The sequence below is a fragment of the Nomascus leucogenys genome, chromosome 4 (genome assembly GCF_006542625.1).
Source record: "Nomascus leucogenys isolate Asia chromosome 4, Asia_NLE_v1, whole genome shotgun sequence".
NCBI classification, from domain to species: domain Eukaryota; kingdom Metazoa; phylum Chordata; class Mammalia; order Primates; family Hylobatidae; genus Nomascus; species Nomascus leucogenys.
Genome location: NC_044384.1, coordinates 22,202,347 through 22,274,435, shown reverse-complemented (window position 1 = coordinate 22,274,435; position 72,089 = coordinate 22,202,347). Strand labels below are relative to the sequence as shown.

General features: G+C 44.3%; 1 protein-coding gene across 1 annotated transcript; it reads left to right on the top strand.

Annotated features, from left to right (window-relative positions):
* Nucleotides 1-12,871: 12,871 nt before the first annotated feature.
* Nucleotides 12,872-68,927, top strand: ONECUT2 (one cut homeobox 2). Its single transcript, XM_030810095.1, has 2 exons — nt 12,872-14,450; nt 54,063-68,927. The coding sequence occupies exons 1-2, from the start codon at nt 13,223-13,225 to the stop codon at nt 54,347-54,349; spliced, it is 1,515 nt and encodes a 504-aa protein (XP_030665955.1). The 5' UTR covers nt 12,872-13,222; the 3' UTR covers nt 54,350-68,927.
* The last annotated feature ends 3,162 nt before the right edge of the window (nt 68,928-72,089 follow it).

Here is a 72,089-nt window from a genome sequence, read left to right as displayed (position 1 = left end):
TACTATATAATCTCATTCATCTGTGGAAACTAAAAAAGTTGAACTCATAAGAGCAGAGAGCACAATATTATTCTGTTTAATATTCAATTCAGCAAATCCTGGGATTCAACCAAAGAGATCATCTATTTCAACCTGCTGCCTAATTCAGCTGATTCCTACTAATAGCATCCTAGCCAGGTAGTCAGTTAGCCTTTGCTAAACAGTCATATGAGTGAATAATTCACTCCTTCATGGGGCAAGCTGCTGTCCTCTAAAACAACTTTAATCATTGGAATCAAAATCAGCCCCTCTGTCACTTTTACCCTTTGGTCCTAACTCTGACTTAGAACAGGAAAAACTAACCCCTCTGCTGTGTGACAGCTATGCAAATATTTGAAGTGGCAGCCATGCACCACATTATTGGACGCTTCTCTAGGCTAAACATTTGCTCTAACTCTTCCATGTAAAGCATGTGTATACACACACACACAGACACAGTGGAATACTAGTCAGCCTTTAAAAAAGAGGAAATCCTTTCATTTGCAACAACATGGATGAACCTCGAGAATATTATATTAAGTGAATAAGCACAGAAAGACAAATGCCGCGTGATCTCACTTACATGTGAAATCTAAAAATGTCAAACTCATAGAAGCAGAAAGTAGAATGATGGTTACCAGGGGCTAGGGAGTGGGAGTGGGGGAAGGGAGACATTGGTCAAAAGATACAAAATTTTAATTAGATAGGAGAAATAAGTTATAGTGATCTACTATACAACATGGTGACTCCAGTTAATAACAATGTACATATTGTATACTTGAAAATCACTGAGAGTAGATTTTTTAATGTTCTTGACACAAATAAACAAATATGTCAGGTGGTACATATGATAATTAGCTCAATTTAGCCATTCCACAATATAAACAAATTTCAAAACATCATGTTGTAAACCATAAACATACAAAAATTTTTGTCAGTTAAAAATATAAATGAGAAAAAATTCTTTTCCTTCCTGAAATGTATGTATATATACACACATACATATATTGTGTGTATATATCACATATATAACATATATATACAAGATAGATAACATATATATACACACAAAAAATCAATTTCCTACTATGGGTCTCACCCAGAAAGTTTACAAACACAGTATTAAAGTATGAGTGGGATTTGAAGTAACACAGACGAGAGGAGAAGCCAAGGAAAAATCTTATCCCATTAAGGATGAATAAATTCCTATAAAACGTAACTCCTTCACTGACCACTGTACTCACCCCACCCCAACTACCCACCACTGTAAGCCATTCCAACATGCAGAAATCAATATTTTAAGTATATATATTTTTAAGTGATTGTTTGGTATTCCAAGGTATTACTCACTTTTAAAATTGGTCATATGAGGGTTCGGTTAAATGGCAAGTGACTCTGGTTTAATATATGTTCATTTGATGGACACCCAGTTTTTTAAAAAACACCAAGAATACAAATACAAAATAACCAGGATTTCTGCTGTTTGCTTATATTGTGTAACAAAACTAATGTTAAACATGACCCTTGAAACTTTCCTGGCATCCTTCAGTCAGATACTATGATGAGTATGATGAGCCCATAGTAAATTTCACTATAGTTCCACTTGGAAGAAAATACTTTTTCCTAAGTTCTTGGATGGGAATAACTTAAAATCTCTTCAGAAGAAATACCCACTCAAAAATCTATAGTAAATTTTAAGACATCACGTAACTCTGAAGCAATTCTGGCTCAGTGATCACTTCAAATTATGACTGTTTTGTTCCTCTCTCTCTGTCCTCAGTTTCTTTTACCTTTCTTGGTCGGAAAATACAGAGAGGAACCAAAAACTCAGTACATAATTTGAAACTAAAAGCAACAAACCCATTCATTGAAGTATAATAGGTCATTTGGAAATAAAATTCATTTTTTAAAAAGAGAATCCTTATTTGGAATCCATTTTTGGAATATGAAGTCAATCATTATGCCTTTATTCCATCAGAAATAGCTTTTTAAGGCTATAACACCCAAACTATTTGGATTAAAAATTAAAATATCTAAACAGCCCATAGGAAATTAACCCAATCATCATAAAGTTCCCATTTTAATAAAAGGGGATCCATATCAAATCAGACTTTATGTGTGGAAGGGACCTTGAAGAGCATCTACAGAAAGAAATGCAGGCTGTTGGTCACACAGCTAGACAATAATAGGATTGGGACCAGAATGCAAGCCCTGCCTCTTGAGCCAGGACTTGTTTCCACTACACCCTTGACCTTAAGAGGGTGATGGAGTAGACCTAATTCCTCTTAAACCAGTCATTTATAACTTCCTCTGACCAACATCCAACCACGTCAAAAGAGAACAAGAAAAAACAAACAAAAAACAAAAAACAGGTGGAAACTTAGTCCATTACTTTGAGATGGAATCTGACTGTTTTTTCTCTTTGTACAGAAAATGGAGTTATCATCATCACCTCACTAAAATGTAAGGTCCATGAGAACAGGGACCACATCTAATTTATTCATGGTTCTCTTGTGAGCACTTATGTGGTGACATATTTTGGGGTGCTTTTTATTTATTCGTTTTTATTACTGCCCACTATTCAAACACTCTATTTTGAGTTAACTCCCTAAAGTGTGCAGTACAGGTGAAATGCAGTGCCCCCTCTCAGTCCCTGGCGGCTAGGACTCTCGTATATGCTCTAGGAGAGGTCACACCCTAATTGGCTCTTGTAGAAGTCACACAAAAACATAGGACAGTGTGGACGTTACTCTTGGCTGCGGCAGCAGCAGCAGAGACAAGTGGGTCAGCAGAGGCTTCCTAATCAGTCTATTGCAGGGCATGATCCTGGCTTTGTTCCTATTCCTAGTCTCCCTTGGAACTAGGAATTGGTTCCTGCTTCACTCTCCTGCCTTCCTATCACTTCTTCCTCATTTATTCTTCCTGAATTATTTGGTTTCTTCCTCAGACATTCTTTCCTACTTTTTTGTCTAAGGCAGCTTTTGTTGCTTGCAACCAAAAATTCTAATAGGCACATAGTAGGCACTCAAATAAGTCTTAAATGAAAATAAAATTAATGAATTATCATAATTTTTGTAGAACACTTCACAATTTCCAAGCACTCTCTCATATCCTAATTACTGCACCTGGTTACTGTCTCATTTGTCTTCCAGTTAAGTTATAATATTTAACAAGGGCAAATCCTTCTTGATGCAAGAGTCAAGTTAAAGAAAATTTTAAAAATCTAAACCAGGCTTAGACATGATTTTTCCAAAGTATGCTATGCAATCTCATGGTATTAGGCACCACTATGAATGGTATCATTAAAGTAAAAAGGAAGCCCTAAAAAATGAAATTTAGAATACGAAGTGGGGAGTAAGAGCTGGAAAGTATAGGGCATGAAATAAAGTTTAAAACTTTTTGAAGGAGGCTGGGTATGGTGGCTCATGCCTGTAATCCCAGCACTTTGGGAGGCCGAGGTGGGTGGATCACCTGAGCTCAGGAGTTCGAGACCAGCCTGGCCAAGATGGTGAAACCCCATCTCTACTAAAAATACAAAAATTAGCTAGGCGTGGTGGCACATGCCTGTAATCCCAGCTACTCAGGAGGCTAAGGTATGGGAGGTGGGGGTTGCAGTGAGCCAAGATTGCACCGCTGCACTCCAGTCTGGGCAACAGAGTGAGTGAGACTCTGTCTCAAAAAAAAAAAAAAAAAACTTTTTTAAGGAAATTTGATATGCAGATAGTTGCACAGAAGAGATCTAGAAGTGATAACTGAAACTTCAAATATGAGCTGGCATTCGCCAGATGCAATAGCATCAAAGAGCTCTAGAAAAGAGCACTGAAACTTCAGATAGGAAGTTCACCCACCACTCACCAGGTGCAGTGCGGGTAGAAATGGTTCAGTTTAGAGGTCTAGAAATGAGCACTGAAACTTCAGATAGGAGCTGGCATTCACCAGGTACAGTGGAGGCAGAAGTGATTCAGACACTGAAGGACCAACATCTACAAAGGCAAAAACTATGTCCCTTCAAAACACAAAGAATATTTGCTTTAATCACATGGCTCTAACCAAGGGGGGGAGGGTTGTGAATTCTTAAAAATATCTTCACCCACCCCACCTCACTTTACTAGAAATTGAAGTCAACCATAACCCACACCCTTCTCCAACAATTAAATGGGAAATTTTATAATTACAAATGGTATTTCAAAACTTGATGTTTCAGAATTCCATTAATAATTCCACTACCTTGTTATCAAATTATGTTGATAAGGTAAAGAATTTGACACAGGGCATCCTATTTGGTCTCTGTCAACACGAAGCCCCCAAACCAGGTTTCCTCAGTCTGATAGTTGGAAAACAGTTACAAAATCCATTAGTCCATCTCAGTAAGGGAGAGAGAAACGGCCATTTTGTGTGCAGTGACCTATCCTCAGCCCCATGGACTATGTAGCAGGAGACGTAGTGGCGAGGTTCCTTTTTTACTCTCTGTATCTGATCTCCAAGGAGTCAGTGCTCAACTCTTTCCAGGATAAAGTCTGAAGAACACATTTCACCAATAAAAAAAGATGGTAAATACTTGAGTCGTTTCAGAGAGAGAAAAATATGAAACACTGAAGATGAAGCGCTTAAAACTTTCATGTTTTTGGATAACACAGTCTATATGTTTTCTGCATAATGTATGATTTCTTTAAACTATAGTATTAAAAATAATTTCAAATTGTAATGAAAAGTCATTTCGCTTTAAAACCACCCAGGAAGAGGATATAAAATGCATATACCAAAAGACTACGACGCGGCTTCCAGTGCTTTTCTGATGTAGATCATAATAATTTAAAAAGACTTTTGTCAGGCTGTCTGAATACATCAAATACTTCCTCATTTCTGTGTCGGCTGTGAGGCTCTAACTATAGTGGCTTCTCTAGCAGGTATTCTCCGCGAAACTGTGCCAAATCTTTCTGAGGACACCCAGATTCTCCTCCTCAAAACAGACATTCCTGACTGGGTCCTAGGGCAGGGAGAGGGGCGTTGGACCCCTACTGTCCTCTGGGTTCTCCGAGCACCAGGACTTGTTGCTCCGGCGGGAACTAGCGCGGATCCACCGGCTCGGCACATCCTGCCTACAAGTAGGGCGGCTTGTGCTGGGAGCCGGGCCCCGGGCCGAGTCGTCCGTGCCGCAGCGAAGAGCTCCGACCGGTGCGGACCCACCATCCGCTGACCTTCGCCCAGTCCGGCCTGGAGCCCGGCCGCGGCCTCCCTAGGCCTATCTAGGCCGGGCGCCGGTTCAGCGAGGACCGGAAGCTCCCGCCGCCCGCCCTTCCGCCTCCAGGCCGCGGGCGCCAGGCCCGGGGCGGGCTGGGGACGCCCTGGGAGTGCCCCGGGGGCCGCCTTCTTCCCCGCAAGCCCGGGGCGGGCGTCGCTCCCGCCCCTGCCTCGTCTTCAGTTCCCCCGGCGCTTCCCCCGCCGAGTGGGTAGAACAGACCCCAGCCGGGAGCCAGGCCTGCGGCCCCTCGAACACTAGCCACGTCTGGCCCGCCGGGCCTAGCACGGAGAGAGGCCCTGGGGCTTGGCGGCCGGGGCCGGGAGAGGTCGCGCGGCCGAGGACACCCGAGGGCCTGGGCTGCCTCCCCGCCCTTCCCGGCCCCTCCCCTCGGCCCTGGAATCAATAGTGGCCGCTGACTTTTCACGACAACTGCAGCTGTCTAATTCATCAGCGAATAATTAAATCAGAGGCCGCTGGGCCTGCCTGGAGTCGGAGACGACGGGTAGCTCCTCTCAAATCCTGTCAAATTGGGGAGACAGTGGGCAGCGCGGAGAGCGGACAGGCCTCGCCCTGCGCGGAGGCTGCGAGAGCCGCCTGGACCCGGCGCCATTCCGAGTGTGCCCCCCAGGTGTGGGGAGCAAAAGGAATGACGAGGGCACAGGCGGGGGCCCCGCCGAGGCTGGACTCCCTGGTCAGCAGGGCCCTCCTGGCCGGTGCGTGGTCCGGGTGCCCGGCGTGGGGCAGCGGCCGTGGGGCCCATAGACACCATCCTCGCGCAGACTTCGCGAAGGTCGCCGAACTCCATCCTCGGGAGGCGCTTTGCCTTTGAGGAAGATGGAGAGGAGTCGGGAGAAGCGCCTAGAAACCGCATTGATTTAGACATCAATCCTGGCCGGCTCCCTCCGCCTCCCGAGCTGCGGGGCCGCGCCGCCCCGTCCCCGAGAAGCGGACCTAGGGTCCGCCGGGCTCTGCCGGGCCGGCGAAGGGAGCGGCCTGCGCGGCCACCCCGCGCCCGCGGCCTCGACGCCGCAGCCGCCACACCAACAACGATTCCTCGTGGCCAACAGGTTTCTCACAGCCCTCCGAGTCGGCAGTGCCGCCCGCGTCCCTCTTCCAACCCGGCCGGCGGGACGCCCTCGGAGCTTGTGCTTTCTGGAGGCCGCCGCGCCCACTGAGCCCGGCCGGGGAGCTGGTTCGCGTGGGCCGCGGGGAGCAGGTCCCGCTTCTCCAACGACCACGGCCCCGGCGGCTGCGAAACGGCCACCTCCGACCCTTGAGTCCGCCAGAGTCGCTTTCCCTTCCACGTTTGCAAGCAAAACAACATTCGTAATAGTGACATCGAGGCACTTTTCCAAACTAAAATGATCCTAAAATAATCTGAACGTACTCTGTTACTTTTGATCGTGTTACCCCGAAAGATCAGCTCAGATTCACTTGGTTCTTTTATTTCTTTGGGAGATGATACTCGAGGAATCTGAAAAAATATATGATTTTTAAAAACGATCTGATTCGCATACCTATTTTAACCTCTCGGTTGGTTTTGTTAGTTTCCAAATAGAAATATTGCCTTTTGAAATCGGAGATGATATTTCTCAAGTTTAAAATCTAGCCAAGTCTTTTTTTTTAATGCTCCGTATGAAATTTTTTTCCATGGTAGCTAGACAGTTGAAATTATAGACAAAGATTTTTTAACTCTCGGGTTTTCATTGGAAGGGGACGTAATAGTTTTTGTACTAATGCCTAAACAATATTAGATCTTCAATCAAAAAGTATTTCCAGGGCAAATAAATGATAGTTTAAAGAGGGTAATAAATACAAGCAACACCCGTGCTTAGTGTCTCAGGGCAACTTGAAAACAGCTCCACTTTCAGGGAGTTAAATTTGTCCTTTTTACAGTCAACTGCAACTTTTGCCTTCCTTTGGAAAGGACAACAAAAGGATTTCACGCACAACTTGACCGGAACAAAGGGACATCATGCCAGTTTTTCTTTTGTGGGGTGACAACTAGAAGAGAGGAAAAGTTTATTTTAACCATACTTGAGTTGTACTTTTGGAACCCTCCTTTAAAGAGAAAATGTGACGGCAGATCTTACAACTTAAAAATCGAAGCTATGGGGCTTTGGGGCAGAAGGGACAGATAGCGGAAGCAAAACTGAAAGTCGGTGAGGGGAAATTTAGTCTTCGTTCTCAGGCTAAGTTGCCTATTTAAAATGAAATTTTCTTCTAGAGCAAAATCTCCGTTCCCCTAAGAGCTGTGCTTCCCCCACCCCTTCCGCGAAAAGAAGCCCTTGGGTATTTGCAGGTTCGAATCCTCAACCTTCCCTCCTTTGAATTTCATTTTCCCAAGAGTAGAATTATTTCTCCCACCAGCTTCTGCAGCGTTAGCAGCCGAAAAATCGGGTGGGTGGGGCGTTGCAGAAAGGGTCTGCAGTTGGCCCCGATTTGGGAGGAAGGAAAGTCCTTGGAAGGGACCGCAGTCCCAGCCCCCAGTCCTGGGGACCGGTCCGGATCAGAGGCCCGGCCACCCACTTCTACCCAAACTCCTCACGGGAGGGGGCTGTGGAAACCAGAGAGGGCAGGGAGCCGGAGAAGCAAAGAAGTGTGTGTGTGTGTGTGTGTGTGTGTGCGCGCGCGTGAAGTAAGCGGTTCCCGAAGACACAAAACTTCAACAGTCTCCTATCTATATGGGTAGAGGAGGGCGATCAAGGTCGGCCGCCCTGGTGTTCTTTAAAACTAGACAGGTGGACGCGCTAGCAGCTTAGCTAGGCAGAGCTGGGATTCCGGTTTCCCCTGCAGACTGACACTCCCTGGAGCAGGTGCCAAAGCTCTTTGGGGTGGGGTCTCCTCCCCTTTCCCCTCTCTCAAGCCTGCCCACTCTCGGCGTCTGGACTGCGGAGGAAATTGTAGTTTGCTTCTCGCAGCCCTACTCCCCACCTTCTAATCCAGGTGTTGGGCTTGGGGCTCTGAGAGAACCTTCCCCCAGCACCCAGGGCTCCTGTAGCTTCTTTTTCCTTTCCCTAAGAGGCCGGACAAGGGTGAGAACAAGACTAACAACCCTGTATCTCTCCCTGCCCCCACGCAAAGTATCTTTTGTCAACCAAAAAGTTAAGGGCAGTCCCCTGCCAGCTCTGCTAACCTGGCGTTTTGAATTTTAACAAGATTAACGGAGAAGAAGGAGACAAAAAAGGACGCGTTTGGCCTCACCACCCAGAAAAACAAACAAACAAAAAACTTTCCAAGATCCAACTGCAAATCTGAAAAGTGGCGGTGAATTGTGACAGTGAATTTCTGAGCTGAGAAGCCAAAGAGAGTTAGTGGGGCCCGGCTTCGGTTTTAGTTTTATTCTCCCTGGGCTCAGCCAGCCCGAGCTTTCAAACAGAAGAAAATTGAAGCTAATGAAGATCTCAAATAGAGCCACAATTCCGAGGGCCCCTTTTCCGCCACAAGCACCCACTGTCCGTCTGCACGTGTAATCACAGAGACTTGCCGTGTCTTCATCACCAGGGGATCCGAGGAAAGGGGAGAAAACTCTCTGTCGTGAAAAGGAACCTTGTGTTATCACTACTATTAATTGTGTATAGCGACCTAACAGTTTCCTTGTCCTCTTCAAATTCCCCTACAATATTGAAACAGCATTTGTTGTCCCATTCTTACAAACGCTTGAGGCCTTTCTGGAAAACCATTACCATTCAATGGCTAGAAAATTGCTCTCCTTGCTTTTAAAAAAAAAAAAAAAAAAAAAAAAAAAAAAAAAAAAAAAAAAAAAAAAAAAAAAAAAAGAGCAGGTGAAGCAGCAGCTACAACAGACAACAAAAACTTTCTCCCGCATAATCTTCACCCTCAGAATGACAAAGAAATGATATTGACTTACCCTCGAACGGATGATGTGTTTGATAAGGCGGGGGGGGGGGCTTTTTTTGTGTGTGTGAAGATTTCTGTTGAGGAGCTGCACAGACAGCTGCAATTCATGGGCGACGCTGATTGCCAGAAACGCTATGGATTGGCATGGGGTCTGCAGCTCACAGATCCCTGATCAATACCCCTACACTCACACGCCAGATGGTTTGGGGAAGGACAAAAATAAAATAGTCCAAATCAGCCCACCGTTATGTTTTTGTGTGTGTGTATTGCTCTGATAAACCTAGTTGTAGCATAAATGTGTTCTACCCTGACACAAAACCTGACAAGATTTCGAGCATTGGGGTAAAAATTAGCAGCCCTCCTCTACCCTAGATTTCGGTCGTGGTTACTGTTGTATAGTACAAACAAAGATATTGGGCCCCTTATGCAGATTGGGTTTACTTGTGGTCTGTTTATCTTTTTCCGTGAATAATTTATAAAGTCTCTCTTTTAATTGAATGTTCACCTCTCTTTGTGTGTCTCTGTATACCTAAAAACAATTTTAATGTGGAAAACACATATGAAAAACTCCGATAGTAAATATTGTTATTTTCCTGCAATTGCTAACTCAAGTTCAGAATGTTTTTCTTTTACAGTGCGACAGTCTATAATAGCCTTGTTGGCGAAGCTGCATTTTATTTTCATGCTTCTTTTGACCCATTTAAGTTTCTGATCTTCAAGAAAATTGGACCTGTGAATATGGCATGCTAAGTGAATATCTAGGTCCTGATATAATGCTTGGTACAACTGTTTGTCCAGATTCTAATAGCTATGAACTAGCACTTATCATACACATTTCTGTACAGTGTGTTTGTAAATCAAATGCTGGTGGGGAGCGGGAAGAAGAGGAGAGTAACTTCAAATTAAAAGAAAAATTTCCAAGTTGCAGAACTTCTGAAGGTTAAAGTATGGATGCTAAACAAGGGGCACTTAGAAAGCAACTTTCCCTTATATTTTCTTAACTATAGAGAAAGAAACATCAAAAATATTTCAAAAAATACTTGAAAATCGTATTTGTATTGATACTCCAAAAATTGTCTTGAAGTAGAAAATAAATATTGTTCTTTTTTAGAAAGAGAAAAGGGCATCCAAACCTAATTCAGTAAAAATTAGGGTGCTCACTAAACAAGCACACCCATTTTCCTTTTAAATGGATTTTGGGTTGAAACATAAAACCTCAAACCACCATTAGAAAAACAACGTGAAAAATCTGCTTTAATTCCAGCCCAATGAAATTATACACAAAGAAGCCAATACGATTTCATGATTTCCCTGAGATCGCCAATATTGATCGAGGGAAGGCGGAGGGATGGTGGGAGTGAGGGAGGAGGGAGGAGGGAGGGAGGAAGGAAGGAAGCGAGGCAGCGAGAAAATGCAACTCACCTTTCTGCTCCCAGGCACACTGAAATATAATTCCCAAAAGCAGGTTTATCTCGGTGTCCTGGCAAATGAGTTTAACATTTTGAAAATTTATTTAAATGGCAATTTATATACCTAGGGTTCTGTATGGAGGAAGCATCAGCCTAGGGTAACTGGCCACTCCTTGAGCCTGAAGCCAGCATAGCAGCAGAGGCTACCTTAGCACTGGGGCATATCAGACCCACTACTTCCCAGTTCTGCTTCTCTCCTGCTGTATTTCAGTCCCTGTACACTCATGGACCAAGAGCAGGTTGCACTCTCGTGAACTTTTGTTCAACTCAGTATTATATTTCAAACATTAACTGATTCACATCATCCCAAGTGTCCAGCTGCCATATATAAGATAGGGAGTGCGAAGAGAGACAGTAGGAGGGGGTGAGGAGGAGAGGAAAAACAGAGAAACCAAAACCTGAGTTATTTTACCTGGCTCTTGTTGTGACACTAGAGATGTGAGCAACCAGAAAAGTATGTCTGGCAAACCAGAGGATCTGCTGCTTTCTTACGCAGGCTTTGATAACACAGAGAAGACGCTATTTGAAAGAATAATTGGCAGCGTATTGGCCAGAGCTCAATAAAGTTGATCTATGAATAACGTCACTGTACATTCATGTGACAGGGTGGGGGTGGGGGTGTTGCTCTGAAGCTAGAAGAGAGAGGAGGGCAGCAGAAAAGGTCACTGAGACTAAGAACTGTTTTCCAAATGAATCAAACCTTTCTCTGGCACCAAGAAGGGACATACAGTATTCCGAGCTGTGCCCTTGTTTTCTTATCAAGTTTTCTCTAACAGCTGGAAGTGGTTGAAGGGCGCTGTCTTAAGGAGACCTCCTGCTCTTCTTTTGACAGCTGATCAAAAGAAAATAGGTCACGCTTCTCAAACTTATGGCCACCCTGTCCTTAATTACTGTCTCTTTAAACAAAGGCAACATCTGCGCAACCTCAGCTAGCTTGAATCTTCGGAGGCAAACAGAGCGCAACCTGCTTCGGAAGAATCTGTTACTTTTAAGGCTTTATGCCGGGGGTTGGCCTCTCTGTCTTCAACTACCCCTCCACCCCCACTCGGGCTGCAGAAATCTCCAACTCCTCTGTCCCCCAGTTCCACTCCCACCTCCAGACCTGGGGTTGCCAAACAACGGAAATTCTAGGAAGATGTAGGTGCACTTTTTAAAGCCTTGGCTTGCGAGCGTTCTCGGGCTGGCCGGGGCGCTGGTCATTTCAGAAACAAGGTTTGAATATGCAGATGTCAGCCAGGACTCCTTGTCTTCTGCCCACCGCCGTTCCTCTCCCGGGATTCGAGAGAAGCGGGAGTGTGTGTGTGTGTGCGCGCGTGTGTGTGTCGCGTGTTAGGAGAAAGGTCCGCGGTTGCCCTCTCAGCTGGTTTGCTTACTCTCTGCCCCCAGGAGAAGTTTGCTCACTAGAGACACCAGCGACCCTCCTCACCTCCACCCCACCGGTTCTACACTCTCCCCACTTCTTTCCAAGTCGCTGATGCAGAAAGCACTTGATCACCTTGAAACGGCAGCTCCCGAAATTCTAGTTTTGTTTTGCAATCTAGCAGGGCTCTTCGGAAGCCTCATAACTGAGATTTATGGGCTCACCGGGTAATTAAATGATGTTATTGTGTTAACTTTGCATGCATTACGGCTGCCCGCGCCGCTCGTGGGCCGCCGGCCGGCAGCAGCTCGCTGGCAGCGAGGGCGCTACAGTTGCTCTGGCCGCGTAGATTATGCACGCCCCGGCCTCGGGAATTTACCATGCATTAGAATACATTAGCGCCTGCATTTTAAAAGACTAAACTATTGGCTCCCTGCTAGGGACTCTCGGGAAGTGGCTTGTTAGTGACGAGTGTTTGTCTACACTGGCACATAGCGGAGTCTTTTGCTCCCGGCTTACTCGCCTCCAGGAAAGCTTCGGGGTGAGGCGAAGGCGATTGAAGCACTGCCCCTTCCCCCAGATCGCAGCTGCTCAGGGGGGACACAGCACGGCATCTTTCTCCGAATCTCTCTCGCTCGCTCGCACTCCAGCCTCCCTCTCCCCAGCGACCCCCCCTTCCCCTCCCTCCCTCCCTCCCTCTCCTTGACGTTTGATTCCAGTAGCAAAGGAGGTAAAAAAGGCACCGAGCCGTCAGCCAAACCTGAAAAGCGCGGCCCCGCCCCCTCCACAGCCACTGGTAGCTTCCTGTGGAAGGCCCGCCTCCTGGGGCAGCTGCGGCCTCGGAGTGGCTGCGCGTGGCGCCCGTCGGGCGTGGCCCCGCCCCAGGTCCGGGAGGGTAGGTTGGCTGCCCCGGCGAGCGGCAGAGCCCTTCTGGACAGCTCCCGCTCACCCAAACAGAAGACGTCGGCGCCGGAGCGGGCTCGGACATGGCAAGGCTGCGAGCCGGCCCGAGCGGCGGGGCCCGGTGATCCCTCCCTCCCTCCCCGTCCCCTCCCCTCTCCCGCACGCACGCCCCGTCCGCCCCCACCCCGCCCCCACCCCGGGCGAGCCCGCCCGCAGCCCGGGGCGCACACCCGCACGCGCGCTCCTCTCCACTCACTCCCGCACTCCCGCGCCCGCCCCCACTCCCGCGGCCGAGCCCCGCCACGCGCGCCTTGCCCGCCCGCCGTCCGCCCCCGCCGCCCCTGCCGCCCCCGGGCCCCGATGGACTGAATGAAGGCTGCCTACACCGCCTATCGATGCCTCACCAAAGACCTAGAAGGCTGCGCCATGAACCCGGAGCTGACAATGGAAAGTCTGGGCACTTTGCACGGGCCGGCCGGCGGCGGCAGTGGCGGGGGAGGCGGCGGGGGCGGCGGGGGCGGCGGCGGGGGCCCGGGCCATGAGCAGGAGCTGCTGGCCAGCCCCAGCCCCCACCACGCGGGCCGCGGCGCCTCTGGCTCGCTGCGGGGCCCTCCGCCGCCTCCAACCGCGCACCAGGAGCTGGGTACGGCGGCAGCGGCGGCAGCGGCGGCGTCGCGCTCGGCCATGGTCACCAGCATGGCCTCGATCCTGGACGGCGGCGACTACCGGCCCGAGCTCTCCATCCCGCTGCACCACGCCATGAGCATGTCCTGCGACTCGTCTCCGCCTGGCATGGGCATGAGCAACACCTACACCACGCTGACGCCGCTCCAGCCGCTGCCACCCATCTCCACCGTGTCTGACAAGTTCCACCACCCGCACCCGCACCACCATCCGCACCACCACCACCACCACCACCACCAGCGCCTGTCGGGCAACGTCAGCGGCAGCTTCACCCTCATGCGCGACGAGCGCGGGCTCCCGGCCATGAACAACCTCTACAGCCCCTACAAGGAGATGCCCGGCATGAGCCAGAGCCTGTCCCCGCTGGCCGCCACGCCGCTGGGCAACGGGCTAGGCGGCCTCCACAACGCGCAGCAGAGTCTGCCCAACTACGGTCCGCCGGGCCACGACAAAATGCTCAGCCCCAACTTCGACGCGCACCACACTGCCATGCTGACCCGCGGTGAGCAACACCTGTCCCGCGGCCTGGGCACCCCGCCTGCGGCCATGATGTCGCACCTGAACGGCCTGCACCACCCGGGCCACACTCAGTCTCACGGGCCGGTGCTGGCACCCAGTCGCGAGCGGCCCCCCTCGTCCTCATCGGGCTCGCAGGTGGCCACGTCGGGCCAGCTGGAAGAAATCAACACCAAAGAGGTGGCCCAGCGCATCACCGCGGAGCTGAAGCGCTACAGTATCCCCCAGGCGATCTTCGCACAGAGGGTGCTGTGCAGGTCTCAGGGGACTCTCTCCGACCTGCTCCGGAATCCAAAACCGTGGAGTAAACTCAAATCTGGCAGGGAGACCTTCCGCAGGATGTGGAAGTGGCTTCAGGAGCCCGAGTTCCAGCGCATGTCCGCCTTACGCCTGGCAGGTAAGGCCGGGGCTAGCCAGGGGCCAGGCTGCTGGGAAGAGGGCTCCGGGTCCGGTGCTTGTGGCCCAAGTCTGCGCGCCGAGTCACTTCTCTTGATTCTTTCCTTCTCTTTCCTATACACTTCCCCTTTCTTCTCGTTTTTATTTTTTCTTCCATTTTCTCTTTCTCTTCTGCTCTTCCCCTACTTTCCCTTCTCCCTTTTTTTCTTACTCTCTCCTTGTCCCTGAGCTTTCATTGACCGACTCCCCCCATTTCATTTGCCCTCCTCTCAATGTGCCAACCTTTGCCCTCTTTCCGATCTTCCCAGGTACTGGGAGGCGGGATGGGGGTGTGCGTTTTCCTCTAGGAGCCCTGTCTTTCCAAGACTCACAGAAACCAGGACCTGCCCTTATTCAAAACCCCATGCACTTCAAGTCTTTTTTAGACAACACATTTCAATTTTCCGGGCTGGGTAGTCTCCCTGTGCAGAGGCAGTTGAGAGGCTTTGCTCTGCAGAGGGAAAAGAGCTCTCTACTCTCCCACCCACCATATAAGCAAACTTATTTGGTTATTGGCCGAAGGCACAGCCTTGCCCGCGCGGGGAACCGGCGGCCAGGATACAGCAGCGCTCCTGGAGCCCATCTCTGGCCTTGGCGTTGGCGCAGGGACTTTCTGACCGGGCTTGAGGGGCTCAGGCCAGCTCCAATGTCACTACCTACAGCGAGGGCAGGGTGTAAGGTTGAGAAGGTCACATTCACCGCTTTGGGAGGACGTGGGAGAAGAGACTGAGGTGGAAAGCGCTTTGCCTTGCTCACCGGCCGCCCTTGCCCCGGTCCCAGCGTTTGCTGGGATTTGCCAAGATTTGCAGGGGCTCCGGGAGACCCTGAGCACTCGCAGGAAGAGGTGCTAAGAAATTAAAAATTCAGGTTAGTTAATGCATCCCTGCCGCGGGCTGCAGGCTCCGCCTTTGCATTAAGCGGGCGCTGATGGTGCGCGCCTGGCGACCGCGGGGAGGATTGGCGGCCCGCGGGAGGGGACGGGTAGAGGCGCGGGTTACATTGTTCTGGAGCCGGCTCGGTTCTTTGTGCCTCCTCTAGCGGCCAAGCTGCGAGGTACAGCCCTCTATTGTTCTAGGAGCACAGAAACCTCCTGTGTGGGCGGCGGGTGCGTGAGCTAGAGGGAAAGATGCAGTAGTTACTGCGACTGGCACGCAGTTGCGCGCTTTTGTGCGCACGGACCCCGCGCGGTGTGCGTGGCGACTGCGCTGCCCCTAGGAGCCAGCCACGGGCCCAGAGGGGCAAAATGTCCAGGCCCCCTACTGGGAAGGACACACTATACCCTATTGCAAGCCAGGGTGGGCGGCTTCGCATGGACCTGGTGGAGGGGGGTATCTTTCAGGATCGGCGGGCGGTCTAGGGGAACAATTCGTGGTGGCGATGATTTGCATAGAGCGGATCTTGGGATGCGCGCCGTTCCGAGCCAGCCTTGCACAGCTCGCTTCCGGAGCTGCGAGCTCAGGTTTCCACCCCCGATCCCCCGGGCTTTCCTCGCACCGCTGAGCCCAGCTTGTGGGGTGCACTCGACCGACGCCCGACAGGGCTGGGGAATGTGACAGGCAGTAGGTTCACCCGGGCTTGGGGAGGGGGCGTTTCCGCTTTGACAGCATTTTCCTTTGCCGTCTGCTGGTGGATTCCTATTCCCAGTCGGTAATCGCCCCGCAGTGTTGATCTAAGAAGGTAAAGAAAACCAGGTTTCCCTGCAAAAAGCCTCCCCCAAATCGGCGGACTCTGGATACTGTGAGTGGATTTAGAAATTTATGTAATCTTTCTCCTTTAGTTTATTTTTCATCCTCTCCTACAGTTTTCTCTGATTTGCTGTTGGTTCGGGGCAAGATAAAGCAGCCAGTAGATAGTAATAATAATAGCGGCGGGAAATAAACTGGAGGCTTACTGATAGTTTTTAACATTTTGTCATAGATCCCCCCGAATATCCCAGTCCCTCGCCGGTGGGTTTTAATACCCCCTGGCTTCTTGGGCACCGGGAACCAGAAGGAACTTGGCAGCTGGTCTTAGGGGTACAGTTAAAGGCAGGATGACAGCTATTCTACTCCTGCTCATCTCAGAGCGCTGCCGCCCCCTCATGCCGGTTGCGCAAAGAACACAGCTTTTAAAAAACACGTGCCTTCTGCCCATATAGGTCTGAAAGTGATGAAGAAAATAATGCTTCGCCTATTAGCGAGTTTCAGCTTTTAAAATGATCCCAAGCATTGCTGAGATGAGAAAGCGTGGCATCCCGGGGGTCCTCAGCCCCACCCGCGCCCATGGTGCAAGTCTCCAGGGGCAGGCCCGGGAGAGCACTGCCCACTCCGCTAGATTTTCCGCAGAGGATCGCTGAAGCCGCCTTCGTGGGAGACAGAATGCCTCCTCCAGCGAGTGGAAAAGGCCTGCTGAGGACCCCGCTTTGCTCGAGCATTCAAATGTGTGTCTGTTTTATTACCCTGGGTTGAAAAGGGACAAGAGCTTTAGCCTTTTTATCTGGCCATTTTATCAGCAACTACAAGTGTGTTGAGTGGTTATTATTACATAGGAGGCTTTTCAGTTTGGGGTCAGTAGATCAGTCTCTTCAGACACTGACGCAGAAGCTGGGACTGGTAAGTAGGTATTATGTGCTCGGAGCGCTAGGGGACAGGAGCAAATGGAGAAGAAAAGCGGAGGCTTTCTCCGCCCGGAGTATCGATCGGAATCCCCGCCGGGACGCCGCAGAGGGCCCTCGCCGTTGGGCCCCGGGGGTTTTAACAAGCCCAGCGGCTCCACAGGCGGCTCGGCCGGACTCCCAGACCCGTGCCTGGAAGACACCGTCCCTGCCCCCCTCCCGCCAAACCTGCCTCTTCTCTTTCTCTCTCATAGGTTATAGGTTCCCTTTCTCTCTCATTTTGGCCCCGCCCCGGGTCCTGCCAAACGGCCAAGCAGGCCGGGGTTTAGGGGGCTCAGAGTGAAGAGGTCTGATTTGGCCAGCGCCGGCAAAGCTCACCCTTAGGCGAGGTCACAACGGAGGCAGGGCCTTCCTCCCCAGCCTGCCGGTGTAGTCACAGCCAAGGGTGGCACTTGAAAGGAAAAGGGAGAAAACTGCGGAGAAATTCAGATTGCCCCAACATTAAATTTCAGAGAAATTGACTCCAAATGCACGGATTCGTTCGGAAAGGGCGGCTAAGTGGTTGCAACCTCGCCCGGTCGGGCCTTCGCAGAGGTTCCCCAAGACCAGCCCTTGCAGGGCGGTTTTCAGCAACCTGACAAGAGGCGGCCAAGACAAATTTCCGCGGGTTCGAGCACACACTCTCGGGCGTTAGGCCCCAGAGACCTCTAAACCAAGCACAAACAAGAAGGGAGTGAGAGAACCCAGGCTAGAACTTGAACGGGCGTCCCACTGAGGAAGAGCAAGGCCTCGGTGGCAGGCATGGTTTCTTCTGACGCCCGAAAATCGAGCAGAGCGCCCGACTACATTTCCTGCAGAGGTTTCCGCCTCCAGTGAGCCCGGATCCCCCAGCGGCCTGCCCGGAGCTGGTCTCCAGTCCCCGCCGTAGTCCGACGCACCGCCCTCTCCTGGCAGCAAGCTCCCAGCGGCCAGTCTGAAGCCAATTCTGTTCAGGCGGCCGACGGCCCTTAGCCAACCCACCATGATGTCGCCTGGGCCACCTGACGCCCGCAGCGGCGGGACACGGCACGGGCAGTGCGCAGTGCCTCCTGCTAGGGGCACCGCGTGCGTGCTTGTCTCCCGCTGCGCCGGGGACGTCCTTGGGTGACACGGTCCGCTGGGCACCTCCCAAGCTAAGGAAAGCGGACCCCCTTCGCAGAATCTCGCGCCCACCGCCCAACCTCCCACCTCGTCTCTCGCTGCTAGGGCTCCCGACTCAGCCCACCTCTCCTGGCGGTTTAGTTAGGGATCCGAGCTGGAGAGGCTGAACGCAACCCGTGCCAGTACGGAACAGACGATATGTTTGCCTGCTAGCTGCTTGGATGAATAATTGAAAAGTTCGCTGCAGTCTCTGCTTCGTCAAGTCCCGGGTGCCGGGAGAACACCTTCCCAACACGCATCAGGGTGGGCGGGAGCGGGCAGAGGAGGCAGGACCCGAGGGAGGAGAATGAACCCGAGCACGAGAAGCAGCCCAGGCAGCCAGGCGCCCTCGATGCGAGAGGCTGGGCATTTATTTTTATTCCAGGCTTTCCACTGTGTGGTTATGTCACTTTCTCAAACAAATGTGTATATGGAGGGAGATCGATGCTGATAATGTTTAGAAGATTAAAAGAGCATTAATGCTGGCAACAATAACGTAAACGTGTGGACCCAGATTTCATTGATCTGGAACTTGATCCGGCGCGTTTCCAGTAAGCCCGACGGCGCGCTCTTCCCAGCAGAGCCCTCGCCAGCGCCACGGCCCCGCGGCTTTCCAGCGGTGCCGCTTCGCCAGCTCTGCACGGGTTCTCCCGCCTGACCGCAGCTCCTCCCCCGCCAGGCCACAGCCCGCCTCTACTTCCCCGAGGTTTTCTCCTCCTCTCGCGGGGCTCCCTGCCCTCTGCACACCCGCCCCCACCTCTACACCCCCCACCTCTACACCCCCCCACCTCTACACCCCCCCACCTCTGCACCACCCGCCCCTGTGTGCACACACCGCTACTTGCTCTTCCGTCGATCCGCCTGGGCGGCTGGGTCCGCGAAGCCAATGCGCGGAACGGTGCCCGAGTCTTCCTAACTATCCTGTGCCTGGCCGTTGCCACTGGGCCCTTGTGACTAAGCCCAAGTTTGAAAATAACGTGGCTAAAGCTGCCTGCTAACGGCAGAGCTTAATCAGCCGCAGATCCCCTCCCATCCTCATCGGTTCTCGTGCTAAAAAGGCTCGCGCACACTTTTTACGCAGGTGCATTCGTTTGACAATTAAACGTGGCCCTAGTAACAAAAGCCTGAGCTTCATCCCTCTGAGTAGCAGGCTCTGCGCTGGACTGGTCGGGTCTAACAGGGAGAATCTTGTGCCCTACCTTGGCTGGGACAAGAAGTTAGAGAAGCAAACTGGGGAACCCCTGCCCCACCGCTTCCCACCTCCTGGACGTCCTGTGCCGAGGCCCGGGTCACTGGCCCATCGCAGGTAAGGAGGTGTCATGTGGAACACCTGCATTGACTGGAAAAGAAAGAACTTTAAAGCTCTTCCTTCCCGCTTGTGGGGGACACCACCACACCCTGCCAACCACTCCCCTGGCCAAATGGTGGCTTGTTTTTCCAGAAGGAGCACTAAGGTGAATTTTATGGAAAAAAAATAAAAGAGCAGGGACCGAAGTGGGAGTAGGATGAGAACTAATTCTTCTGGTACTTTTTTCTTTTTGAAATTATTAATCCCTCCTGTTGAAGAAGGCTGAGCTTTTCCAACAGCGGGTCTCAATCGGGAGGGAAAGCAGTGTTTTCCAGCCTTCTCCAAGAACAGTAATTAATAAGAGGAAGGAAAAGAGAGATGGGAAAGCAAGTCGTGCATTGTTCTGCTTTGAGTTGAGGCAGAGGGTAGGCTGGTGTTTCTTCCTCATCTTCCCACTAGTGTTCTTCCTTAAGTAACCACCTTGGTTCCTAGTCAGAAAGTGCCCTGCCGGACCCTTTTAAACTACAGTGAGATAGCTGGGTAATCAGATACGTAACTAAGGAGGAGAGTAGGTGGTTTCCCTTTGGTCTGGCAGACAACTGGCTCCCTCCCCACAGCCCCCACTTGAAAGACTCCTAGGCTCTGGTAGGGGCGAGTGGGTCTTTAGAGGATAGAATCATAGACTCTCTCCTACTCCCATCTTAGAATTCCAAGATTGGGCAGGATTCCTGGTGAATGGTGAGGGCTGGGCAAAGGATAAACTGATTACCCCAGATTCTCTGTCCCCACAAGGCACCAGCAGCTGTTTCACTCTCCTTTTGAGCCAGGTCTGCCCTGAGATAACAGCACCCTAGGCCAGTTTTACCATCCCAAGTGCCAGACTTCATCCCTGAGGGAAGGAGAGCCAGCCTCTCCTGCTGTCTTCAAACCGAGGCTTCATTTTACAGTCACCCCCTGATGTGAGAGAGAGCCTCCCCACCAGGTTTGCTGTCCTTTAGACATTTCCTCTCTTCAAAGAAGAGACCAGAGGAACAGGACCGAAAAACTCTCAGGAAGAAAGTCCTGGGCTCCACACTCCACGGCTAGTGGCTGGGTTTGGCAGAAACTGTCTTCATGAAAAGTGGTATCATGGAGGGGGATCCCTGGAGCAAGGAAGACCTCAAGGGAGAAGCAGAGAGATTTAGTTTCTGGGTTCTTGTCAAAGGAAGGGAAATTAGGAGGGAATAAATAGAAATAATTGCCTGTATAAAGGGCCCTGGGGAGGAGGGTGAAGATGGAGGCACCCTAGGCCTTAAACTTCATCTAGACTCCCTGGGCTGTGCTGACTTCTGACCCTTTTAGGGACCTTTGTTTTTCCTGACTTGGGAAAAGTTGCTTCCTCCAGGGAGACAACTCTTCCTAGAGGGGAGAGTCCCTAATGAGGAAGCCCTCTGGGGTGATTTATTTATGCTGTCAGATATAGAGCTCCATCAGGCTAACTCACCCTGTGGGGCCTTGTCACCCCCTCTTATCACCCAGGCTTTTTCCCTAACCAACCTCAGTGCCTTTGGTGCAAAGGCTTTTTGATTTCCCAGTCTCATTCAAGGCAATGGCTGATAAATGTGCATAAGTTTTTCTAGGGGCAGGTGGGGAAGAGGTAGGGATGTGGATTGGGTGACCCAGCCCATCTAATGCCTGACATGGTGCAGATGGGCAAGACTTGGAGGCAGACTGTGGGCTGTGCAGATAGAGATAGCCTCACTTCGGGAGTAGGATTCCTAGAAGCTGTGGACGTTTATTATGAAAAACTGTCCCACACAAATTGTCCCAGAGGGCAGCGAGGCTCTGCATTCCACCTCGGCGCCTCTTTCACCATTTGAGGACCCATTACTCTTCTGTAGAAAGCAGACTTTGTTTGGGTTGGAAGCACACCTCCAGTGTAATTTAATCAGCATTGGACTTTGGCTCTTGTAATCAAATATACATATACTTTCTCCAGCAGGAAGAAAAATAATTTCTCTGTAACTGGTATTGACTTGAAGTCATGTCATCTCTGGAAAGCATCACATTTTTAAAGGGAAAGGTAAAATTAAGGGGAAAAGAACCCTCAGTGGTTTGCTTTGTCATTACTAAGAAGAGCCAGTTACCACTTAAGAAAGGGCAGAAGAGGCATTCCTAGAGCACAAATACTTGTGCTGCTCCAATTGTAGATATTTCGTTTACAGTTTTTTCTGTGAAATCAGCCTCAGAGATGGTTAAGGATAGGAAACTAGGTTGACTGGCTCGCCAAATTCTAGAATGCAGGCTTTATTACTTACGTTGCATTGACATCCTTGAAGGAACCTGTTTGACGGCTCATTTTTCTGCCCTATTTGGAGAGGCCACAGGCAGCAGCAGCTCCTTGAGTTCCAGCAGGATCTGGGTGGGTAGCAAGCCTTTCCTTTTAAGGGTGATTGGCAGCCATTGTCAGCTTGCTTCCCACTCCACCCCAATGCCCTTGAGCATGAAGCTCTGCCCTACCGTGTCCTCCTGGAGCAAGCTTGGAGTCCCCACCCCCCAGGGTGAAGTTCTGGGCTTTGCCCAAGTTGAGTCTGTTAGTGAATCTGTTGTAAACACAGATCCATTGATTTGCATTTGTCAGAGAGTAAAGCTAAACCAGTGAAAAGAGAAGCCCTTACCCTTTTATGCAGGGCCAGGGAAACCTTTCATATTGATCCTATTGATCCAACCTTTCCCTTTAAGGAAACCACATAGTTAAAGACCCTCGTTCAATAGATTTACCCTTCGTGCTTGTGATATTCCTTTAAGTGTTCTCATCTAGGATAGCTGGGCATTAAGCCCATGCTCCAAACCAAACAAAAATGAGAAGGGGGGTGGGAAGAGAGGGGGTCAGGAGGCCGAATTGTGGGAAGTGAAATTAAATCAAACTGAAATGTGTAATGACCCAGTTGGGGATGTTTTTCTCATTCTTCTTAAATGACATGCAGGGATAAAGACAAAATAGATGCATTCGGCATCTTTTTTTTTTTTTTTTGAGAAAAGAAAATCTGCTTATATGCCTAGAGTGAAAATGTCTCAGGAACATCATTTTCTACTGTAAAATTATTTCAATTAAACCACCAGTTTGCTTCATTAAGGTTGGTACACTTAAAAGTAGTGATGTTGCCGCAATTATTTTGGTTCATTTGTAGCAAATCAGAAAAAGGATTGCCCCCAGAAATGCAGTATTTTGGACTCTGTATATGAGCATAAACACTGAAGTCACTAGAAAAGAGAGAGGATTTGGAGTTTCTGTGTTCTGATGAATGTGGGAAGCAGTGGGTAGAACTTTTGTTGTGGAGCAGAGTAGATGGAATAGGAATTGCCAGATATTGCTCAGTATCCCTCTTGCTTGTAGATATGAAAATGAAAGTCTCATTTGCCTCCAGAACCATAGGCATAATCCATTTCATTTCTTCCCTGATCCTTTTTTCCTCTCTAAATAGCATCCATTTGTGATTTTTTTCAACATGGTATATGACCTATTCCTAATTGGCTATCTCTTGCGTTGTTTTTTTACATTCATGTTTGTTTTATGTGATTGAAAAATATTAATGATTTCGTAGGTGAGCTAATGTATTTATCTGCTGAGCGAGTTCAAAGGGCAGAGTTCAGCTATGGTTCAGGTTAATTGAACAGGAAGCAGTGAGCTCTCCAGGCTGTGTTGAACAAGGGATCAGTCCCTTAAAATATCACCCTCAGCAAACACAATTTCACTGTATTCATCCTAGAGTCTGATGTAAGAGGCTCAGATCAACTTGGATCACTTGTTTAAAAAACCAAAGCAAAGCACAGTAACTGCAGCAATACCCTGGAGTCCCCCTCGGGGAAGAAGAGTTTTCTCATTGGCTAATTGCTTTATTGGTAGCACTGACCTGCAGAGCAGCTGCAGGAGCCTGGATGAAGGCTTAGGCCTCAGAATAATGTGCTCCATTAGAACAGGGCAAGGCATTTTTTGTTTACTCAATTGGAGCTCCCTGCAAAGTGCCATTAACCCCGGCCCAACTGCTTGTGTGCTGCAAAAGCCAAAGGTCACGCCAGTCAGTCTGTAGGCATAGCAGCTCTGCCCTGGTAGGAAGGTTGGGGGTGCATCCTGCTGGCACTGCCCTCCCAGGGGCTTGGGCCAGCCCTCTGGGCCCTTTCCAGAGTTTTGACTAAAGCAAGCAATTGCACAACTTGTTTACATTTCCCAACTGCTGAATCATGTTTGGATGATTAAACAGTTTTGATCTGAGCACCATCAATCACAAACATACAGAAAATCCCCCCACTGCCCCTCTATTTTCTATTTATGTTCCCTTCATTACTGTGCATTACAGTAGACAGAATTGTGCAAACGGTGCTTTTAGCAGAAATATAGTTTGGATAAGTGCTTGGATCAAGGGGAAGACAGACCTCCAAACATGGCTGGGGGGCTGTTTGGTGGAAGAAAGGTTTCAAGTGGAGTCGGGGAGCACAGTCAGGGCTTCCACCGCCAGCAGGTGAACTAGAGTGCCACCTGCCAGGAGTCTTCTAACTGCACTAAGCCCTGCACCTCCCACAAGGTCCAAGCCCCTTCCTTCACTTTGTTCCTAATATCTTTGTCCCCATTCCCCACCCTCCAGATCACTACCCATGCAAGCATTATCTTCCTAGAAGTAGCTTAAAGGGCTTTTTCCTGGTCCTTTGAAACTGTAACCTCTGCCTCTTCTAATTCATTGCCAAGGAGAAATCAACAGTTCTGCTGTCATAGGTGAGGTGATTTGCCCATCCTGCACATTGAGGTAATAGTCTCCTGCTTAGTTGGACTGTGCCTGGGGGAGGAGAAGCAAAGAAAGCAAAAAATGGCCGTGGGAGGGAAAACGAATGATTATGTGTGGAAGAAAAATGGCTCCGTTGATTGTGCCAGTGAGGGCTGTGCCAACTGTAAGGTGTTCTGCAAAGATAAAATATTGTACAAAGGAGAGAGGATGGGAGAGAATTAGCATCTACAGGGAGGACATCGAGAAAGAGATATGCCAAATCAGCAAACTCGAGTTGGGCTTTGTGAAATCCCCTGGAAAGAGAAAAAGTGAACCAGCCGTTGTGCAATTGCAAAGAAGTGAGCCAGTGAGCTAGACTTCGAGCCAGACTGTGGAGCTGGCTGTAGCTCTGTGGGTGGCAGCTATTTCCACACTTGCTTCACATGGACCTCTGCCTGGAGCCCCTTGGTAGCCGAGCGCCTATGGGTGGGTTGCTGCCTCCACGCCCTGGCGCAGGCTTCAGCACCACGAACAGCGCCATGGAGGAACGATGTCTGAGCGAGTTGGAGATGGACCCTCTACTGCGGTTAAATCCAGGCAAGAGCCTTAATAGTACCTCCAGCTCTGTAGGTCTCAGTGCCCCAGTGCAGAGCCTCATATTTTCCTCTGGAGCCCTGTGGCTTTTCAGTTCTCTGTGCGAGATCAGCGATAATAAAGGGAAGAGGAGGCGGCATCTGTGTGAGAAGACAAAAGATGCTGAAAGACTCTTTCCTTCTGAAGAGGAAGAGCATTACCACCGCTGGGGGGCGGGAGATTGAACTATTTTTCTCCATGTTGCTGCCTTCTGCAGGCGTGATTGCCACCCTCAATGGGATATTTTAGATTTAGGATTTCCTTTCAAGTGTTACTGTCTGCCTGCCCCCACGCCCCACCCTCCAGGTATACACAAAGGGATGCTTTTGTTTCCCCAGTTGCATGCTCCTGATTTTTGAAAGCATGAATTTCATTATATTAAACAATATTCTCACATTATAGCAGTAGTAATGTCACAGGGAGAGCCAACTGTGGAGCATCACCACCTTCGATAAATCTAGAAACTGGATTTGATTTGTTGAGAGCCTAGTGATGAGGCTCTTTTTAAGAAAAACCTTGTCACTGCTTCTATCCCTGACCCCCTACAAAGGGCCAGAGATGTTGAGTGACTTCCTCCAGGCCACACAGTGGAGTCATATGGCACTGGCCAGGGTGAGAACTGACAGTAGGCACTGACCTCTGGCCTTTTTCAATCAGTTGCTCTGCTTTATTTCTGTTTTTATTCCAGAGAAAAGAGATAGGCTGGTCTTTTTGGTCAATGATTGAGCACAACTCACATCTCTTTGGGTTTCGAGTAAAATGGCCCTTGACTTCTCAAAGCTAATTAAAATGTAAAACTTTCGCTTTATTTCAAGTAACTTGAGTTCAGACCTAATTTATTGCTAAGGTGGTTCTCAGGGAGGTGGAGCATTGGAACAGACAAGTATGTCTCCCTTAAAAGTCAAGAGTATGATAAATGAGAATTTTTTTTCCCCGTGACAATTTATCTTCAAGTTCCAGGTAGCTCTTGTGTAAAAGGAGGGAAAATCCAGCCCAAAAAAAAACAAACCTGGTAGAGCATTCAAATTTGATGTTGAAAAAAATGTGTTTCTGTGTGTCTAAATGCCCAAAATTTTGTTCTAAAAATAAGCAGGAACATATCTGAATCAGATATAAAAGTGGGTGTTAAATATATTTTGTAAGCTTTGACTAAAGAAGTTTCTTCCAGCTGTGTAGACTTTGAATCTGTGGACATGCCTTTCTCAGGAGTTGTTGGGTTCCACTGTCAAAACCTTTTCCAGTAAAACATGGATTTGGTGACAGTAAGTGTAACCTTTTTGGCCTACTTTATATGCATCACTGCATCTTACTAAAATGAGGCATTACACTCTACAAGGACTTGTACTAAATGCATTTCCTTTGTAGTGAACTCAATATGCTTTTGAAAAGATATTTTGACAGAACTGCCACATAAACAAGACCTTTTCTATTATCTGTTTTGACTCTAAATACTGAAAAATGTGTGGAGTAAGATAATTTTATGCTTTTCTGAATTAGTGCCATAGATCCCCAAACCTAAAAGATGTAGGGGAAAAATCCTTGGATGCAATTGCCTCCTAATGTATACCAGAGTTCATTTCAGTTCATGTTCAAGGGACAAGAGTGAATTCTGTATTCACTTTCAATGACTAACCCTTCTCATCCTTTCTTTCATTCTTCTGAAGAGGAAGAGGTAGACTTCCTGTTGAAGACCAAATCCTCTCCTGCCTTCTCAGGACCCCATTTTTCCTATATATATAGATGTCCCTGCTTTTGTGAAGTTTTCTCTGTCCTAAATTGGGATCTCCTTGGACCATCCCTCCCTTTGCATTTAGAACATAGATAGGTATCGCCTGCTGACTTGTCAGTGTCAGCCCATTAGATTAAGATCCAGAAGAGGAGGTTGGATACAGCATGCAGGAAGCAGCCAATAAATATCTGTGAATAAGTTAATAAATACTTTTCTTTTATATGACACTGTTTCTAGCCATTGTATTTCCCCCATATTATTGTAGATGGCATCTGAACAGGAATCATCAGCCCCAGAACGTCATTTAGGAGAAGCATTTCACAGTGTCAAGTTCTCATCAATGTCATTTTCCTCCCAAATTACGATATTATAACTGCGTATTAATTTTAAGGGAATCTCAAAGTAGGGTTGAGTCTTATCCAAATCTTCAGATTATCGCCAATGGAGCAAGAGATGTGAAATGATCATCACTAGACACTAGACTAAGGACCCATTTTGCCAGTTGGCTCTAGTTCCCCCAAAGTAACCCTCCCCAGTCAGTCAGTTCTCCCCGTTTTCCTGCTCAGACATTGTCCTCACTGTCCTGTCCATGTCTTTGCACATTCCGTTCCTTCTGCCTGGAATTCCTTATCTCATCAGTCCCTCTCCAGGTCCTATCATTCCTAGCCACCTCCAATCCGCCTCTGAAATCTTCCCAGCTAACTTTGGCCCATTCCTTTCTCTTTCTTTCTGAACTCGATTTGCAATCATTGCAAATGACAGAACAGCCTTTTTGGCTTTGGTCTTACATTGCTCTCTAGGTCTTTTCTGTCTCCCTTTCTTCCACATGGCTCTGGAGGGGAGATAGCACATATTTGAGTTCCCCATGACTGCTGATCCATGGCTGAACCCACACCAGGTATTCTTTTTTGAGTAAGTCATTTGATGGCCTCCTGTCTATCTTTACAGAAGCCCCTATTCTCAACGAGAGAATAGGTTGGGTATGTTCACTTACATCTATCATTCTTTTCCAACTTCTTCGCTTAAAAGGGGATATTCTTTTCTTATTTTATTTTTTTGAGCTGGAGCCTCACTTTGTCATCCAGGCTAGAGTGCAGTGGCGCAATCTCGGCTAACTGCAACGTCCGTCTCCAGGGTTCAATTGATTATCCTGCCTCAGCCTCCTGAGTAGCTGGGATTACAGGCACCTGTCACTATGCCTGGCTAATTTGTGTATTTTTAGTAGAGATGTGATTTCACCGTGCTGGCCAGGCTGGTCTCAAACTCCTGACCTCAAGTGATCCACCTGCTTTGGCCTCCTAAAATGTTGGGATTACAGGCGTGAGCCACTGCACCCAACCTGAAAAAGGGGTATTCTTTTCTATAAATGCTTTGGTCATTGATGGAAATATTGGCTTACATAATTTAAAATGGATTTCTATGTTAATCTGAAATGAGACATAAGCTTAATATAGAGAAACAGGGCTTGTGATGTCTTCGTTAATAGCAAAGGTTGTTCTGCTTCATACAAAGTGGAAAATTTTACCCACCTCAGGGCAATTGTGCCAGCAATCATATCAGCAAATCAGAGGGACTGCTTTCCTATTTTAAGTCATTTTAATTATCAGTAAACTAAACTTGCATTTAAATAGCCATTACTTGAGATACTGCAACTGCTTAGGTTGTGAATAACGTAAAGTTACCTGTGAAGAAAAAAACCAGAGGTTAATATTTTTATGTTTTTATTTTATTTTTATTTTATATTTTATTCTTTTCCTTTGATGAATCCATTGCTGCCTACACTGTACTGAACTAAGTAGTTAGGAGTGAAAATATATTAACTAGCCCTTGTCCCTCTTTGACTTTACTGTATATTTAAGATTTGAAAGGATATATCCTCACTTACCTTTACAATATCCATATGGAATTGAGTGAGAACAGAGTTTATTACTATCTCAACTTTAATTGGAAACTGAAACTAAGATCATTTATTTGCTATACATCTTATGTGGAATTTATATATTGCCTTGTGATATTTCATCTTTTTTACAGTTATGTTTTGACATTCATATTACATGAGTAACAAATTATGAAGACTAACCATTTATGAACAGAATTTAGTGTTAAATGAAAGCATTCCAGATTTTTATTTTCTGTTGCCTTGAGTTGAATGCCTTGCTGTGCTGCATGATAACTAGGTAAGCAATTGACCTGTGTGACTGTCATTTTTGTGCCTTGCATAACCAAACCAAGTTTCCTCTGACACTGAGGCAGAGACAGGCAGGGTTGAGCTGGGCAGGAAGCAGCTCTGAGGCCTCCCTGAAGGGCCTTAGACTCCCAGTGGGGGAGTCAGAGGCCACCCTGTTCTCTTTCTACGGCACCATAGCCTAGACATGGCTGGCACCAAAGGCTATACACTTCTTTAGCCTCCTTTTCTGCCCTGTTCCTAAAGGAAGCAGCTGGGACCAGAAGGAGTCCATATCGCTAGCCCCACTCCTCCCTAACCAGTTCTCCGTCCAGAGCCTTAGATTAAGGCTTGCATAGGCAGATTCTGGAAAGTCCATTAAAAGGGCAGGGTGTGGAGTAAATAGGTGATTGGACTGGAGGGTAAAGGGTGGAAAATTCACAGCAGAGACAGGTGGACTTTTCTAAGTGGATAAGCTACACCAACTCATGAATCCAAGTATTCCACCCCTGGAAAGCAAGAGGTGAAAGTAAATTGGTTCCATTGGTGAAAGCAAATCACCTGCCTGAGCCCAGAGACAGGGTGGAAAGGCTCTACAAAGTTACATGGCAAGAAGCATGGGCACAGAAAAGGCAAGCATGAGGAATTGGGGGCAGGGGGGTTGGTGTTTTTGTTTGTTTGTTTTGTTTTGTTTGCATTCTACCTCATGCCATGTATTTTAGGTCATTTATTCTTGGAAGATGCCACTGCTATGGTGATACACAGACATCAAGGATGTCCAATAGTATAGGGCTAATTTTGGCAACAGACAGAAGATAAGTGTGGGGGTATTTCACATTCATAAGTAACAAACCTATGCCCACCTGGACAGGAACCATGCCTCTTTGTACTGTGACTGTTTGTGACACGCTTGGTCTTCTCGACTAGATCATAGCAAGCAGGGACCCTGAGCTTTGTTCTCCTGCATATTCCCTTTAGCCCCACCACAATGCCTAGCACATAGATTGCACTTAGTAAATATGCAAGGATGAATGATCCCCAGCATCCCACTGCTCAAGTGTCCCAATGGGAGATCCCCTCAAGCCCCACCAGGTGATTGCTTGTAGCTCAACCTGTATTTTATTTTATTTTATTTTATTTTATTTTAGAGACAGAGTCTCACTCTGTCACCCAGGCTGGAGTGCAGTAGTGCAATCTTGGCTCACTGCAACCTCTACCTACTGGGTTCAAGCTATTCTCCTGCCTCATCTTCCCAAGTAGCTGGGATTACAGGTGCCCACCACTATGCCCAGCTAATTTTCATATTTTTAGTAGAGATGGGGTTTTGCCATGTTGGCCAGGCTGGTCTCGAACTTCTGACCTCAGGTGAGCTGCTCACCTTGGCCTCCCAAAGTGCTGGGATTACAGGCGTGCACCACCATGCCTGGCCTCAACCTGTATTGTAAAATAGGGTTTCACTTTAAACTTTTAAATTTTGCTCTACTACAATAATTACCAAATTCCAGGGGAGCAAAGGTCCAAGCCTGTTGCCTACAGAAGTTAAGGCATCCAATTCGTATCTCAATTATTTTGTGTTAAGAAAATCTAAACAAGGCAAACACTGCTTAGGGTTTACCAATGAATATAGAAGCAAGTTGGAAGTGGTATCAAAAAGATCAAAAGGTTTGCTCATTTATGACTTTAACAATGTCTAAGTTTTTTTAACCTTAGATTCTACATCTGGAGCATACTTTTTTAAAAATCATAAGCAGTGTTAAAAAATACTTGACAGTTTTGTCTTTATTCTTAATGTGGGTGTTAAGGGATGCTGTCCATTAGTGAGTATACCCCAGGTCATGTGTTTATTGCATCCTCCTTCCCTGCCTGTCCCCTAATGATCTGGTGCACAGAGGGCTACTTGAGCTGACTTATATGGATCTCAGTTGCTGTCATTTGTGCATACTTAATTCAGAGAGGTGATCACGTTGATTTCCAAGACCCAATTTTTAAGACGTAGATATCTTAGCTGCTCTGACTATGTTGTCTGAATGGGAAAACACTTTAAGCCTTTGGAAGCAATTTTGATGGACATTTCATTGTTTTCTATATTACTCACATAATTAAATTTCCTTCACGTCAAAGTCTGTTTAAAATTAAATTGAGAAATATTTTTGAGTTCCATCGGGCAGATAACTTTGTTTAGCTAGATTTGTTCTGCATACATATGAAATGGCATCCTATGAATCAACTCCCAGTGCTCACAGTTCCCCTGAATGTGAAGAAATGGTGCCCTTAGTAGGCAGTTATAGTCTCCTGTAATCCATAACAAGCTATCCCTAGTTATTGAACATGTTTACCCTGTAATCCCAGAAAGTTCTTGTGTTTTTATGCCTATGGTTTGGCAGGCTGATTTATTCAGATGCTGATCATTGTGAACTAAATTCATAACTTCTTTCATGCATTAGCTGGAGTCATAGGACTCTTATTTACAGACTCACAGTCCAGCTCACAGCAGCTAGCTTTCTTTGGGTCATACTGGAGTCTTATTTGCATGGCCAGAGGGGTAGAATTCCAACTTGGGTTTGAAAGCAAATAGGGTAAATTATCACAGGATGTATTCCCGTGTGCATCTCTGGAAACAAGACATAGGAACAAACCCTTATTTTTCAACTCCACCCTCCCTGATACTGAGGACAGAAGAACAAGCCCTCCTCATCTTTTATCCTGCCTCTCCTTGAGACAGCCATTCCACCAAATTCTATGGCAAGGGAATCTATGGTGTTAGAGCTGTAATTGAAGAATTGGCATTCCATAAACGCTGCTTTAATTTTTTTTTAAAAAATTGTTACAAAGAACTGCTTTTTGTTGCATTGTTAATTAGCCTTTGAACATTTTTATTTCATTATAACCTTCAAGGTCTGCCAGGGTCTTTAAGGTTTCTTGTTTATGGCTTTGCCTCTAAATAACAGTAGGTACATTGTAAGGTTATTGTGAGCCTTAAGTAAGTTAATGCATATAGATGCTTAGAACAACTGGTAAATAGTAAATACTTGCTAAAATAGCTGCCATTATTATTGATTGGTTAATTTTTTGTAACTTCTCCATATATCAGCAGGAAATTTGGCCTGAGTCACCAATGTTCCCATAGTTTTTGTATATTAAGAATATTGCTTGGCATTGTCAATGACAGCATGAGCCAAACAGATCCAGTTTGTATCTGAGCCACCACTTACTAGCTCTGTGATGTCAGGCAGGGGACTACTCTTGAAGAGCCTCAGTTCCCTCCTCTGTAGGAGGAGGACAAGGTAGGTCCTGACATTATCTGGTTGGTGTACAGATTAAATGAGACGCCATAAGGGTATATGGCACCTGGTACATTGCCTCCTATCTCCTCAGTTCTACAGTTAACATCCTATTACACATGGGCACATCTGTACTTCAACATAAATTTTCTGTCATTTTTTCAGGTGAGATTTAGGATGAGTGAGATTGCCAGACTCTACACTCATTACTGGGCATGCTCTTTGCAAACTAGCCAACCATGCAGGTGTACTATTTACTCCTCACCCCCAGTGTCCTTTTAAGACTCCCTTAACAGTTATGGACATTTTGCTAAGCTCATGCTTAGAACCCAGAAGTTGACTGTGCACACAGTAGGTTCTGACTGAATCCCTACAGGCTTAAATTGGAATACAGTCCATTTTGCAAGTGTGGTATGTATTGAGCAGACATTCTATATTTGATGGAAGTTCACATATAAAAATGGCAACTGAGCCAACAAAACTCACATCATCTGTCTCTATAATGATCACAGGTTTGGGGGGCCTTATCAGAAAGTTATTTTTATAGACACCCAGGTGGTCATGAGATTTAAAATGCTAAGGAGAATGGCTTCCTCTTTAACCTCTTTTCTGTTTTTGATATGTCTGGGCCCTGCTTCTTTATCTTGTTCCCCAAATCCATTCACTTAGGTTCTGACTTGGCTCCCTAGAAAGCTCCTGTTTTGGTTCACACCATCATCTTTATTCCCAAATTAGGATCCTTAACAAGAAAATTTATTTAACAAGAACAATTTATTCCCAAATTAGGATCCTTAACAAGAAAAGAGAAAAGAAAGAAAACCTATAGACATCCAGATGTTGCTTTTTCTAAAGTAACAACTTTATTTGATAATATTTTGAAGCGATGGGCCACCAAATTCTCAACATGCAAGTTTATTTAAACAGTCTCTAGTATCCTTTCCTGACCCCAAATTACTTTCAAGCATTAATTGTCCTAGTGGTTTCATGACCACATTATTTCATATTCATTAGTGTTTTCATGAAAAATTATAACGCTAATTAGAGTGGCTTCCAGTTAATTCACTTGGTGATTCATTGCTCTCTCCTTCTTGGTGATCTGCATGTGGTCATCCTGGAGAAAGCATCCAAGGGTAATTGCAGCTCTATTCTCTGAGTAATTGCCTAATGCCATTAGTTCTGATCCACAGGAGCATCTCGGGAAGCTCTGATGGGGTCTGGTTACAGCTGCACCCTCGTCCTGCCCTTTGGATGCAGGGAGAAAGGGAAGCCTGCAGTGAGGACTGGTCCTCCAGAGGGGTCTAGGGAAGCATAGGGGAGGGACGTCTTAGAGAAAAGGAAGTAGGGGCAGGGGAGGGAGCTCAGGGATTTGAACATCACTTTAACATCTTCTAGAACCTGGGGTAAGGACAGGATAGAGTAAAATCTGCCCTGAGAACTTGCACATAGAGTAAGGAAGGTGGTTTCTCTTCAGTTTCAGCAGACGTGTGGCCAGGCACTGAGCTGGAGTTTGGAAACCCGGTTCCCTCTCAGAGCTCTGACATCCAGTTCTTCCAATTGAAAGTTTATTTGACCTCATTCCCATTAGGATGGCTGCTGTCAAAACAAAATGAAAACAAAAAATAACAAATGTTGGCGAGGATGTGGAAAAATTGGAACCTTGTGTGCTGTTGGTGGGACTGTAAGATGGTGTAGCTTCTATGGAAATAGTATGGCAGTTCCTCAGAAATTTAAAGTGTGAATTTTCACATGACCCAGAAATACCACTTCTGAGTATATATTCCAAAAGAACGGAAAGCAGAGTCTGAAAGAGATATTTGTACACCCATGTTCGCTGCAATGTTATTCACAACAGCCAAAAGGTGGAAGCAACCTAACAGTTCATCAACAGGTGAATGGATAAAAATATGGAGTTTTCATGCAGTGGAATATTATTTAGCCTTAAAAAGGGAGGAAAATCTGACATATACTACAGTCTGAATGAGTCTTGAGGATATTAAGCTAAGTGAAATAAGCCAATCACCAAAAGACAAATACTATATGATTTCACTTATATGAAGTATCTAGAATAGTCAAACTCACAGAAACGGAAAGTACAATGGTGCTTGCCAGGTGCCTGAGAGAGGGAAATGGAGAGTTGTTTAATGGGTATAGAGTTTTAGTTCTGCAAGATATAAAAGTTCTGGAGATTGTACAAGAATGTGAATATACTTAACACTATGGAGCTATAACCTTAAAAGTAGTTAAGATGGTAAATTTTGTTGTGTATATTTTACCACAATTTCAAAGAAATATTATTTGTTATTTATATTATAAATATAATTGCTTGCTCAATTTTTAAAAAAATTAAAAATAGAAAAACAAAAAGCCAGGTGCAGTGGCATGTACCTGCAGTCCCAGCTACTGGGGAAGCTGAGGTGGGAGGATTGCTTGAGCCTGAGTTCTGGACTGTAGTGCCCCACGCCCATCAATGTCCTCACTAAGTTCACCATCAATATGGTGACTTCCTGGGAGTAGGGTATCACCTGGTTGGTGAGGGAAAAAACAACTACTGCCACGTTGCTTTCCGTTCTTTTGGAGTATATGCTCAGTAGTGGTATTTCTGGGTCATGTGAAAATTCACACTAAATTTCTGAGGAACTGCCATACTATTTCCATAGAGGCTACACCATCTTACAGTCCCACCAACAGCACACAAGGTTCCAATTTGTCCACATCCTCACCAACATTTGTTATTTTTTGTTTTCATTTTGTTTTGACAGCAGCCATCCTAATGGGAATGAGGTCAAATAAACTTTCAACTGGAAGAACTGGATGTCAGAGCTCTGAGGGGGAACCAGGTTTCCAAACTCCAGCTCAGTGCCTGGCCACACGTCTGCTGAAACTGAAGAGAAACCACCTTCCTTACTCTATGTGCAAGTTCTCAAGGCAGATTTTACTCTATCCTGTCCTTACCCCAGGTTCTAGAAGATGTTAAAGTGATGTTCAAATTGCTGAACTCCCTCCCCTGCCCCTACTTCCTTTTCTCTAAGACGTCCCTCCCCTCTGCTTCCCTAGACCCCTCCAGAGGACCAGTCCTCACTGCAGGCTTTCCTTTCTCTCTGCATCCAAAGGGCAGTTGGGTTTGCTCAGTAGTGGGATACTGCCTGTGAATAGCCACTGTACTCCAGCAGCTTAAAACTCCATTGCTTAAAAACATTTTTTATCAAAAGTTCTGCCACTCCACTGTTCACAATAGCAAAGACTTGGAACCAACCCAAATGTCCATCAGTGATAGACTGGATTAAGAAAATGTGACACATATACACCATGGAATACTATGCAGCCATAAAAAAGGATGAGTTCATGTGCTTTGCAGTGACATGGATAAAGCTGAAAACCATCATTCTCAGCAAACTATCGCAAGGACAGAAAAGCAAACACCGCATGTTCTCACTCATAGGTGGGAGTTGAACAATGAGAACACATGGACACAGGGCAGGGAACATCACACACTGGGGCCTGTTGTGGGGTAGGGGGCTGGGGGAGGGATAGCATTAGGAGAAATACCTAATGTAAAAGACGAGTTGATGGATGCATCAAACCAACATGGCACATGTATACCTATGCAACAAACCTGCACGTTGTGCACATGTACCCTAGAACTTAAAGTATAATAATAAAAAAAAGTTCTGCCACTCAAAGAGAACCACATTAATATTTTGCTTTTATTAAAATTATTTTTAATTATTTAAGCAATGCATTAAAACATTCTACTTATAAAAATCAAAACATTAATTATCAGAATAAAGTCCTCTTTGCCCATCTCCTTTAATACCAGTCTTCTTCATTACTTCCCAGCAGTAACCACTCTTCTAGCTACAAAGAGTGGGTCTGCCAATCCAGGCACTTCCAGTGCACTTATTTACCTACATATGTACTCATATAAATTGTATAAATAGATAGGTAGAAAGACAGATAGATAGATAAATAGATAGGTATCGTAGGTTTGCACATTGTTTTCACATAAGTGGCATCACACTGCATGCATCATTCCAAAGCTCCTTCTTTCCTTCGATAGTATGCCTACCCAGCTTCTACATATAAATGAGGTTCCTGCAACCCACATTTATTGCACAGTGTCCCATGGCATGGCTATTTTCATTTATTTAGCCATTTCTGTATTGATGGGCAATTAGGCTGTTTACCATTTTTGGTTGTTTGCATTGTTTGCTAAGCAGTGATGTGTGAACATCCTTGTACATACCTCCCTGTGTACCCATGGGAATGTTTCCTAGGGTGGACACTGAGAAGCAAAGTGAGAGGTCATGGAGATGCACATACTGTAATTTTGATAGACACTACCACACTGTCTTCGAAATTGGCTCCCCATCAGCAATGGAGGAGAGAGCTCCTATTTCCCCGACACTTGCCAGAAGTTAATATATTAGCCATTATACTTTTTTTTGCATAGTTGCTGGATTTAAAAATAACATTTTGTGGTTGCTTTATTTTGTTAGATCTTTATGATTTCTAGTGAGCCTTGATATAGTCATATACTTGCTGGTCATATATATTTCCTTTTCTGAGAATGTCCTGTTTATATCCTTGTTTGGGCATTGTTTTTTGTATATTATGGATGCAAATTTTTGCTTTACAAATTACAAATATGGTCTCAGTTCTCCAGTTAAAGGGCATAAAGTGATTGAATGGATAAGGAAACAAGATCCATCTATATGTTGCCTTCAGGAAACCCACTTCACCCATAAAGACACACATCGACTGAAAGTGAAGGAGTAGAAAAAATATTTCATGCAATTGGAAACCAACGAAGAGTGGGAGTAACTATATTTATATCAGATAAAATAGACTACAAATCAAAGACTGTGAACAAAGATGAGGAGGGTCACTACGTAATGAGAAAAGGGTCAGTACAGCAAGGGGATATAACAATTAGAAATATCTATGCACCCAACACTAGGGCTCCCAGGTATATAAAGCAAACATTAATAGATCTAAAGGGAGGGATAGACTATAATATATTGAAAACATTTTACCCCATTGTATTATTTTGAAAGTTAATAAGGCTTCTTTTGACTTTGATGTATCAAATTCATCTTTTTTTATTATTTATTTTTTATGAGACAGAGTTTCACTCTTGTCGCCCAGGCTGAGTGCAGTGGCGGCACGATCTTGGCTCACTGCAACCTCTGCCTCCAGGGTTCAAGCAATTCTTCTGCTTCAGCCTCCTGAGTAGCTGGGATTACAGGTGCTCGCCACCACGCCCGGCTAATTTTTGTATTTTTAGTAGAGATGGAGTTTCTCCATGTTGGTCAGGCTGGCCTCAAACTCCTGACCTCAGGTGATCTGCCCGCCTCAGCCTCCCAAAGTGCTGGGATTATAGGCGTGAGCCACCATGCCTGGCCCAAATTAATATTTTTGTTGCTGTTGTTTTACTTTATGTGTTTTGCTTCTTGGGTCATTTTTATTTATTTTATTTATTTTTTAGAGGCAGGATCTCACTCTATTGCCTAGGCTGAGATGCAGAGGCCCAATCATAGCTCACTGCAACCTCGAACTCTTGGGCTCAAGCGATCCTCCTACAAAAGCTTCCCAAGCAGCTAGGACTATAGGTGCCTGCCACCATATCCAGCTAATTTTATTTTATTTTTTTTTCATACAGATGGAGTCTTGCTATGTTACCCAGGCTAGTCTCAAACTCCTGAGCTCAAGCAATCCCCCCACCTCAGCCTATGTGCTGGGATTATAGGTGTGAGCCTCCATGCCTGGCCTTGGGTCATTTTTAAACATTTGAATCTTTATTCTTTAATTTGTCTGAAGTTGCTTTTTATAAATTATGTGAAATTGGAATCTTTTTTTTAAAAATCTCAAATGGATAGCCAACTAATCCAACAGTTTCTGAACAATTCATCTCTTCTCACTATTTGAAATGCAATACTTTCTTTATAATATATTATATTCACTTATATACTTGAGTCAGTTTCTGCACTCCATTCTGTTCCATGGATCTATTAAATTCTGTGTCAACATCGTACTATTTAAATTATTTTTGCTTTATGATATATCTTGAGCTCTGATAGGATATATTTTCTCTCCTCGTCTTCTGTTTCTACATCTTCTTAGCCTTCCTTGTATTTTCACTTTTCCATAGGAATTATAGAATCAGCTTGAATGTATATATTATTTTGGTCTTCTCAATTATGCATAGGTCACAGAGTTCTATTTATTCAAATGGTTTTTTTTTTTTTTTGAGATGGGGTCTCACTCTGTTGCTCAGGCCTGAGTGCAGTGGCACAATCACAGCTCACTGCAGCCTTGACCTCCCTAGCTCAGGTGATCCTCCTACCTCAGCCTCCTGAATAACTGGGACTACAGGCACACCCACCAGACCTGGCTAATTTTTTTGTATTTTTGTAGAGACAGGGTCTCACTCTCTTGCCCAGGCTGGTCTCAAATGCCTGGGTTCAAGTGATCCTCCCACCTCAGCCTCCCTGGTATTGCGGCGTGAGCCACCACGCCTGGACCCCAAATCTTTATTTATGTCCTCAGCAAGTAAAAATAAGTTTTAGTTTTGGCCTTCTGATTTTTTGGTTAGAGTTATTTCTAGCTACTTGTTACTGTTGTGAAGGTTTTTTTCTGTTGCATTTTGGTTTCATAGTTCTTTATACTCAAGTATCCTAACCACTATAGTTTAGTGTTGCTGTTTTTTTTTTTACTTCATATAAACAGACTCACTATATGTATATTCCTTTGTGTCTGATTTCTTTTTTCCAACATTATCTTCATGCTGTTATGTGTTGCTGCGTGTAATAGCAGTCATTCCTTCTTTTTCATAACTCTATAATATTCCACTAAACTCATATGCCACAATTAATCAATTCCCCTGTCGATGAGCATTTGGATTGTTTCCAGTTTTATTACAGAGCTGCTCTGAACATTCTTGTACATGTACATGCATCCTACTGTACTTAACCATACATTTCTGTGGGGTTTTCTTAATTTGAGTTTCTTCAGAAGCAAACCCTAAAACAAGAATTCAAGTATGGGTAGTTTATTTGAAAGGTGATTCCAGAAAACACTAGTAAAAGAGTGGAGAAGCAAGACAGGGAAGGGAAGAAGCCCAATAAGAGTCACTTCATGAAGCACATTACGAGAGTGGGCAAATGGAGCTTAATCCTGCTGAGTAACTCTGTGAAACTCCATAGAAAACATGCCTTAGAGTTGTTTCAGCTGAAGAACAAGGGTGCTGGGGTATTTATCTGGCAGCTCCAATTATTCACTAATTGAGGAAATCTCCTGGACCCTTCCCCAGCCCTTCTGGCCTGCACTGCATGTGGGCAGGGCAGGCTCTGGCAGCCAGAGAAAGCCCTCAGGCAAAGAGCTGAAGGTACTGGCAGTTAGAAGTTGGGCTGGCGTGCCCCGCAGTGGTGAAGGCCAAGAGAGTGTGGCAGCACATGACAGAGTCTGCTATAAGAGAGTCTTTCCATGAGCAGAATTTCTGGGTCATAGGGCACATATATATTCAACCATTGCAGATACTGCCAAACAGTCTTCCAATCTGTTGTCCCAGTTTGCCCTTCCACCAGCAGCCTAGGAGAACTCCCGCAGGGCTGTGTCCTTGCCAGCTCTTGGTATTGACTTTTACATTTAAGCCATTTTGGTAGGTGTTTAATGTTGTCTAATTTGCAATTCCTGGATTACTGATAATTTTGAGCATATTTTCATGTAATTTTTGAAAATTTGGATTTCTTCTGTGAAGTGCCTGTTCAAGTCTCTTGCCTGTTTTTCTATCAGAATGTTTGGCATTTCCTTATTGATTTCCAGGAGCTTTTATATATTCTGGATTCAGGCCCTGTGGCAGACATATGTGTTGAAAATATCTGTGGCTTTCCTTTTTACTGTCATTCCTGTCTTTTGAAAAACAGAAGTTCTTAAATTTTTTTAAGAGACAGGGTCTCGCTCTGTTACCCAGGCTGGAGTATAGTGGTACGATCATAGCTCACTGCAGCTTTCACCTCCTGTGCTCAAGCAGTCCTCCTGCCTCAACCTTCCAAGTAGCTGGGACTACTATAGGCATGCGCCACCACTGCTGGCTAACTTCTTAATATTGTTTTTTGTAGAGACAGGGTCTCACTTTGTTGCACAGGAGAAGTTCTTAAATTAAAATTAACGGGCCCCAATATATAAATATTTTTCCTTTGGGCTAGTACTTTTTGAGTACTAAGAAATCTTTCCTGTGATTATGAAGAATTACCCTATGTTATTTTCTTTTTCTTTTCTTTCTTTCTTTTTTTTTTGAGACAGAATTTTGCTCTTGTTGCCCAGGCTGGAGTGCAATGTTGCAATCTCGGCTCACTGGAACCTCTGCCTCCCAGGTTAAAGCGATTCTCCTGCCTCAGCCTCCCAAGTAGCTGGGACAACAGGCATCTGCCACCACGCCTGGCTAATTTTTGTGTTTTTAGTAGACACGGAGTTTTACCATGTTGGCCGGGCTGGTCTCGAACTCCTGACCTCAAGTGATCTGCCCACCTCGGCCTCCCAAAGTACTGGGATTACAGGCATGAGCCACCGTGCTCGGCCTACCCTATGTTATTTTCTAAAAGCTTTATTGTTTTGCCATCCATACTAAGGTCTGTAATCCATGCAGAACTTATTTTTGGTGTATGACATGAGGTAGGGGTCAAGAATTACATTGTGACACAATGCCTATCCGGTTATTCCAGCTCCATTACAGGAGAGAACACATGTTCCTCATGTTCTGCATATCCAATCTTGTCATTGAATCCAGTGTCCATATGTGTATGGATCTATTTCTGGGTTTCTGTCCTTTTCCACTGGTCTGGAATTGTATGTCCTTGTTGCAGTATTACACCATCCATTGTAGCCTCATTAAAGATCTTGGTGGTTGAAACAGAAAGTTGTCCTACATTGTTCTTCTTCATCTAGAATAGCTTAACTATTCTTCGATTTTTTTGCATTCCCAGTTAAATTTCAGAGTCAGCTTGTCAAACTCAAACTTACTTTCCTTTCCTGTTGAAAGGAAAGAAAGAAGGAAGAGAGGGAGAGAAATCTGCTGGGATTCTGATTAGAGATTGCATTGTACCTGTAGATCAATATGGAAAGAATTAAAACTCTTTACAATATTGAGTTTTCCAATCAATTTATTTAGGTATTCTTTAATTTCTCTAGCAAAGTTTTGTAGTTTTCCCTGTCAAAGTCTTGTATACCTATTGCTAGATCTATTCTGTGTACATTTTGATCCTATTGTAAATGATATCATTTTCATTTACTGTTTGATGTGTTATAGAGAAATGCAATCGATTTTGTCTACTGACTTGAGTCTTAGAATCTTACTAAATTCTCATACTAATTCTAACAGTTCATCATGTATTCTCTTGGATTTTTAAGTACACACAATCAATATTGATTTTGTATGTTCATCTTGAAACTGGCCACCTTACTGAACTTTTTTATTAGTTCTAGTAATTTGCCTTTCAAAATCTTGAGTTTTCTAGGTTACAAAACCAAAAAAAAAAAGCCCTCATATTAACTTATAATTACGAGGATTGTGTTTCTGGCCGAAGACGCTGTTAAGTAAAAGAAGTATGGAGTCACACTACCTGAATCTGAATCCCAGCCTGTTATTTACTATGTAACTTTAAGTGATTTGCTTAATCCTCTGTACCTTGGTGTCATTAATTATAAGCTGCCTCATAGGGTGGTTGTAATAATTAAATGAGTTTATACACTTAGAATTCTGCCTGTCAAATAATGAGCACTCAACTTATGTAAGCTTTTGCCATTTCATCAGTTTCCTAAATTCCTTTATAAATTTTTCTAAATTTTCACTTCTTATGTATTTTTTCTTATTTTATTGTATTGGCTCCTTTTCCAATATGACACTGAATCATAGTGGTGCTTACACACCTCATCTGAAATTTCAACACTTTGAAACATTTCTTTCTAGTATTTTTTTTGTTTTTTTGTTTTTTGTTTTTTTGTTTTTTGTTTCTTGTTTTTTATATAGGCATGTTGTTTTGTTTTGCTTTTCAGTTTGACGTATCTGAAATTGTCTTTGACTGGACTTCCAAATCTGGTGGTAAACTATGCAAGACAGAGATACTTTTCCAAAGGAATGTCTTTTGTTCAAACTATATTATTCACATAAAGATGAAAAGTAATAATGAAACAATTTGTTTTTAAACATTGAGATTTGGTTGTGAATGGAGACACCGACCCTTTTTCCTTCCTGCAGATTCATTAGTGTAGTCTTAAACAAAGAGGTGCTCTTCATTCATGTAATAAAACTTTTTAGGATGTTTGGAATGAGCTCAGGGATATTCGTAGCCACATAGGGCTGTTGGCCAATTCTTTTTTTAAGACAATATCACATTTTTGAGCTTTTAAGTTTGACTAAATTCTTAGTAAGCTAGAGTATGTCTTCAAGTTATTTTCATAGAAAGTATTTTCATAGAAAATTTTCATAGAAGTTATTTTCGTAGAAAGCCTATAGCTAGAATTTTTGAGTCATTAAATAACTAAGAATGCCTTTCTACAGGAAAGACCACCTGAACTGCATAAAATTCTAGCATTACCGCCACAGTGTCAGTTTTGCTCTTAATTTCCTCCAGTGCCACTACTGTATTTCTCATTTTCCTGCAAATTTTAAAAATCTTACTCCTCTTTTTTTTTGCAGGGGGTGGGGGTTGTTTGTTTATTTTGAGACAAGGTCTCATTCTGTCACCCAGGCTGGAGTGCAGTGGCATGATCACGGCTCACCACAGTCTCAACCCTCTGGGCTCAATTGTTCTCCCTGCTTCAGTCTCCTGAGTAGCTGGGACCACAGGTGCACACCACCCATGCCTGGCTAAGTTTTGTAGTTTTTGTAGAGACAGGGTTTCACCATGTTGCCCAGGCTGGTCACAAATTCGTGGGCTCAAGCAATCCGCCTGCCTTGGCCTCCCAAAGTGCTGGGATTACAGGCATGAGCCACCTCATCCAGCCCATCTTTTGTCTTACTACTTTTTCATTACATATGGTTACTTACAAATTGCTGTTTCTTCTTAATAATTTTCTGTTCCTGTTTCATAAAAGCCACCTCTTTTGCATCATATTGTTATATCAAATGATTCTCTAAAATGTTAAGTTTCTGGAAGATATTATCTGGTAAATTTTCTCTGGTTTTCAGATAGGATCCGTTTTTGTCTTCTACTATTTTTTCAATTGTCTCTTTTTCCTGTTTATTCATTCTCAATTGAGAAGAGACTCATTCTGGCTTGCCATGGTCAATAGAAAGGGTGTATGTTTTGCTCATGACCTCTTTTCTGGACGTTAGTGCACTCATTCTCTAAGCCCTATACTAAATCGCCAGTTGATACACCTAACCAAGCTTCCTTGTTGTGTGGCCCTGCTGAACTGATGTGCACTCATCTCCTGCATCCAATCCTGGGATGCTGAGAAGCTGATCAAATGGAATACACACAACAACCCCCAGTGTACTGCACATCAAGGGCTCCTCTTGTCCCTGCGCTCACCCTGAGTGCTCTGGAAACTACTTCTCCAAGGGAGTGATGTACCAGCCTTGGTGTCCCTCCTCCACCCCGCAGTTTTGTTTTGTTTTGTTTTTTGTTTTTCTGTTTGTTTGTTTTTGGTTTTTTTGCCTAGTTGTTTTCTGAGAGTTGCAGTTCTTAATTGGCAGGCGGAAGGGAGTGGGGAGTACTCTGGCTCTTTCAAAAGGCAGCACCTATCAAGTAGATGGATGGCTGCTGAATTTAAATTTCTCAACAGTTGGAGGACTCAGATGTTATTTTTTCAATCCTGATGTCCCATTTCAACCCAGTTCCATTGGCCTTGGCCTTGTGTTTAGGTAAAAAATCTCCAGACCCCCCAAAACAGGCTGACTGCAGTCCTGATTTTTGGTGTGCTAAGTTTTATGTTTCATTATAGGACTTCGAGACGATTTTAGCAGAAAGTTGAAGAAGCTGCCCCATGCAGCTTCTTAAAATGCTCCTAGCCATTTTAAGCCAGATGTTTGTATCTGGAATTAAATATTTGTTTTAGCAACTCACGACTTCCTGGATGGCTTGCAGGAATGCAGCATGGCAGCAGAGCTAAAGATCTCTCTTTGCTAGGCTTCTGCATAGGCAGAAGAGATGACCAGGAATTGTGATTTCAAAGGCTGAGTAACCCAAACGATTCATTCTAATAGGAAGGTGGGAAATAAAAGCCCCACTGGACTAGACAGAAGGGAATATGGGTTCTCAGGGCTGTGTCACTGCATAGGTGACCCTAGCTGGGAGTTCTGATCTCTTATTTCTAAAAACAAGGTTAGACCAAGTGCTCTCTAAAATCCTGCCTTTCTAGGAGTCTGTGGTTTTAGCAGCTGACCTGGACCATCTGCTATTAGAAGCCTGTTCTTTGAGGCTACTCATGTTTGTTAGAGCCTCTGCTGGAGAGAAGCAGAGGTAAGAGATACATCTCCACTCGGTGTGCAGGCTCCAGTGTGCTTCCTACAGGCAGCGCCTGCAGGCAGCTACGGGGGCCTGAACCTTCCCCTGGGAGATTTGCCCACCAGGGGCACTCTGGGCCTTTGTCAGGCCCTGCCTCCATATAAGAAAGTTGTGAGACATCCAAGAGGGCTCATTTCCTGAGTCCCCTTCAGTGACTTTGTATTGAAAGTAAAAATAGAGACAGGAAATAAAACTTGTTTTTTTCAGAGAATGTCTTTGAAGCTTGGGAACACAGAATGGTCGCTGTGTGGTCTGCCTCCATCCGACAGTAAGTGGACACTGGGGAGTTGCTCTAACGCTTGTCAAGACCAGCTTGCTCAACATCCAAGTGAAAGCAGAGGCGGTGGTGTGGAGAAAGAGCAGAGATTTGCCATTTATCATCCACATTTCCTTTGTTTTTTGTTTGTTTGTTTGTTTGTTGGTTTCTAAGACAGAGCCTTGCTCTGTCACCCAGGCGGGAGTGCAATGGCATGATCTTGGCTCACTGCAATCTCCGCCTCCCGGGTCGAAGTGATTCTCCTGCCTCGGCCTCCCGAGTATCTGGGATTACAGGCACATGCCACCACACTTGGCTAATTTTTTTTTAGTAGAGACAGGGTTTCACCATGTTATCCAGGATGGCCTCGATCTCCTGACCTCGTGATCCACCTGCCTCAGCCTCCTGAAGTGCTGGGATTACAGGCATGAGCCACTTCGCCTGGCCTATCATCCACATTTTCTAGATGAGAGGAAGAATGTACTACAGGAAATCTCCCCAGGATCAGAGATTTGTCCTGTGTCAGAGGCGAAGCCCAAGACACGGCTCACACTGATATTCCAGGGCAGTGCCGAGCCTCCCGGGGCTCCGAGCAGCTTGGAACTTGGGGACTTTACCCCCACCCTCCAGCATCTCCAGAATGAGGGGAGTGTGTATCTGTGCATCGTGCATGGCCCCTCCTGCCTTCTTGTTCCTTCTCCCTCCTCTCTCTTTCCTCTTGCTCCGCCATTCTCCCGCCCACAATATCTGCTCTAATAAGCCAGGCGGCAGTGCTCCAACTAGCCCATAGGTGGTTCACGCTGGAGTACCTTGTGCAGGATAATTTGCCAAATGGGTTAGAGGTCTGTCTTGCCAGGCCTGTGCATACACCCACAATTAGAAGGGAGTGAAAGGAGGAGGGGAACCTAACAACCAAGAATGGCTCCACATCCATTTGCACAGCGTCCACCCTGTCTCTGCCCTTGGCCTCCCAAATGGATGTTGGTCTGGATGTCACTGGCTCCATTGCCTGTCTGTATTGGCATCTGGTACATGAAGACCAAGTTTCTGAGGAAAGCCAGCTCTCAACCTCGAAACAAAGGCATTGAGTTTCTCATCTGACTCAGGTCAGGCACGTTTGGAGAAATGAAGGCCAAGTTAGAATTTAGTTCTGGGGGTGGTTGGGGGCAGAGGGCAGGTTCATGGTACTGGCTCCCTGGTCATCTGAACCTAAGTGGCCTTTGGCAATGCGTCAGAAATCACAATGAAGCAAGGAAACCTGCAAGGCATTTAACTGGGAACTATTTATAGTTTCCCAAATTTAGGGAGCACAAAATAATCCAATAATGATTTTAAGACAGCCCCTCCCCATCCATCAAGGCCTGGCTTCTCCCAGGTGGGTGATCAGTGCTTCTGGCACTAGCTGGCCCTGAATGGCCAGTGGAGCTTCTTAGAGCCTGAGCCCCAAGTCTTGTGTGTTAGGCCCCCGCTCCCAAGGTCTCTGTGGCAATGTGTTGGCACCTAATTATTTGCTGACCCTGAGAAGCATGCTTTGCTGAGATTTACCAGCATTTATGGCTTACTGAATAGCAAATATTTATTAGCAGAGTGTATAGTTCTTTCATTTTCTTTCTCCCTTGTTTGAATTCAAGGACTCTTATTATTTTTATTTTAAAGGCTCTTGATCATGCAGATTAGTTCCAAAGGAAGGGTGCTCTACTGGACACCATCACCTCTCCCATAGTCTTATCATTCTATCAGTGCTGAAGGGCCACCAGTTCAGAGCAGGGAAGTGAAGGGGGGTTATTTCCATTCTTCTTACCTCAAACATCTGTAGGTTTCTCAGGGAACAAGGCCAGAGGTACAAATGTGAACCTACTTTTGTAATTGATTTTTCCAACATAACCCCAATTGACTGTCTTGGTTAATCTTTCCAACAGAACTGCAGCCCCTATGTCCTCCCAGGAGAGTGCGCTCCTTAGTGGAAAGGGTCATGCTCCCTACTTTGCACAAGCTTTCCTAGGAGGGAAGCTGCAAGCTCTTCAGCTGAAAGGTGAAAAGGCCTCTTCTGCAGGCATACTTTTCAAACCTGTATCCTTGGAGGCTAAGTGTCTGCTGACAAATGCACACCCTGGATGGTCTCTCCCCACCTCCAACCCTTGCCCTGACAAGATCACATTGAACTATTCAGGGAAAGTATTTACTGAATGCAAGGAGTATAGAGCAGTTCTGCATTATTTATTAGAGGCTAATAATACCCATCATATGTAGAATGTATTTGGACATAAATTAGTGATGTTAGGAAACTCCAGTGGTCCAAAACCTTTTAGGATCTCTGACACGTATGTAAAAACACATCGTAGTCTTACCTCTTATATGAGGCTGGGAATTGGCTATGAGACAACATCACAAAGAAAACAAACATCTTTAACCTTTTATTTGCCATTAGCCCTCTGGGCAGTTCGTCTACTATTGAGTAAGACTTGGAATCATGAACTCTTAACCTCTCCTTACACATCTTCTTTCTGCTTTCTCTAAGGAAGGAAGAAAGAATGTTCACATTTCCTGAGTGTCTACTGTGTGCCAAGTGTTACAGCAAGCCTCTTGATGTCCTGGAGTGCTGGGCATTAGCATCCCCACTCTACAGGATCAGGAAACTTAGGCTCACAGTCCTGCAGCTGATAAGTGGCTGACAGGGAGTAGGAAACAGGGTCTTGGCTTCCATCTGAGCTTCTTACAGTACATTTGACTCACCCCTGGGCAGGAAGGCAAAGGTCGTTTTTGGCTTCTGTATCAGTTATCTGTCACCACAATAATGCTGCAAAACACAGAACCACAGCATGGGTGATATACAACAATAAACATCTATTTTTGCCCAGAAGCCTGTTTGTTGGCTGGGTGTGTCTGCTGATACAGGCCGTGCTTGGCTGATCTCAGCTGGACTCAAATGTGCATCTTTAGTCAGCTGCTGGGTCAGCTGGGGCTGGCCCATCCAGGATGGCCTGGGCCAGGACAGCCCATCCAAGTCGAGTGGGGAGTTTCAGTTCCAGGGCAGTGAGGACTGGAAGATTCTGACCCGGTGTTGAGTTGCTCTTACTTCACAGGCTTCCCAGAAACTGTGGAGGCTGGGAAAGGGTTTTCCAAGATCAAATCCAGGATCCAGTGCTAATTGGGTCACCTTAAACAAACCTGTTTCCTTCTCCAAGAGTAAAATGGGAATCCATACCTCTGCCCCACCTTCCTCTCAAAGATGTTGTGGAAAGAAATTCCCAATGGGGGATCCAGACTTTGGCTTCAGCTGGGACTCACCTCACTGTGCCTTCAGTTCCCTGTGTGAAACTGACAACCCTGGACTGGACAAAACACTGAGGTTCTATGGCTCTCTGAGGAGGACCAAGCTAAGAGAGATAAAAGATGTTCAGGTGCCTTGAAGAGCTAACACCACTGCACCTGCGGAACCGGGTGTCAAGGTGACATGTGGTTCCAGGGTAATTCCCCAACCTGTATCTGCCTCCCTGAACCAACCAGATACTGTCCCCCTTACCTTACCCTCCACACCACACACACACACACACAACCGAGGTCACTCTACCCTGTGTTCGGGAATGGGCCCTCCCCCATCTCTCTCCTTGCGTCCCCTCCCCACCAGCACAAAGGCCCTGGCTTCCAACACCCCATGATTGCTCAGCATCCAAATATCCAAAGACCTTTCTTACTAGAAGGAAAATGCATGATGCATGAAAAACAGCCTTTCTGGCCAGGGAAGCTACTCGGTTACTGACCACGCAGTCGGTGGCAAGGCCCCTCCCCAAGCTGAGAGAGAAGGGAGAGCACAGGACACCGCATGGCCTTTTCTGTCCTCCATGATGTTCTCCGGTCTCACACAATCCCTCACCCTGTCCCGCCTCCCTTTCCATCCCCTCTGGATGGGAATCATCCCTGGCTTGATGAGCGTTGCTGCATGACTCTGACCACACACCTTTGTGCTGCCCATGCGTAGGCGATGGACAGGGCCAGGGCCAGTTAGTCTGGGTGTCAGAGGACAGCTGAGCTCCTAGAATGCCCAGGAGCAGCCACTCTGGAGGCAAAGTAGACCTGGCCCACATGGAGTTGGGTTGGGATGGGGAAGGCATGGAGAAAGGGTCAGTTGTGGAGAGACATTCTCTCTCTCCAGGTTAGAGCTGGGGAAGATCAGCTATGGGGAGCAGCACATTCTTGGAAATGCACTTTGTTTGTCCTATTTCTGACCTCCTGAGGAGCAAAAATCCAGTGGCCGCCAGGGAGAAAGCAAGTTGGTGTCTCAAGATCTCAGAGAGGGCTTGTGCCTGAGGTCAAGACTTCCCTTATTTTACCCTGGGAACCCAGTGTTTTGAAAAATTTATCTACCAAGCAACCTATATTTTTAGGCAGTAGCTGTCTGCCATCCTTGTTAATCACAGATTATACACAGATGTGTACATGTGTGCCAGTACCAGGTCCTGGGCCACAGGACACAACCAGCATGACCAATCTGAGTCAATATTACTTATTTCAAGAAGTGGGGAAAGGCACTATCACCTGCATAGGTAGCCTTATTGTAGGTAAACAAATGACTTCTCTTCGTCTTTGAAATGGAAGCGAGCACTTGGCCTTCCATGTGGTCCTACATAGGACCTGCTTCCCTGTGAGAGGGAGGGAGCTCAAGAATGTCTGAGGGCTTTTGGGATCTACACCCACCTCCCCATCAGGCAGTGACACATCAGCTCCTGGCATGCCCTCCCTGCTTTCCTCCTAAAAGAGAGAGGAGAAGAAACAGATCCTAATGGTCTAGACAGGGCTGGGCTAACCTTGCACCTTCCATGGCAGAACTGGCTTTGAGCAGTTGGAGTTCAGGAGACCCTGACCAGCATGTGACTGTGTCAAGACTGAATCCATCAATGCCACTGGAACACCTGCTGTTTCGTTGGGTTTCTGTCGCATCCTTGGGTTGGAGGGAGCTATTGACACTTTCCTGGCTGTTCAGAAATGGGCACATGTCGACTATAGAGTGTAGTAATTGAACAGCACCAAAGCCATTTGCACTCTGCTTGTGCCTGCAGGCACACCTGGCTCCACAGCCCAGGTCTGAGGATGCTGAGGTCACAGCCTCACACCAGCTCCCAGACGTCATTGGATCTGTCTACTTTTTCTTAGACTTTCAAGGCAGGTGTTCTCCCTCCTGTTTTTATTTTCCTTTAGCTCCTGATCAACTGCTTTTGTCAAAATCGATGGCTGGCAATTACTAGCTATAAAAACCCTGGGCAACATATGGACATACTGCCTCATTATTTGGGGCATTTGAACTTGCCATACACTTCTAGACTGCAAGCTACAGCTTTACATTTGCTGCTGTGGCATCTGGTGGCTTCCAAAGGCTGTTGGGAAGGCATAGGCAGGGTGTATTGATCTGTTCTCTCTGTGCAGTTTGCTTCACGTTAAGTCTTTAATATTTTTATCTTATATTAAATATGTGTGTGTGTATATATATATATAATTTTAAATATATGTATCTCACACAAAATATAATCTGACAAGCCAATGTGGACCTGTACCCAAACTGTCTAATCACCCTATTAAAAGCACAAATACAGCATTATCTGAAGAATAATCAATATTGGTATGAAAATTGAGAGCTACGTGGTTAATCCAAAGGAGCGTGAATTGACAGAGGATCTCAGCCAATGTTTGCAGAAGATATTTGCCTGGATTTTGTTATCAGGAGATTATCATGCATCACTATTTATTCAGAATCCTCCAGATGAAGGCTTGGCACCAGTTGTCCCAGGGGTAGGGTCAGGGGCGGTTGACCTGAAGTGGCAGTAGGGGCAAGCATAGTGGTTTCTACATCTTAAAGGGGGCTGCAGAGGTTTATAGAAGCACGGATTCCAGAACCTCACCCCACATGGTGAAAATCAGAATTTCTGGGGGTGGAGACCCAGAGGCTGCCCTGCAAACAGGTCCCTTCTGATGTGCAGTTGGGTGTGGGTGCCATTCCCCACAAGAGAAGTGTTTATTCTTTCTTTCCCTGGGTCTGCAGCAAACCTGGGATGTGGTGTCAGTGTCATCACATATACTCCAAGGTCTCCATGTATTTCCTTTTAAAATGAAAATCATTTTTCCTGATTTGCCTAGCTCAGAGTTACTGGGGTAATACAATGGGAAGGAAAGTATGAAGTGAAGATGTACCTGTTATCTCACTTAAGCCTCTCTAGAATTGAACATTTTTATTTCCTTATTCAGATGAGGAAGACAGGCATCAAGAGGCTAAGTAATTTGCAAGGCCCCAGGTCTTGGAGGTGGGGAAGCCCAGGTTTGAATCCAGAGCTTTCCATTGCATAACATGCTCCTCTGAGATTGTAGAAATCAGGCAGACCCTTGCAACTCAAACCGAGGCATGTGGACCAGCAGCATCAGCATCACCTGGGTGCTCATGAGAAATGCAGAATCCCAGGCCCTGTCCAGGCTGAACTGCATGAGAATCTGCATTTTGATGAGCCCTCCAGATGATTCCTATGCACCTTAAAGTTTAGCAGCACTGCTGTAGAGGACTTCAGATTGAGCAAGAGAGAGTAGACCTCAAAACAAGGTTTCCCTGCAAAGGCTATTTCTGTGTGTTACCACCACACAGGAATCATCAGAATCCAACAAAAATATGCAGTCCTCACAGGAATGAGCAAAGAAGAAATCATTACCAGTAAGCTGTTGGAAGAAGGATGGCAGCGAGCAGTCTTAGCCCTTTCTGTCTGAGCTCCCACTGCAGGGGAAGTGCTCCTTATCCAAGAAAGCCAAAAGGCCCCAAGAGAATGAGTTTTAAGATGAAAACAAATTGTTTTTATGTGGATGTGTTGTGTGTGTTTAATTTTTGAAGACAATATGAATACTTTTAGAAAGGAGAGAAGGAAAAATCAGGAAGAAAGAGTTTAGCCAAGCTGATACAGCCTAGCAGCTTTCCCATTCAGGGGCTCTCCTCTTCCTGCCCTTTGAGAGTATCAGTGCCTTTTGATTATTTCAGGAGTGATTCATTTATATTACTTTATAGCACACAGCATGCAGCAGGGAGGGCAGCCAGTTAGGTAGAAGGAAATTCAGCTTCCAAGTATCTTTCCCATAAGTGTTTGTCCTCAGGTTAAATCCTGTCTTAGTCTGTTAAGGCTCCAATAACAACCACGACAACAAAATACCACGACTTAGTGCTTATAAACAGCAGAAGATTATTTCTGACAGTTCTGGAGGCTGGGAAGTCTAAGATTAAGGTGCCAGTGGATTCAGTGTCAGGCGATAGTCTGTGTCCTGGTTCATAGAGAAGACTTTCTCACTGTGTCCTCCCATGGTAGAAGGGGCAAGAGGTCTCTCTCAGGCTTATTTTATAAGGGCACTAACCCTATTCCTGAGGGCTTCAACTTCATGGCCCAATCACCTCCCAAAGGCCCCACCTCTTAGTACCATCACCTTGGATGTTAGGATTGTAATATATGAATTTTTGGGGGGACATAAACATTCAGACACCATAGCAGACCCTCCACCTAAGATGCTGCCTGCAGAACACAATGAGTAGGAAATGCTGCGCCCGAAGGCCAGGAAACAAAATATACAAGCCAGTGCTTTGAGAAACATAGGAAAGCATCTGAGCAGCACCCTGGGTGCCAGGCTTTGGGGAATGTCAGTCCACTGCAAAGGGATTCTCAACCTCTGGCCAGAATATCCAGTGGGATGGATTCTGAGGGTGACTGCCCCGTCTGGGCCTCTGCTCCTTCCTGGCCTTTCCCCAGTTTTTCCTGTTGAGGCCACACTGTCACCACACCCCTAGCAGAGCTGGGACTTATTTCAAGTGATTTTTTTTTTTTGAGATAGAATCTCACCCTGTCACCCAGGCTGGAGTGCAATGGCGTGATCTCGACCCACTGCAACCTCCACCTCCTGGGTTCAAGCAATTCTCCTGCTTTAGCATCCCAAGTAGCTGGGATTACAGGTGCCCGCCACCACGCCCAGCTAATTTTTTGTATCTTTAGTAAAGACAGGGTTTCACCATGTTGGCCAGGCTGGTCTCAAACTCCTGACCTCATGATACGCCTGCCTTGGCCTCCCAAAGTGCTGGGATTACAGGTGTGAGCCACTGCACCTGGCCATTTCAAGTGATTGTAACACACGTTCTCGTGTTTTAGCATTATGATTTGTAATACTGTATTTAACATTTACAGGTCACTTTGCTGAGACACCAAACCTGTCTGTGAAGTGTACAGATTCCCTGAAAGCATCAAGAAGCCATTTGTCCTCATTGTCCCAAACATTCATTGTATCCATGGCTCCAAAAAGAATCAGTCAGGAATACTACAGAGGCCTGGCTGCTGCCTTCTAGGAACTTGTAGGCTAAGGGAGAGTTCGTGACACATAATGTCCTTGACTGCGTATGTCAGCCCAGGCATGGATACTCACTTCTGCCAAATCAAAGAGACTCTGCATATACTAACATACCTACAAGCCTGAAGTCCTATTGTAACGCTGGGCTTCTTCCCCCACCCTCATCCCCTGTCTTCTTGTACTGGCTTCCAGTTTCAAACTAGCCAAATGAGAATTGGCTAAACCAATTTTTCTAGTCTTTCTCTCCCTTGGTCTTCTATTTGTTTTGTTCTAATTTTTCAAAAGTCTGAACGAAAGGAATTTGGGTTGGGATGATACCATCATTCTGTCACTTCTAAATTCATTCCGTTAACAATTTTTAGAGTCACATGGGTAGAAGCTTTGATTTTGAAAAACTATGCACTTTTAAGTTTTGACTCCAGAAGGTAATTTCAACTCAGCTGTAAACAATTCGAGAGGGTGAATATGAAAGAGGAACTGCCTCACCAGGCTTCCCCTACCCCGGGGTCTGGAGTCCTCCCTGCCTTCGTGGCACCTGATTTCAGAGATAAAGAATTTCAAGGATGTGCTAGAGCAGGGAGAATGTAAAAGGGAAAGACAACTGCAGTTAGTTCAAAACCAGACTGTGTGAAACAGCCGTGCTGCTTTCTCCTTTCTCCCATCCCCCACTCACTCACTGATGCCTTCCATCACCCGGAGATTACAGGGAAGGCTGGTTATTGACAGCTGGGCAGTTAGCACAATAAAGTTTAACAGTTTACATCTCTCTGTACAACTTTGTCAATGTTTTCCATGGATCATCTTCTCAGATGAGCCCACTGACTCCTCTCCTTCTTCTCTTTCCCTTCAAGCGTGCAAACGCAAAGAGCAAGAACCAAACAAAGACAGGAACAATTCCCAGAAGAAGTCCCGCCTGGTGTTCACTGACCTCCAACGCCGAACACTCTTCGCCATCTTCAAGGAGAACAAACGCCCGTCGAAGGAGATGCAGATCACCATTTCCCAGCAGCTGGGCCTGGAGCTCACAACCGTCAGCAACTTCTTCATGAATGCCCGGCGCCGCAGCCTGGAGAAGTGGCAAGACGATCTGAGCACAGGGGGCTCCTCGTCCACCTCCAGCACATGTACCAAAGCATGATGGAAGGACTCTCACTTGGGCACAAGTCACCTCCAAATGAGGACAACAGATACCAAAAGAAAACAAAGGAAAAAGACACCGGATTCCTAGCTGGGGCCCTTCACTGGTGATTTGAAAGCACAATTCTCTTGCAAAGAAACTTATATTCTAGCTGTAATCATAGACCAGGTGTTCTTTATTTGTTTTTAATGGCTATGGAGTCCAAGTGCAAGCTGAAAAATTAATCTCTTAGAACCAGACTCTGTTCTCTGAGCATGCTAAGCATCCCAGAAACCCAAATGGGGCCTTCCTGGAGCGAGTTAATTCCAGTGTGGTGTCAACCAAGCTCAGGATTGCTTAAAATGTCATCCGTCCCACTTCAGGTCCTGTCAGCTTCTTGCAGTCAGAGTTCCTATGAGTAACAATAGGAGTTTTGCCTATGTAAGGACTCTGAGTTTAGGCTTCCAAGATACAACAATAAGAGAAGAATCTAGCAACAAGAATGACCTCATTTGCTTTCCACATGCTTAGCCTCATTATACCATGGTATGTCCAAGTTCACAGCCATAACATAAAAAACATCAGAATGGTAATTACTGAGCACAAGTTTTAAATATGGACGTTAAAGAAAAAAAATCCAAGGACCTGTTTTTCCAACCCAGATATATTTTCATTGAATGATTTAGAAAGCTTTAAGTTGATCCAGCTTACAATTTTTTTTTTCTTTACCTCCTGGAAATCTCATATGGTCTTGGATCCGTCAAAAAAACCAGTCAGTTCACTTGCGCTCCAAGTATCAAGCACAACAAAGATAAACAGAAGTAAGGAAGGTTCTGGGTTCTCCACATCTGGATTTTCAAGACACCTATTGTGAAGTCATTAGGGAATTGATGAGAATATGGCTTCAAGCACATTTTGCAGTTTGCTACAAATTCTGTTGTACATAATGCAGACGCACACTCAGGAGGCCAATTTAACTGTTAACGGTGCATGGAGCGAATGCAGCATTTTAAAAGATCTAGGTTTTTTTAGATCATTAATGTGTCCTTCTTGGTTGATCAGTCATCTGGTCCCTCCTACTGTGTGTTATGACCACCACGTAATCCATTCTCACTCTTTCTGATTTGGGGTTTTTCCTCATCCATCCCATTAGTAGGGATGTTTTCTGTGTTTTCTAGCAAGAAAAAAAATCAATCAAACCTGCATACATGTACTGATGACTGTCATCTAGTCCTAAATCTCTTCTGTTGTTGAATCATCCTTGCAAAACGGCTGAATAAATCTGGAGAAAACACAGCACACCAAAGAAGCAGAATACTGCAAACCAAAGACATTTATGACTTGTCATTTTCTAGCCTAAAAATACTGTGATTACTTTTAGAAATCAGAAAACCTCTGCAACTGCGAATGGCATTCAGCTCTTGCATTTGGCGTATCATCGGGCTGAGTGGACCAGCTACACCAAGGACATTAGCCAAGCCACCCAGAGGGGTGGCTTTGCCACACCAGTTGTCACCTTCCCATAGCAAGTGGAAGAGCGCCCACAGAACTCTGGGAGATTGCAAAGGTCACAATGTGCATATTTACCAGTGAATGGCCCCGGGTGGGGCCACATGGGGGTGTTCAAAGCAAGCCAAACGCTGCAATGATTCTTTACAGACACTTGAGACTGACTTTTTTATGAATTACTTAATCGAAACCAAAGAAACTTTTTCTGCACCTACTTCTGCAACAAACAAAACTGTCCCATTAAAATGAATAAATAAATCTGTAAATCAATGGAAATCACCACCAATAAGAAGGAAGCACGCCAGAAAATAAACGAAAACAAAAACAGCGAGACACACTGTGTTCAAACAGACCTCTTGGGACATTTTTTGGAAGCAGATTTTAAAGAAAGGGTTGAGACAAAGATAGAAATAAGGAAGAGCCTCAGTGGCTGCTGCTTCATTTGACAACTCACACGGTAATCTTAAAGTTGAAGATTGTCTTTAATTTGTGCCTATGCAGTTTTTCAAAAGAACACGGAACAGAGCAACAGAAACCTCAACAGCTACAATACCAAAGATGAGGATTTCTCACACCTTTTGTTTCAGTTCATTATCTCCTCTTGCCTGGCTAAAATACTAATAGCGCCATTGATCTGTATAAAGGTAATCAATTATGTTTCTCTGAGCAACAAAAGGAAAGGGCCATTTATTTGATTTTATTGTTTCCTTTTAATTTTGTTTTATGGTTTTTTGCCCCAACATGGAATCTCTCAAAAGTTTCCATGGACTCCAAGTTTAATCTGTTGGGATATTGAACAGTTCTCTCTGCTCAGCAGAGGGTAGGGAATAACTATCACTTGAATGTTCTTTACTTAACCCTTAGACTTGGTTCCTTCTATGTTCAGAGTCTCATCATCAGGGGAGGGAAAGGGAGTGAGGGTCAGGGATAGGGGTCTTGGTGATGCATCCTCTCCCAAGCCACAGAACCAAAGAGTTTATAGAGGAATTTACAGCCTCGTTTTCACGTGATTGCTACATCCTAACAGGGCTTCATTTGGGGGTGGGGGGAAACATGTAAAAATAATTGCCAGTTTCTACTTTTCTATTAGCTTTTTAAAAATCAGCTGTAAAGTTGCATTTCTAAAGAAAGATATATATAATATATAAAATACATATATAGATCAACTTGACATTGGTGATAACCAAAATTATTGCTGTCCAAATTCACGTCTTGTTTTGGTCCAGTGCTTCATTTGTTAAGTATTCGGTTCAGAATTTTTCTCATTTCTCATGCCATTCCAGAGTTAATTTGCCACTGTGGATGACTTGAAGTATTCAGATCTCTATGGAAGTTTCTGGGAAAGGTTTAAAGTCAAGATCAAGCATTTTAGCATTTAACCTGTTGATAAATGGATCCATGGTGTAAATGAGTTTTATTTGTATCCGAAGTCATCTCTATTCTATCCCTCAGCCTGGATTAAGGTGGTGAGTGAAGTACATCCAACAGACTCGGCCCAGAACTGGGTCCTGACAGTGGGGTGCTCATCTTCTGTAACTGTTGGGAAGGCTCGGTGGTCCATTTTCACCAGTTAAAGAATATGAGGCCAGCCCAGAAATCTGTTCTCCAGGAGCTGCCCTGTCCCATCTGGGTGTGCCAGACCCCCTCAGTGAGCAGGTCCACCAAAGGGACTTCTCACAGGGGAAGCCCAACTCCTGTTGCAATGGGTTAATAGATTTCCTCAGGGTGGTAATTACCAATTCGTATTTTGACAAGCCTATGTGCAACCACAGCTGGCACTGGGGTGGGCGGTGGTGTTGGGTGGGATGGGGGAGAGTGTCTCAATCCTGGAGAGAAAATATAAAGCAGATTTTGGGGAGACTCCTGGAGTCCTTCCCCTGGAGAGCCCCATTGTTGTTCTTTGTGCCCCCTCCTCATTCCCCCTATGTGGGTCTCCCTATGCAGGAGCTGTGAGAGAATGTGACTCTCCACAATTTTTATAATTCATCCTGCCTAGGAGATTGTTCCTTGGCTTTTCCCTTGTGTCCCTTTGTCCTTTGCTCACACTCCATGTTTCCTTTGTCAAAGGACTAAGAAAAGAGCATATTTCAGCAGAGGAATGTCCCCATGTGGGTTGATTTCAACTTGGGTATTTCTAAACGAGTCCTTGTGACATGTGTCCAATGGAAATGGTTGCTCTTTTCCAGACTGGATTGAGGAATGGAGCCTGTTTGATTTGGTTAGTGATTCTTTGACATACTAATCTCAGCATTTGGGTCTCCAGCATCCTCTGAAGATGTCTAGACCAGTAGAGGCTGCCTTTGTGACCTGACATTACAACATTGGTCAAACCAGTCCTCTGATAATCAGAACATGTCATAATTGTTAAAAAAAAAAAAAAAAAGGCAAGAATTTCTCCCCAAGGAGCTTTAATAAATGTCTCATTCCAGATAATGTCATATCAGAGAGAAGTGCTTGCTTTTAGAAAATTATTCACATACATATATAAATATGTATGTGTATCTATACAGTTATGTGTCAAAATTTTAAGCCCTGCAGAATTTCAATTTGTTAGAAATCTAACAGAAAAAAATTTCTATATTGAAAGGTAATAGAATTTAACCCAGTGAGTTTACTCAAGGATTTTTAAATTTAAGTTAATAATTTCAGAGAAAATAACCATTTGGGTTTGGTTATAGTTTAGTATCCATTACCTCAATCCAAGGAAAATTCCAGGCATTCCTCAGCCATCAGCAAAAGAGACAGTGTGAAGGAGTTCTCAGCCAAATTTCACATTCTTGAGGCAACAGAAATCAAAACACTCAGAGCCATTGAGTGGAAAAACAATTTCCTTTATTCCTTTACACAAATAGGCTTGCATTGTTTTTGTTTTAATGTGATTTTGGTACTAGGGATGTAATTATTTCATTCCAGGAAATAATAAAAAAAAAAAACCAGAGCCAATACATTTCTTTTTTTAAAGGAAACAGCAACAATAAAAACTCAACACCAATATTTAAAAGCTTTTCCAAAATGTAAAAGAGGTGTTTAGCTTGCACCATGCATAAAGGTGCAGGCTAGTTGAGCCAGGAAGCATGGCACTTCCTCTGGAGAAATCCAGAAAGCGTTGCTTCTAAGCTCCCTTTTCCCCCTGCAGGCTCTTGGCAATTGTAGGCTTTAGGAAATCCAAAATAATTTTCAATTCAAGCTAAAATAAAATCAACATTTAGAATGTAAATCTGATACACACACACACTTTTCTAAGTCAAACAACATATTTCAAAACCAAAAATAAATACCTTTTAGATAATCAGTTTTCTTTGTCTATACTGGGCACCCACCTACTAGTGCCAGTAAATTCAAGTTGAACAGATTTTTAAAATCACTATTATCTGGGTATGGGGGAAACTTCCCCACTTTTGAAAATGTTGGTAGAATTATGGGAATGTCTGTTTGATTATCATTACTAAAGTCTCATGACAGTATGACTTTGTAGCGAACTCGGATTTTCAGGAGTTTGAATAGTTGGATATTTTAAAATCTAAGAAGAAAAGGCCTGTTTCCAGTGTTGTTGAAGAACAATGGACTCTATTAAAAAGTGGAGAAAAAGATGATACATGTGGTCAAGGTTGACCACAAGGCCCAGACACAACTACCTTGGTGATAATCTTCTAGATTCGTGACAGGTTAGAGCTGACTTTTTTTGTTGTTGTTGCTGATGCTGTGTGATTCAGACTTCTTAGCCTAACCAGGAAGAGTAAGTGGAAATGGTAGATGAAGAAGGGGTAGAGCTGGTATATCTATAACTTTCTGATATTTGTCTGCCAAACTTGATATATTAGTAATTTTGTTTCTTTAGCTAAGACCAAGTCACCCCTGAAACAACAGGAGATTCTAGTTTTAAAATAAGGCCACAAAAATCCTTACTGAATGAAGAATGGCACCCCAGTTGGTTGTATAAGTCTCATAAGATAATGATGTTGACTTTAAATATGGATGTCTCAATGCCTGTTTTCTATCAATGATTTGTTTGTTTCCAAGGTCAGGGAGGGAAAGAGGGGAGGGTTTATCTGTTTTAGAAAGTCTCAGAATACTTATAAAATACAGAAGTAGTTATTAAAATATATAGGACCTCACATAGGTAGATACAGAACTTACCACTGAGGCTGATGGGCTGTTGTGTGAATCACACAGGACCTTAAATGAGGCTCATTATTCTCAGACACCAAAACGACTCTGACAGCCTGAAGCAGTCATTGCTAGAGCCCAAGCTTTCCTTAGAGGTTTTGGAGTTAGGTTGATTGGAAGTAACAAGCTAATACCTTTTCTAGTGGAGAAAACACATTGCTACCAGCTTGTTCATCCCTTAGAAGTCTTCCGCTCTGCTCCATTTTTAGCAGCAAGCATTTCATGTAGCATAAACCTTGGCAGATAAGTGTGCCTAAGGCTTATACAGTCTGTCCGCTTGGATGTATACAAATTTAGATACATATTTTAACATGTATTCTCATAGATGACTTTATAACAACACACGTTACCTATAGGTGTCTAGACTGTGTACATACAAGTGTGTACAGACATGCTTCATACGTATATACTGTAATCCATTACAACAAATAAATTTTAAATCATCGTTTAACATGTATGTGGTACTTCTACAGTGTACATTGTTTTCATTATTTATTGTAACATTGAAAACCACAGTGCAAGGAAAACAAAAGTATCCCAGCATCTTCATCCTGTACACTTGGAATTAATTTCATTTGGGCATATCCAAGATAAACTCAACTTTCAAGAAATCTTGTATATTATTTAATCATCTGTGTTAGGATGACACCTACACTTGATGACTTCGGTTGAATAGCTTTATTCTGGATTTTTCATAACTAAAGCTAAATCCAAAGACCTGAAAAAGGACAAAAAGAAAAAAAAAAAGAAAAAACAAAGAAAAAGAAGAAAACGTAGTAAAGTCAAGCGCAAACCAATGGGGAGACAGTGGGCTCTGGTTTCCAGGATTGAGACAATGGTACTGCGGTCTTGAGGAGACTGCGTTAGCTAGTGGGGAGTGGTGATTTTTTTCATGCTTGTCACATCTAAATGGTCTTTAACATGAGAAAATTTTAGAGGTTATAATTTCCTGCTTTGTTTTTATTTAGACTATCAAAAGAAGTTATACATGTTGTCAGTCAAAAAATGAAGACACCCTCTGCCCCGCCCCACAGAATGTTTTTTGTCTTGTCTCTTTGGGTTATGACCCAACAAGCTAAGTACCATTAATGTAATTAACTTATTTAAATTAGCTTCTAGTACATAAATGTATAGGATTTGTGTAATTATTTAATCATCCTTCCTTAGTTTGATTCTACTCCTTGTACTTATTTATCAAAACCTAGACCAATGGTGCATCAGAGATGCAAAATTCTACTTGGAATACTCTTGAAGTTTAGTTTGCTTTATAAAGCAGTGAAATTCTGTTACAGACAGGGAAGAAATACAGGTTACAAAAAGAGAATTTGGGATATTCTTCTCTCTTAAATTAACTTTTAAAATAGTCTAAGTAACAATTATTAAATTATTTAACTTAAGTTCGCAGCCCCACCTGGTACCAGGCGAACTTCACCTCTTAATTATTGTGGCCCTCGGAGCCTTCATATTGTAACTTATTTATTTAACTTATTCAGCATCTGTGAAAGGTGCACTGTATAGTTTATATTTTTAATTTAAAACAACAGAGAGCACTGCAGTTTGTTTGCTGTCAGAACAACAGAGCAGATTTTGTGGACAAGCAATGACTATTCAGCCTGAACCTGTGCATTCAGAAAACATAAGCTGAGACCCTGCTTCACCAGCCTGGATTTCGGGGCTTCTATACAGAAACTGGAAAAATAAATTTTAAAAAAATCGTAAACAAAAAGAGAGAAACCCTTACACTAGCTGCTTCCAAGAATGAACTCTGTGTGTATGTAAAGCAACAAAACAAAAAAGGAAAAAAACAAAAAGCAGAAAAAAGAAAAAAAAAAGGAAAAACTTTCTATTTCTAGTGAGAACCAAAGAAGGCTACCTCACTGACTTTTTCCATTTGTAATTTTAATCGTGTTGATGACACCAAAGATACCAAAGATTTCTTTCTCTGTGCGGTCTGCATTTTGCTTGTGCTCTTTTATAATTTGAACGATTTTCTCTGACATATGGTATGTAAAGCCACAGCTCAGATACCCCAAAGAAATAATTATCTATGCGACGGCGGCTGCTAATTTGGAAAGGGATATTTTCTGTGTTTCTCTTATATGTTTGCTGTCTGCTCCACATGTTCAAGATGCGAGTTCAGATGCTGCTGTAATTGGATTCCTTAAATTCTGATTACAAATTGGGGAAGGAAACTGGTTGGAAATGGCCTTCAGTCCTAGCCATGGCCTCTATACCTGCTGGGACCTATCACAGTGAAGATTGCCAATTACTGAACCACAGAAGCTCTGACCATTGAGTAGTTGAGCTGGAAGAGACCTTAGGAATCATTTAGTCCAAGCCCCGGTGGCCCGGAGGAATGAAATAGTTATCCAAATCAAATAACTCTTGAGAGTGAAAGCCCACACACACCTCCTGGTTCCTGCCCCAGTGCTCCACCTATTGTGCAGTGCTACCTCTGCATGAGAGTGGTCCCATATTGACAAATAGGATGGTGGCAATCCTTTAGCAATGAGCAGAGACTGGGGTTTATCTCTTAACATTTTCAGCTGTAAAATTAGTCACAAGCATTTTCAGTGTCCCATTAGTACATAGTCACATATGGTCAGTTGCTTCGTGAAGGTGGCCTGCCTTGAAATACTAGGGCTCATACAGGATTTTTGCCCTAGGAAAAACGTGTTGATCCCAACAGTGTGATCACTTTTGAACCTCTCCATTACAAAGCACTGTATAAATAACTTTTTAATTCAGTGGGAGGAGAAAGTTCATTCTTGGCCTGTTGGCTTTGATTATTATGGGTACTTTAAAATCAGTATTTATCAAGAAAGGGAACTTGACCACCATTGGCACCTGTGACATTTAAGCTCTTCAGCCTTTTCCTTTTTAGTTGTAGGTGTTTACATTTCATTTCTAAGCCAACTGTGTATTTATGAGAGAAGTTTAAGCCTTACATCATTTGATACTAAAGGGTTATTCATGGTAAATGAAAAATGACCCCAAAATTACAGAGGAATATGCGAGTTTAAAAAATGGCTACTTAAAGTTGCTTCTCTCTTTCCATCTTACTCATGAAATTAATTGGTCCTCTTCAAGTTTCTTTAGATTCCATTAAATGATTAAATCACTATTAAGAGCCATTCATCAACGTGATTTGTGTGTTAGCCAATGAATCTGTCTCAGCTTTTGACCAAATGGGTTTTAGACAAATGCAAAGATCTGCCTCTAGTCCATATAGCTCTTTTTGAGTGCTAGTATTTTGCATTTCACATAATGTAGTTATCTTTGAGCTTTTAAAGAGACCATTTAGACAAAGAAGCAAAGAGAGGAAGAGACCAATCAACTCATCAGTTTCATGCATCAACAAAGCATAGCTAGTAGAGAAATGTAGACGACAGATTGACAAACTGTAGGAAACACTGTTACTCTCTTTCTGAAGTTTTCAAGCACCATCCTATGTGAAAGTTTCCTCCTGTCCAAACAAGCTCAAGGCCCATCTTCTCCCTATACAAGGCAAACCTGTAAGGCCTTCCTTCCAAAGAGCACATTGCTTTGGTTTTCTTCCTAAATTCCTATTGGAAATAGAACTCTCAGAATCCCTGGGAGACAGAGCAAAGATGACTTAATTCATTGAGCAGCAGAGCTCCCCTATAAGCGAACATCACCATCCCCATCTTTCCTACTGCCAAATCCATACAAGAGAGGATCTAGAAAGAGCGATGGCAGCCTGAACACAGAAAACATCCCCACTTGGCAGACCCCTCCTCAGCAATCCCCCCAGCCTCATGCTTCACTTGCAAAGTGTGACATAACCACGGGACGAGTGCCTTGCTTGAACCAAAGCAACGATTTAGCCAGTCTGGACCTCTCTGTGCTTTTTTTAATTCTTCCTGTGAATACCTCAGCTTCAACTGGGCCTCCATACAGTCAGTTGGTGGGCTTATTGTACTGTGGTGCTTTGCAATGCAACCCTGCAAAGAACAAGATTTGTACTAATACCAAAGGTTCTTTCTCTATGTCTCCTCCTCTGCCTCCCTCGTTCTTCCCTTTTTTCTAGTTCTTCACGGTTCCAAAGCTTTACTATGAACCCGGGCATGTTGGCAATGCAGACCGCGCAATTCCTTACCGAATTTTCTCAGATATACCTCATAGACAATAGTGTTTAGAGTAATGTTATTATAGCGTATGTAATAAATTATTCACTGTTTCTTTTGGTAACTGTGATTTAAAAAAAGAAAAAAGAAAAAAAAGCTTTATACGTTTTAGGTTGTGCTTTTGTAATAGACGAAAAAGGTGCGCTTAAAAAGAAAATGTATGTTTTTTTTTTCCCCTTTGGATTTAATTTATGCTGGATTGGGGAAAGTTGCAGAATGAGCCCAAAGTTTACAGTTTCATATTTTGCTGAAGAAACAATCTGTGTTCATTTGCTCTGTTGAAAAGAATAATTATTTTCTACATTTGTGCTACTTGGTCTGAACAATTAATTGTTCTGTGTTAACAGTGTAGTATTATGATTAGCAACTGCCAATCAGTGCTATAATTTTATGCATGAGGCTAAAAATTTAGCAGTGTGATGCATTGTGGTCTTAATAGCAACATTTTTCATTTTGAACTAGATCTTCCCCTTTGGTTCAATGGACTTTATTTATGCATGGGCGCCTATTGTTTGTTAGCAGTTGTGGAACAGTTGTGTATACATTAAACTGTGAAAATGTACACAGTTCAGCCTCAGATGGTGGTAATATTGGTTTTATTGGGAGATGTGTCACCTCGAAAATACCCTTTACATCTGTTGGGATCTGAAAATGAGTCACATTGAATTGGGTTCCAACTTTATAATGAGAAATGTTATTCCAAATTTTTGAGTTAGCCAATTTGCATTCCACAAATTGGGATCCTCATAACCCAGATATATCACCATATCTGAGAGGGGTTTGAAAGCGACTATTGAAAAACTCACCTTTGCATATTTAATTTCCACAAAAAGGAGTTATTTTGGCTTTATGCTCATGAACTTAGACCTAACTGGCCATGTATATGTAGGTGCAAACTCATCCAGCTGTGGCCCTCTTTGATCTCTGCTTGGGAATGGCTATTTTTGACTGTGCGTGATTTCTTCTAGTATTTTATGATCAGGTCAGCTCCCAGTAGAAACTCAAATGGCATCAATATTACTAATTCTTCTCTGCCCACTTCTCTTTTGTCTGCTCTCCTGGACATTCCCACCAACTGTTTCAGTGATTTGGGCAAAAATACGCAGCCATTTCCCAAAACTTCACATGTGCAGCTATCATGGCCGTCCCTCCCTAGACTTGGAGGTGACTCTCACTTAATTTTTACCTGCCCAACAATGTTCCATCTACCATCTAAAAGGGAATATAAGAAGAAGTTTTGAAACCCATTTTAGGAAAACCATCTTCTTTAAATCCTTCAATTATCTGAGGTCTCTATATGTCAAAACTATTTTTCAGTTGCACGGGATTGGGCAAACTTGTTCTCTCTTATACTTGGGTTCAAAGACTCGTTCTCGAGTTTCATATTTCCCAAACCAAAATGCTTGACATAAAGCCAAATCAACTGCCAAGCACACTTTATTTTGCATAGGAGCATGCAGCCTAGCGAACCTTGGTTGAAAAGCAGAAGTCTGCTATGCAAAATATTGGAAATCACTGACAGTATAGCATTCATATTATCTGTCAATGAGAGTATATTGGGAACATGCTCTCGTGCATAATAAAAAGCAACATATTTTTATTTGGCCTTATAAATTAGATTGTGGTAATGTAAATTTTGATATATAGTCTTTTTATTTTTCCCTTATTAATCTGCCAAAGATGGGAACAGATACAAGAATTTTTCAAATTGGCTTTTGTAAGACAGTTGATGATTGTAACAGTGTTTAATCTTCCAGAAAGCTTTATATGTTCTTCCACAATAAAATTGATATTTGTTTCAGCAAAGTTTTCCTGACACTCACAAACCCATAAACTGTTCCTCTTAATGCAGATATTGTAGAATCTACAAAGGTCAAATCCATTTTTGATCCAAAGAAAATAGAGGGGTGTTCGAGACATGAGTGTACCCAGCCCTTTTTTTTTTTTTTTTAATCACAGGCAATGCATGGGTCTGGCTGGTTACACTTTGTCAAGAAGACTTGTCTTATGAAACCCAAGGTATATTTTGTTATGCCATTTTATGACCTTTTTTTTTTTAACATTGTGGAAAGTGGTATGTTGAATCAAGTGTAAGCTGAGTTTTCCAGACAACTGAAGTAGCTACATCGTGAATGTTATTTTGTTATTAAAGGGTTTTTGCTCAATGCTTTGTGCCAATGGATGTCCTTTTCCTTGGAGTCACAGAACTATGAAATTACCTCAGCTTGGCCTGGTTTTCTCTCCTGCCCTCTTGGGGAAACATGGGCCTGGCCTGGGAAAAGGCAGGTCATGGGCTGGAAGGTAGGTTTTGGTACTAGGAAGAAATCTCTGTATCTGTCAGCTTTAAAGAGAACTGGGCCAAAAATCTCTAACCTCACTCTCTCTGGACTCCAACACTTCCCTGCAGTCTTTTGGTCTTGAGCATGTGCCAGCATGAAGGCAGACTCCAATTCATACATGAAAGGCAGGAAAAAGAAAATAGTAACCTTGAATCTTCTGTGGGCCACCAGGCACTCACCTTTCCCCACCTTGCACTCTACCCAGTCAAGGCTGTTGCAGCCCATCTGGTGGCTTTCCCTGGGACATTACCAAAGGCTTCTTCCTCCATCCTGGGGTTGCAAAGGATCCAGGTCCCCTCCATCCAGTGGGGCTCTTCCACATCAGAAGTCCCCTTCCCACCATCCTCTGCATCCTGCTTAGCTGTCCCATCTATACCTTTTGGAGATGATTATTTAGAAAACAAAGAAAGGTATGGAATGGAGTTTCCTATTGTTTGCTAGGTTATATTTTAGCAATTCTCAATTCTTTGATCTGGAAAAATACAAGAGGGAAAAGGAGACCCCATTATCTCCCTGTGCTTTGCTCCCATCTCAGGGGGCAGGGGCAGTGCACATTGCCAATGCTGTTGGTCTGTCTTGGGGGACAGGCTGAATCACAGCTATTGCCCCAGCCAAAAGCATGGCCAGTCAATGCCTATTTTATCTCTGCTCGAAAGTCCTATTCAAAAAGTTGTAGAATTTGAGGTTTTTTCCCCCCATATCCTTTGCTTTGGTCCAGTTTGACCTTTAGCGTAAGAGTCAGCTTTATCTCTAGGAAAGTTTTTTCAGATTATGACAAGGAGCCTGCCACCTGGGAAGAAAAGAGTCCAAAGACTAGCAATCGGATAGGTAGTCATACCATTAACAGATACTTCCTTGAAGGTAGAATATTGTTTCCTTTCTTTACTGTTTTGTGTTACACAAGTCCAAGTGATGCCAGCAAACTTCTTACCATGGAATGTTGTAAAACATCTGGCATACTGAAATTTCTGAAACAAAACACAAGCTTCATATTGATAACTTGATAAATAACCACTAAAGTTTAGATGCAGGGACTGAGATGATACGGGCAAAATCTTCGTGTTGGTTCCGCTTTTTAATTCGTATCTTCAATCACCTAACCTTCCTGCAATCCAGGAGCAGTTCAGTCTTTTCTCCCCAGGTCTAGGATGCCAAAGAGCTTCATAGGAAAAGATAATTAGGGATTGACCAGCATTTCAATTAGTTCTCTTCTTCATCCTTTGCATTTCTCAAAAGTGTTCTCCTGGGCCATAGAGAAAGAGCTGGTCCATTTTTTTTCATTCTTTCTATTCAAATTTTTCCACCCAGACAATACTTTATTAACACAGATACTGTGGATCCTTCCTTGGCCAGTGAATTATTACAAGAGGAACTATCCTTCCACTGGAAAACAAGTTCCAGTATCTTTTCTTCCATCCAGTTTTGTTCTCAGAATCCAAGTCAGTCCTGGGTCTTTTCTCACTTTAGGCCTGGGCCTCAGATGTGTTTATTCTTGCTATTTGAAAATACCTTTAAATTTCACATGCTGGCCTGCAGAACTAGCATCCTTTGTTCTATACTGTTGACTGCTTGATGGGATTGAAAGGTGACTATAATGAGGGAAGAAAGGAGGAGGTAAAGAGAGAATAATTTGTCCCAGATCTGTTTAAAGTTTTAAAGTTAAAAAAGGGACTCATTAAATTATGGGAAAATGGCTATAGAGTATGAGCCTCCTTTGACCATATGCTCAAAGACCTTACTCTGCCACCTGCCTTCTAGGTAGCTATTCTAGAAACTCAGCCCTTTAGTAGAAACCCAACTACCTTTGAAAAGTCTCTTTCCAGATTCCAAGAGGACAAGAGATCAGAGAGTCACATATACGCCTCTTGTTTTATTTTCTTGCTTTCACAGGTATTATCTCCAAGAAAATCGTAGGGAAAAACTTTAAACTGTTCTTTTCAGTTGATCCCTTTGACATCACCTCTCATGTTTAAAATCAGGAAAACACACCCCTAAAATTTGCATTCTCTTCCGTTCTGAAAAAGAAAACCCACACACAAATCCACACTATTACTGTCTTTCACCCTGAGCTATATTTCCAAAGTGTGTTATAATCCAGATTTTGCCCCATCTCAAACATGTTAAGTCAGACTGTGCTGAAAGACTTTCCAGGGACGGTCAACAGGGTATATGTTCAGTGGCTGCCCTGAAATCCTGGTGGGGATGAGGATCACACTTCATCATCAAGGGGATGCCCATCCCCGATAAGCTCCCAGTCCTTTTGGAAGATTTCTTTGAATGTTTGTTAATTGCATTTTCAGTTTTGCTCATTTCCCACCCCAATGTTTTGTCTGCAACATCGCTTACACTGGATTCTTTCTATTTTTATTCCTATCATTAAATGGTAGTGCTGTAAATTCTGCAATTAATGTTAAATAAACTGCTTTAATTCATTGACCATGGCTCAGTTGCCTTCTTTCTCTTTTCAAGGAAGGAATTAAGCACTCTTCCCCCTACAGCATCCCGTTGTGGTTTCATAAAAAACAGTAAATTTGTTCTTAGTGAGACTACAATTTCTATCTCTGACAGTATGCAAGACACATTTTATAATCAACAAACCTGCTATCCTTGTTATAAATCACAAAAGATGAGAGATGCTCCATAAAAACTACCTTTTTTCTTAACCTGTTAACACTTTAGAGATAGCCTGTCCTAGACTTACCTTTGTACGAGGTCACATATGGTGAGTCAAAAGAAGGGTCATGTTATTGTCACCCTATGGAAGAATCAAGAAAAATAGACAAAAAAAATAAGGCCTCATACAAAATCTAAACCCTACCACAAATTAGTTGTATGGCTTTGAGCAAGTCATTTAAATCATCTGGGCTTCAGTTTCTGCACCTGTACAAGGTCAAGGTTAAACCTGGTTTAATCAAAAGTCCCTTCCATCTTTGCATTTGCCCCAGATTTTTGAAAATATTAACACTTTATACAGATTTTATCTTGGCTTATTATTTTCTCTAAGTTAATGAGCCAATGAGTTTGTTTATTCATTTTATTTTATTTTATTTTATTATTTTATTTTCTGAGATGGAGTCTCACTCTGTCACCCAGGCTGGAGTGCAGTGGCACAATGGCTCACTACAACCTCTGTCTCCTGGGTTCAAGCAACCCTCCCACCACCTCCATCTCCAAGTAGCTAGAATTACAGGCATGCACCCATCTTAATTTTTTTTTTTTTTTGTATTTTAGTACAAACGGAGTTTCACCGTGTTGGCCAGGCTGGTCTCTCACTCCTGACCTCAAGTGATCTGCCCACCTCGGCCTCCTAAAGTGTTGGGATTACAGGCGTGAGTCACCTCACCCAGCCCATCTATTCATTTTAAATTTAGATATCTGAGATTGGAGACTATTATTCTCAGTGGTGTACCTCAGGAATGGAAAACCAAATATCGTATGTTCTCACTGATATGTGGGAGCTAAGCTACGAGGATGCAAAGGCATAAGAATGATACAATAGACTTTGGGGACTTGGGGGGAAGAGTGGGAGGGGGGCAAGGGATAAAAGACTACGAATATGGTGCAGTGTATACTCCTCAGGTGATGGGTGCACCAAAATCTCACAAATCACCACTAAAGAACTTACTCATGTAACCAAATACCACCTGTACCCCAATAACTTATGGGGAAAAAATTTAGGTACCCACAAGCTTCAAATGAGTTCCACTGAGTTAACCCTTGGTCTAACTCACCTATAGCCCAGCCCATGAAGCACTGATTGCCTTCATCTAGACTGGTGGTTTTCAACCTTGGGTGCACATGAGAATCAGACCCAGAGAGCTTTTATAATATACTGTACCTAAAGTCCATCCCAGACCAATTCATCCAATTCCACAAGGGTGGGCCTCAAACATTGGTGTAGCCATTAGCTTTTGTTGAGTTAGTTTGTTAGTGGGAACAAACCACTCTAAAACATAGTGGCTTAAAAAACGACTGTATTTATAACTCATAATTCTGTTGGTTGTCAATTGGGGTTGGTCTCAACTGGGTAGTTCTTCTGATTGGGCTGGGCTCACTCATGCATCTGTAGTCAGCTCCCCTGTTGGCTGGGGACTGGCCAGTCTAGGATGGCCTTAGTTTAATCAGCTGAGCTCTGCTGTCCTTTATCATCCAGCAGAGTGGCCTGGTAGGGTTCCAGGATATCAAGTGAATCACACAAGGCCCCTTAAGACCAAAGCATGGAACTGGTACGATCACTTCTGCTGCATCCTGCTCACTGAAGGACACCATAGGTCCAGCCTCACAGGGGTAGGAGTGAAAAGAGATTCCACTTGTCGATGGAAAAAGCTGAAAAAGCACATTGCCAACTGAGAAGTGAAAGACTGTAGCCATTTTTTACAGTCTACCACAATCTATATTTTTAAAAGCTCTCCCAGAGATTCTAATGTGCAGCCAAATTTGCAAAGCATTATTTCAAAGCCTAGTATTTTTCTATTTTTTTCTCACAATTCAACACTTATCTGTGTTAACTCCCTCAAATGCCTTTATTGTGTTGCTTGAACTCATTGTATGAAAAAACAATTTACAACTTTCAAACTTGTAGAGTAGGTATCATTACAGGCTGAATTTATACAGATGAAAAAGTCTTCCACAAACCAGAGGGATTTAGACACTGGTTTTATTGGCAGGTGAACTCGCAGCCTCAGCTGCTGGTGGCTGCAGCCACTCACTAAGCCATCCCATGTCCAGGGCTAGTGGGAAGCCCTGGGAAGGCAGGAGCCACACATGGAGTTTTTTCTGTTGGAGGAATCTTGGGCTGTCTCAGGCACATGCTGAGAATATTACTGGGCCTAGGCACCACCTTGGGGTCCATCATGGAGATCTTGACTACAAAGCAGCATGGCCTTTGGTTCTAGGATGAAATCCCTCTTATCATAATGTGCTTTTGCATCATTCTTCCTCGAATGTCATGCCCTTATTTATTTGCAGACCTTTGGACAGAAAGGAGCATCTTAAGAGAACAGTTGCATAAATAGTCTCAGCTTATGCCAATGCTAAACTAGATAATCACCAAAACCTCTTCCACCTCTGCTATTTCCTGTTTCTAATGATCCATCACTCTTACTCAGAGAAGGAAACAGTAGCTAAAGCTGGCAAATTTCAATGCTAAGAATCTCTGGTCTCAGTTTAGCCACATCAGGATAGCTAAACTAAGAGAAATGTAAAAGTCTAGGCGGGGCCTTGGAATGAGAGATTAGGCTCATTGAAGGAAAATACTTCCACACCTTGGGAGCTCATTGGCATGAGCCCATTTTTTTAGCCTCTGGTTAAAGCCATTTGATGATGTGATTATCCTTTAGTCAAAATGCTTTAAGTTATTGGTAACTGCCCTTGCAAATCTATTCTCTTACTTTTGTCTTCTCCCTGGACTCTTCCCTCCTTAAGTGGGGCTAGGAGGGGGGAAATCACTTGCAAAGAGAAAATTTAAAGGAGGAATAAATCCATGTGGACCCATTGAGCATGAGGAAGCATTGGTCAGTCCAAAATGGTTCACTGAGCACAATTATTTCTAGAATTAATAATGGTGGTTGCCAACCTTAGAGGCAGCCACTATGCTGT

What these genes read in the sequence shown, in the direction of transcription:
- ONECUT2 (XM_030810095.1), top strand. Translation starts at nt 13,223, where the DNA reads ATGAAGGCTGCCTACACCGCCTATCGATGCCTCACCAAAGACCTAGAA. An exon ending in GTCCGCCTTACGCCTGGCAG is followed by an intron (nt 14,451 to 54,062) that starts GTAAGGCCGGGG and finishes TTTCCCTTCAAG; the next exon opens with CGTGCAAACGCAAAGAGCAA.